We start from the raw sequence: 72089 nt of genomic DNA, 5'->3' as shown, positions 1-72089 counted from the left end.
TAACCGACATCGACAATGTGGACATTTAACGAACATTGCCCCCAAGGAATGGCCCACATAGAGCCTAACATATGGTGGACCCATGGCCTCACACAAGGGTCTAATATACAACACCATGGGTCTCACTCAAGAGCTTAATAAACATCATGATGGGTCTCTCACATAGGCCTAATATACATTACAACGGGCTCCATCGCCTGATCCTCAAATGCACTACAATGGGCCTCATCACATAGGCCTCATATACATCACATTGGGCCTTAAACACGGGCTGAGTACTATTCGACCTCGACAATCGACCCCGACAAATCAAAATTGACCTCGACAATTGGAATCGTCCTCGATAATTGGCCTCGACAAATCAGAATCGGCCTTGATAATTGGCCTTGACTAATCAGAATTGGCCTCAACAATCAGAATTAGCCTCAACAATCGAAATTGGCCTCGACAATCGAAATCTGCCCCGACGATCGAAAATGAAATCGGCCTCGACAATCGGAATCAGCCTTACAATCGGCCTCTACAATCGAAATCAACCTCAACAATCGGCCTCGACAATCAGAATCGGCCTCAATAATTAGCCTCGACAATCGGACTTGTAAGACTCGTATCCTAGTCTGTACTGTTCCGTCGACTCCCGCGATCCTTCCCGTCGAAGTCCGGCAATCCGCGACCTATAATCGATGTTTGCGTGCAACCCTAAGTCTTATCCTATAGATTTAAGTCGACTTAATCCGAGACTTGTACCATTACAACCACACCACCGCCACGATTTCAACGTCGTGTCTTGCATACTGATCCGATACCCTGGTAGGGAGATGTGGGCCCGCGTTCCATTCGAGAAAAATACCCCGCGTTTGCAATCCCAAGAGAATCTTTACAACATGTCCCATCAATCAATCAATCAATCAATCAATGCTTTCTTTCTCCCCAAGTCAAGCAACCACCAAGTCAACTCTCTCTCACCCTCTCTTACACACCCATACATGTTTAGTACACCATCACCTCACCCATCACTCACATCCATCACCCATCTCTCACTCTCTCTCCTTACAACTCTCTCTCTCTCATTTCTCAACATACTTTCCAAGCAAGAGAAGAGAGTGCACATCCAAGACATTTCAAGAGAGAAAAGAGTGAGTTGTGTGGCCCACTTTCCACCCCAAAAACTATCATCCTAGCGATTCAAACCTCATCACCCTCCATCAAAGTGAAGCACAAGGAGATCGGCTTTCCAACGGAACAAGAAGATCGAACGGTGGGTGCTCTATTAGGCCTAGATTTCTTCTTCTTTTTTTATATGAAGGGCCAAGTGAGGCATACCGATTGATGGTATGGATCTCACTTTGGACCCTAGGTGTGGCCGATGGCCTACCTTGATCCTCATGATCATTCCGTGATGGGGCCATTCTCCATGGACCCCATCATGATGTCTATTCTCCTTGCATGAATAGGGTCATCTGGACCTTACATTTTGGTGGAGAGAGGATCTCCACCGTTGATTTTCGATTTGATGGGCCCATGTGTAATGGGACCCACTTGATGTAAGATCAAATGCTTGAAAGGAGGGCCCATAGTGTCGAGGTCCCTCCATGCACGTATGTCTCTCTCTCCCTCTCTCCCTTTCTCCTTTTCCCTTTTTTTGTGTGATGACGTAGTTGTGTGGCCCACTTGGATGGACCCCACTTTGATGTATGTATTACCCATGCCATCCAACCCTTTCTTTTGGTGGCCCACATCCCTAGGTGGGGCCCACCTTAAATGAATTGTGTAGAAGCCCAAACCGTCCAGCGTCCAGGGACGCTGGACTTAAAATGGAAACAAAAATATTAGCCTTAGTTCAAGGCTATTTGGGTGGGCCACTTGTGTAGGCCCCACCTTGATGTATGAACCCAATCCACACCGTTCATCCCTTTCCCCAGACCATTTTAGGCGTTGAGCCGAAAAATGGGGCCAATCCGACTTTCTGGCGGGCCATAGCATAGAAAACAGTGGCTGTCACCGTTAAAAATCTACATGATGTTTCCACACCCCAAAATATATTGAATATTGGGCTTGTTTGGCTTGTCTTGGGCTATGGGAAGCAGTGGATGGGGTAGATTCTTCCGATGCGGGCCCCATGCATGAAAAAACTCAAAAAAATAGATTTAAAAAAAAAATACATATGCAGCAGACGCTACTGCTACCAGAGGCGCGCAGGCAGCGCTTGCAGCGTTCAAGCGGGCAGATAGCAGGGACCCACAGTCCCAGCCGTAGGCCCCACCATGATGGGTGTTTGTCATCTAAACCGTTCATTTGGTGGGCCCCTTCTTAAAGTGGGCCCCCTCCAAAAATCAGCCCGATCTGGATCTCAGATGGCCCACATCACAGGAAACAGTGGGGATGTAACGTCTGCCATTGAAACTCCTTGGAGTCCAGGAGTTTTGGATCATTACGAAATTTGTTTTTCCTGTTCATCCAGGACCGTGTGACCTTATCAACGGTTGGATGGTAAATAAATATTATGGTGGCCCCACGTGGGACCCACCAATGATGTATGTGTTCATTCACACCACCCACAGTGGACGGTGGAACCCACTGTGAATCTCACCACACCATCCAGTGGTGGACGGTGGGACCCCAATGATGCATGTGTTCTCACCACACCATCCACTGTTTGGACGGTGGGGTCCACCATGATGCATGTGTTGCATCCAAACCGTTCAGCCATGTTAACAGACAATTTTAAGGCTTGAGAGAAGAAAAGTAAGACAGATCTAGTATTAGGTGGACCACACTATAGGAAACAGTGGGTTTGAACTCCACCATTAAAACCCCTTTCAGGTTAGTGTGACCTTATGATTAGATTGGATGGGAAATAAATGTTATCGTGGGCCTTGGGAATTTTAATGGTGGAAATCACTATCACCACTTATCTTTGGGTATGGCCCATTTGGTATGCATGGAGCCCAATTGTTGTGGCCCATTTGATATACACATGGCCCACGTGATGTGGCCCACTTGCCGTATGAGGGCCCATTGTGAGGCATTCTAAGGCCCATGGGTTATGGCCCATTGCAATGTCCATAAGGCCCATTGGTGCGGCCCATTGATGTGGCCCACTTGATGAATATAAGGCCCATGTGATATGGCCCATTTGATGTATTTAAGGCCCAATGGGATGTACCTAAGGTCCATTGCAATGTGTGATTCTACCATGGTTTATGTAATGATATTTATGGTGGGTTGTGCCTTGGGAACAATGATGGTTTGACGTCCATATTGTAAGTAAATGTTGGTTAAATGTCCGCATTACGACTCTCCTTAGGGCCCATTGATTGGCCCATACTTGTTGATCGTTCATCACCTTATAACACGCTAAGTATAATTTCATGACTCATGCCATACGCATCATATGTATGCTTGATATGAGGAATGTTTGATCATAACATAAGCCGTTGGGCTAAAGCATTTACGGGACTCCTTATGAGACAGAGTGCCCCACATGAGCGCGTGGTACGCGCGGGATTGCTGCATGACTGTACGGTGTGACTCATGCATCTCGCATATGTATGACTTGATCATTATACGCCCTAGCGACATCAGGGCCGTGGCTCCACAGGTATATCGTGGATGGCCGTATCGGATATCGAAAATACTTTGTTCCAGTACTGTGGGCACTTAGGATGTCCTTGGGTGAAAGTCTCAGAACCTTTTTGGTATCAGGAGTTGCTCCAACGTCTAGACCTAGTGGATACACGAGCGCCCGAGTGCCAATACTAGTAGGCTGCGTCTCCCATTGTGTCATAGTCGATTTGAAAGGGGTGTGGCCTTATCCACCCAAGTGAAGATGCTATAAGCTAGGCTGAGTTTGACCAGCTCACAAATGAGTCCGCTATCGACAAGCTGGGTAGGTATTGGCAGATTACTGGTCAAGTAGATAGTGAGGTCTATTCCTCTCGCTGGGCTGTGCGGCTAGGGAGGCGGCAATTAGTGTGGAGTGTACTAGACCTCAGTGATATCCCAGAGAGGAACTGCACTGATATATGTACTTGATGAGGACTGACATGCTTGTATTACATCTCGCATATGACATTTGGCTACGTTAGCCTCGCATTGCATAGTGTGGCCAATAACATTCATGTCTCGCATCGCATGGCCTTGATATGGCCAATAGCATTCATGCCTTGCATCACATAGCTTTGGTACAACTGATAGCATACATGGACTTACCGCATATTTCTGCATTACTCTAAAATTGTACACTTGGTACTTACCTTGCGCACACACTTACACAACCCTCTAAGCTTTTGTAAGCTTATGCACAAACGTTGCGTGCAGGTGTTTTTAGATCAGGAGCGCGTATCAGATCATTTTAGAGTGGATATGTGGTGATGTTGTTTTGTGACTTGGTTATGCTCCATTACAAAAAAAAAAATCATACTGAAAATCCTCCTTGTAAGATCTCAGGGTCAGATTCTGGCATGTGAGTGCCGGGATCCGAGAATGGGGCACTACGGAGGCTGTCGGCGCTGGATTTTGTGATTAGAAATTTTGTGAGTCCGTTTTTTGAGTTTGGGGCGTGACATGAATCGGCCTCGACGATCGGAATCGGAATTGGCCTCAACAATCAACCTCGACAATCGAAATCAACCTCAACAATCGGCCTCGATAATCAGAATCGGCCTCGATAGTCGGAATCAGCCTCGACAATCAGAATCGACCTCGACGATCGGAATCGGAATCGGCCTCAACAATCAAAATGGGCCTCGATAATCAGAATCAGAATCGACCTCAACAATCGGCCTCGACAATCGGCCTTGACAATCAGAATCGGCCTCGACAATCAGTGAGAATGGGCCTAACAAGGCCTAAAGGATAGTCATAATGTGGACATCCAACCATCATTGCCCATCAATGTGGATATTCAACCAACATCGCTCCCAAGTAGTAACCCACATAGAGACAAACATAAAGTGGGCCCATGGCCTCACATAAAAGCCTACTATACATCGCAATGGACCTCATACAAGGGCTACATACACAACAGGTGGGCCCTGCACATGGGTCTCAGATACATCGCACGGGCCACAACCCATGGGCTTAATGCACATCATAATGGGCCTCATTAAATGGGCTACAAAAACATCACAATGGCCACGCCATATGGGCCGAAAATACATCTCATTGGGCCTTACCAAATGGGCTGGAAATACATCACAATGGGCCATGTCATATGGGCCGAAAATACATCTCAATGGGCCACACATACATCACATTGGGCCTCACACATGGACCATGAATACATTACTTTGGGCCTCATCAACGGGCCATAAATATACCACATTGGGTCTCACATATGGGCCTCAATATACATCAAGTGGGCCGCATCACATGGACCTCGAATACATCATAATGGGCCTCACTCGTGGGCCTTATATACACAACAGGTGGGTCTTGCACATGACCCTCAAATATATATCAATGGGCCCTCATTACATCAAGTGGGCCGCATCTCATGGACCTAATTATATCACATTGGGTGGGCCCTGCACGGCCACCAGGTGGGCCTGCACCTTCCACATGGGCCCACCAAATGAACAGCATGGATGCACAACACATATATCATGGTGTCCCACAAGGCTAGATACGGCACAAATGAAACAGATGGACGGCGTGGCTAAAATACATGCATCAAGGTGGGCCATACGTCCATCAAAATGGACAGACGGTGGGGATATACCCATACATCATGGTGCGGCCCATATAGCTTGTCTGATGGACGGCATGGAAAATGACACACACATCATACAGTGGGGTCCACATGCATGTGGGCTCGCCCTACTGGACAACATGGATAAAATACATAGATCATGTGTGGGGTCCACAGCTCAGTCCAAGCAGTCCAACACCGTCCAGATGGTTTGGACGGTGTGGATGAAACAATTACATCATGGTGGTCCCCACGAATTCAGATGGACGTATGGATGGACGGTCCTACATACATGCAGTAAGGGGGCTCCCACGTGGATGTGGCCCCACCGCAACACATACACACACACACACATATAATATATACATATGGTGGGTCCCACATGGGGCTCACCACATATGTACACTATATATGTATATAGATACACACACACACACATAGTGTACATATGTGGTGGGACCCATGTGGGACCCACCACATATATAATACATATATATTATATCATTATAATAATAATATATTTACCCTATTAAGAGGACAGCAACGTCCAGGCCCTGGACGGCCTGGATATTGCATCATGGTGGGGTCCACGATCACGTCCAGATGGACGGATGGCTTGGAATATGAAGCATACATCACGGTGGGGTCCTCACTGATGGACTGACGGTGTGGATGTAACCCACATATATCGTGTGGGGCCCACGAAAATTGCTGCGTACAGTAGCTATATAGCTGGTTGTTGACCAGCGTACACTAGCCAATCTGCTTCCATCCCAAGGTGGGTCCACACATGTGGCCCACTAGTCCAGTAGATTGGATGGACGGTGTGGATATTTATGTATATAACATGGTGGGTCCCACAGGACAAAGCAGATATTTGTATTTTTCCATTCGCCCAGGCCTGTCCAAACAGACAGCCAGGTGGGCCTTGCCCACTGGAAGGATGGCATGGATAATCACGATGAGCCACACATCACCACCATAAAAGAAAGAAGAGAGAGAAAGAGAGAGAGAGAGATGGATATCGGAGTAGCGAAGGGACCCCGCCACTATGGGTCCCTCTTTGATACAACACATACATCAAGATGGGTCCCACATATGTGGGTCCTTAAATCACAAATCAAATAATAAAATTACCCACCTCAAGATCCCTTCTTCCTTCTTCCATCAACGCATTCTATAGCTTCAAAGAATGTGATCCAACTGTTGAGGCTTAGAGGGTGGAGATGGGAGGTAGGAAGGTGGGCCACACTAGCTTCCCCATGGAACTCGCGGACGTTGGAGTTGCTTGAGAGATGGAGTTTTGAAAAAATAAGAGAGATGAGAGACAGAGAGGTGATGTAAGATGGTGATGGGAGTACTTGTGTAAGGGAGAGAATTGACTTTGGGGATAGGTGGTTGTACTTGGGGATGGGTGTGAGTGATGGGAGTGATGGGATGTGTACTTGACATTTGATGTGATGGATTCTCTCGAGATTGCAACATGTAGTATTTTTCTCAAATTGAACGTGGGCTCACATCTCCTGGCCCGGGTATCGCCTCGACGTGTAATACGCGGCGTCGGAACTGCGGCGACGACGCGATCGCAAGGGTACAAGTTTCGAATTGAGCTGACTCTGATATACGGGACACGGCTCAAGATCACGTACAAATGCCGATAACAGATTGTGGATCACTAAAATTTGACCGGGAGGACTGCGAAGGCATACGAAACAGTACAGGTTAGGATACGGGTCTAACAGCAAGTGTCACGGAGCTCGACGAGTTGGATGTAGTGAGTATAGACAAGGAGGATGAGCTCTCCCACTTTCAGCTTTTGGGTGGATCATCATAGGTCGTCCTAGAACTAGTGATGGGGGCTTAGGGCAAGGGGACATTTGCACATTCTTTGGACTATATATTTTGTTAGGACATTGTTCCATATATCATGCATACTATTTCATTTTACTGATTATACATTTTATTAGTCACACATTAATTCAGTAATTTAGTCATGTTTTATGCTGCATGATCCGTTTAATTTCTCAATTGCTCATGTATCAATTAGATTATACTCGCATTTTGTCAATCTGCAAGACATAAGTGGCACTTGGGATATCAGGAGTCGAGTATCTACTTTGCCCCCGAAATCTAGAGTGTTACATTTGCATACCCAATGGTGACTGTCAGTTGCTTCTATTTTGTAATTGTAAACTTCTTGCTTATCACTTTTTCTAAATAGGCCACACGCACCTTCCACATTTTCAAGTTATTCGTAAAAAAAATCACACCGTCAGTGTAACGCCCCGTGTTTTCAAGACCCGAGTAAATGACCCGTTTCTCAAAAACCCGAGTGTTAACCTTAAAGGATGGTCAGATTCGAGTATATGCTTTTTTTCATTTATCAGAGTAAGCAGATGAGCGTAGAATGGACAAATAAGCATAAAGAAAAAAATTACAACTACATTTAGAACATACAGAGGTTGCCCATAATGACTTATACACACCAATGTCTCCACAATAACAAATACAAGATTACATACATGAGAAATTTAAAAGCATATGAAACACAAACGAAAACTACAAGATCGCGCAGCTTCCTTGACAAGTACAACCACATGTCCTTGACCACCATAATAGCTCCTTATCAATCTGAACCTACATATCACTTAAGCCACCTGTGCTACCTGTATAGTTATATTTTTTATGGATGAGTGGCCAACTCAGTGTGAATTTGCCTCAAGATTACACACCGCCACATTAGGTAAGTGTAGTTATAAAACAACAAGGCAATCAAAACGACACATGATGCAATCTTTTTAAATGCATGGATGTGTGAATGCACATCACCCTGGGGATGCACATCCGTGCGAAAATTGGGCTCGTCACCCATGCAATCATCGACCTAGGAAAACCATCCAGTCAGAATAGGGGTCGATAGTACGTCCTGATTATTAATGTAGGGGAATTATCCTAGTGGCGTGTCGTATTCTAGACACATCTAAGCATGTTGGCACCACCTGGTCTTTGATAGATTATACCCTTGTATCTTTTACTTAACGGATCGGATAACGTTTCTAAGTGCTACAGATTGTCGGAAACCCCTTCAAGACCTACAGGAACTAGGGATTTGGTCTAATGTCTAACAACATCGCGACATCCTATGGTATTTACTAAGATTACAACTTCCTTTAGGTGACGACTAAGAATTTTATATCTCCCTCTTTATTTCCTTTAACTATCAATGATAGTCCCCAACTATCTAAAGTATATTACTAGTTTCCATTTTCTCAATGTTCAAGGTAACACGAGCAGATGGTTGTAGTAGGTTTGATCCCAATACATTGATCCTTTACCTACGTAGAACAGAGGATTTACTGGTATCAATTCATAATCCTGTTAGATCTCGATCCTTTGCTTATCAGGGCATTGAAATCATTGAGATTTGCTATGACTTAGAATTTGAGTCAAACCATGAAAACTCCGTTTAAATATGGTTTCATCAGTTCGTGATCCCGATTGTCCTAAACACCTGGAAATGTCATGAAATCTTATATTTTTGTTATGATAAGCCTATGCGGCCCATTACGCTTCCGCTGCACACTCTGATCACTTAACACTCTACTTAAAATTTCAGGTCCAAGACTTCTACATGAAACCTAAGTTTAAATTTTCCTACGTCTTATTTGACTTCCCGAATCTAGTTCCCACATGCCTAGTCTAAGATTAAAAATTCACCCAAAATCCTATAACTTCACATTTAGTTGACCCTAAGTGATGAAATTTATGAGAATTATCATTTTCCAATTAACGATAGGTATTAGGAAATTCAAGTTGTAACTTCTAATAAGTTTTCTTAAGCATGGGGAAATACTTAAGTTTAATCTAATGTACGGTACGATGGCTATAAAGGATTTCCTAGAATGTCTAAGTTCAATCTATTTGATGATAGTGTTATTCTTAGCTATGGAAGCTTAGGAAAATTCATATTCTGAATTTTTAGAATTTTTTTTTTTTTTTTGGAAGTCAAGTATAAAAATGTTCTGGTTTGGTCCTTTTATACATCATAGTGGGCATTTGTACTTCCACAATACTTAAGTTTAGTTTCTAATTTCAAATGACTAAACCTAAAATCCTTCAGGAGAACCTACACTCATTTCTAAGTCCTATAGTTATCAAAACAATCTTTCAAGGAGCCTAACATTTTGAAGTATCTATATTCTCATAAATATATTTTTTGCAGGAAACTTTTCATAAGTTCAATGACTAAATGTTCTAAGGGTCTTAAGTTCATGTCTAAGTTCTTCAGTCATTCAAACAACTTTTCTAGGGGCCTAAAATCTTGAATCACTATGTTCTTAATTCCTCCTAATTTCAAATGGCTAACTTAATAGTTTCTAAGGATCTCTACTTGAGTTTGAAGTCCAAAGGCCTAGTCTTAAAATTTTCAAGGGTCTAATGTTTGAAGTACCTATGTTCTCAAGTTGTCCTTAGTTCAGATGGAAATTCATCTGCCATCCAAATCACTTATAAGGGAACCTAAGTTTGGGTCTCTACATCCTCAATGATCATCCTAAGTCTAACAAAATTTCACCTAAGTCCAAATTTCTAGTTTCAAATGTCCTAACTGAGACATTTAAGGCTTGTATAAAATCATTTCCCAAGGCCAAGTTTATCCAAATTATGCTCTGATACCAACTGTAACGCCCCATGTTTTCAGGACCCGAGTATATGACTTGTTTCCCAAAAACTCGAGTGTTAACCTTAAAGGATGGTCAAATTCAAGTAGATATTTTATTTTTTTTCATTTATCAGAGTAAGCAGATGAGCGTAGAATGGACAAGTAAGCATAAAGAAAAAAAATTGCAACTACATTTAGAACATATAGAGGTTGCCCATAATGACTTATACACACCAATGTCTCCACAATAACAAATACAAGATTACATACATGAGAAATTTAAAAGCATATGAAATACAAATGAAAGCTGCAAGATCGCGCAGCTTCCTTGACAGGTACAACCACATGTCCTTGACCACCATAACGGCTCCTTATCAATCTAAACCTACATATCACTTAAGCCACCTATGCTACCTGTATAGTTATATTTTTGATAGATGAGTGGCCAACTCAGTGTGAATTTGCCTCAAGATTACATACCGCCGCATTAGGTAAGCATAGTGATAAAACAACAAGGCAATCAAAACAACACATGATGTAATCTTTTTAAATGCATGGATGCGTGAATGCACATCGCCCTGGGGATGCACATCCGTGCGAAAATTGGGCTCGTCACCCATGCAATATCGACCTAGGAAAATCATCTAGTCAGAACAGTGGTTGATAGTCGATGGTCTGTGAGCTAACGAAACAATACCCTGATGATCCTAAGGCACATGCTATATCATCCAGAATTAGTCACCCATCATCACCAATATGCCATTGATGCATGATTAGCCAAACCATTATTAGTCCAGTTATAATCAGCCAATTTAAATAAACTCAATGTCACTACGGGGGCTCGTCACCAACGTAGGCCGACAGCTCGAGCATAGGTCTCATACCACCATCCCCGGCTCATGAGACTACCATCTTAGGATGTTTAATGAAACCCCGTTGACTAGTGGCCAATCATATTACAATACGTGGGGCTTACCATCGCATGGTTGCATAGTATAAAACATCAAACCTGTATAACAAAAATACCAGAACAAAGCCACATAGGGCGATATCAAAACAAGCCACATAAGACAAATACCAAAATAAGCCACATAGGGCGAGTATCAAAACCATGCGATAAAAGACCATCCTTGAAAACCATTGGACACAACAACCCTGGATGGTAAGCCCACATCAATGGTTAATTTAAACCACCATTTAATAACCACTAATCCGAAGGTCCATTATTATCACAACCAGTCGGGTTACATCCCAAGTATGGGTGTACATATATAGGTGGGGGTTTCCCACTGGTGTACCAGTTTAAGTTCCATAAGCAATCCACAAACATGAATAAATATGTAGGATAAACATTAAGCATGTAATATAGCAATTTAATTTCAACAATTAACACATGTGACTATGAAATGGAGATATCAATTACAAGTTAAAATAAAAACTATAACTTAAGCTAATGGAAAAATGAAAAGCTCAAGGGGAAGAATCATCACCTTATAGTTTGAACAGCCTACCAGTGTTGCTAGAGAATGTGTGTTTCCTTAGAATCAACCCTATCATAAATTATAAGGTTATATAGTTAGATCCTAGCTTTATGCAATATTCTTGATTAAGGTCTTGACCTATTAGATTACCTAGGTTTAAGATTTTATCCTAGAGTTTAATGTTAGGCTTATAATTTTAGGATTTGTACTCTGATTATAATTATTATTATTTATTTTTGTACCATGGATGAAGTAATAGTCATAATAGAAGCATTAAATGACCGATATTAACAAATATATCGACATTACCTACTACTCTTATAGTGACTAATAATCTCTTAAATAATACAAGCAATAATAAGAGTTTTACTAACCATAATATAATAAGAACTAACACCCAATAATCATAGTAACAAAATTATACTAATCCCATGATAATATTATTTAATGATGATGATCATAACTACCAATAATAATCTTTAAGGGTGAAGACTAAAACACTTATGTTTAACCATTGTGATTTGTATGTAATAACTTAGTATAGGTGATTTACTAACGGTTAACCATGCTTAGTATTAGTAACCCTATTGATGATAATGAGGCTAGCATTGATAATAGAAATTGAAACAAATTCCAGATCAGGAAAGAGAAGGTGGACTCACCTTAGTCGACTCAGTTGAGTCAACTCAGTTTCAGCTGGGTCATCTCAGCGGCCACCAACAATTCTCCTCCCACTACATCCTTCCTCTCTTTTCTTCTCTTCCCTGGTGGCTGTCCACAAATGTCTAGATAGCCCAAACCCAACCGACTCGACTGGACTCGGTTCCAGCTGAGTCAACTCAGCAGCAACTCGGTACAAACTCCACTTTCTTCTTTCTCTCCCTTTCTTCTTTCCCTTTTTCTTTCTCTCCTTTTTCTTTTTCCTTCCCTTCTCCCTTTCTTCCATGTTAGAAATCCAACAACAATGCCCGAACAATAAGCCCAACTCAGTCAGCGCCTTGACTCAACTCACATGAATCGAGTCGACTCGGTGAGTTGACTCAGAGGGTGCAACCACCGACTGCCTTTCCTCTCTCCTTCCATTTCTTTCTTTTCTCTCTTCTCTTTCTTTCTCCTGTTAGCTGAAACATCCAGCAACAGACGTCAGGTCCGGCCCAGGAGCAACCAGCTCAAGCTAAGACTTGATGACTCGAGCAGGGGTGGGACGCTGCGACGTGAGCAGCCGCTGGGTGCGACAACAACACCAAAAGCCCTCTCTCCCTCTCAAAATTTCTCCTCTCTTTTCTGCCCTCCAGTTACTTCCTTCTTGCCTCTTCCCTGAGAACGTCCAGCAACTCGCTGGCGCTTTGATCAGTTCGGCGAACTGGTGCGCCCCAAACTGAGTTCGGTTGGAGCTGCTGCCGCACAGGGCAGCCACTCGCCGATCTCTCTTTCCTCTCTCTCTCTCTCTCTCTCCTTCTCTCCTTTTTTGGGGGTGCTCCAAAAGGTCCGGACAGGGCCAGATAAGGGCTGAAACGCCAATGCTCGGGCTGCTTCTCGGTGGAGAAGAAGACGACCATTAATGGCGTCTTGAAAACCACCTCTCTTTTCTCCAATCCACTCCTTTGGGAAGGTTTGTATAGATCTTAGGAAGCTTATAGGTAAGGATTTTTGAAGGTCAAGAGAGATTTGGGCGGTGGGTTTCAAATGGAGAAGAAATGGCGTTTCTTTCTTTCAGCTGCAAAAACGACGATGAGAATGGCGAGATGTTCGATGCTCTCCCTCTAATAGCACTGCCCTAACGTTTATAAGCCGTCAGATTGAGAGAAAATGGTGTGGATTTACTCTGTCCGAAACCACCTTCAAAATAGTGAAAGGATATGAAACCGGCCGTGGTTTTGTTGCTTGTTTTCTCAGAAAACCATGAACGGAAATCGACGGTTGAGGTATGCCTAGATAGAGGACTGGTATTGGAGGAGGGGAGAGAGCACACGGATTGCTGAGCTGGAGTGGCAACAGTTTCCATTTTTGGAAACGGCGTGTTTGTAGGTCCCGTTTGCATCAAAAATCGTGTGCTTGTACACGTGTGGGATAGTGCGAAACCTTTCGGGTTTTGGTCACACGTGGGTCTTCTATCCAATGGACGGTTCAGATCATGAATATGGGCCCCGCTGGTGGGCCACCATCGCAACAAACGGACGGCGTCCGTTCGCAGGAAAAAATGCAGAGAGAGAGAGAGATGTCTCTCTTTTTTTAGTAAAACGCGGGTCAACCCGCTGCTGACCAAGCTGGCTCGCCCGGTGTACTGTGGGTACGGGTACTCTAGGTGCACTCGCACCTCGTGTGGGGCCCACCGTGCTGTTTAAATGATATTCACTCCATTCGTTTGGTTTCACAGGTCCAATTAGGACCTTTGGCCAAGGGTCAGACAACTCCGAGGTTTAAGTAGGCCATATTAGCTAAAATTTGTGGTTTGAGCGTTCGTTAATGCAATTCTAACAGTTGGATTAATTCCAATTCGACCATCAACAGTCAAAATGTTTTAAGGTAGAAATCAATGGCTAGATTATGGGTTTTATGACTTATTATGTTTTCATGACATTAAATACCACATTACAAATCTTTTAATAATATCGTTTATTATTATTATTATTATTATTATTTATTTTCTTTATATATTTTGTCATATATAATTTATATTATCACAAATTGTTAATGTATATAAATTATATGAATATCAGTAAGTAGAAATTAATATAAGTATATATATTATTTGTATGGTCATATACATGTTAGGTTTTAAATTTTATACAAGTCATTAAATTGTTTGAAATATGTTAGTCATTATATATTTTCTCAGTATATTTTATTTTTACGTATTACAAATTCCATAGCTTGTAATTTATATTAACGATGTTGTAAGTATATGCATTTAATATGGATTATAGTTACATATCATTTTAATGTGAAACCTTAAATATTTATAAAATATATAAATAGTATTTCATAGTGTGTGTGTGTGTGTGTGTGTGTAGGTTGTATTATTTTATTGTATTTATATTAAATTAAATAAAAGGGTAACACTCGAGTACTGGAAAATATACGGTGTTACAGTCAGTCATTTATAAAAACTATAAGTGTATTTTTAAAATAATGGAATTGCTCATACTTGTATTACTCCTCCATCAAAGCAACAACAAGCTTTGTGGGGTTGTCTTTATGATATCCATTCGATCCATTAATTGCCCTAACTCATGTTAGGTCATGAGTCTAAAAGCATGCTAATCCAAAGGTCAAGTGGACGACACCATAAAAATAGTGATAGTGCGAATGCCACCATTGAAACCTCTATGGAGCCCATAAAAATCTTAAATTATGTAAGCAGTTTTTTTATTTTCCTTAATTTTAGTGAACTTACACGCCATGATGTCCCCATAAAGGTTAAAATGCTGCGGTCTCCATGCTACTATTTTCTTTTCTTTAGCGTGGCCTACTTAAGTTTTGGGTGAACCCAATTTTTGCTATGATTTTTTTATTTTAGCTAGTGTAAATGGTGGACATAGCCAATGTTACACACATCATAATGCGTCCCACCACCTTTTGGTTCTTTATAAAGATGAGAGCAAATTCATGATTCGCATATCCTGACGGTTAAAAGTTAAGGGTGTTTTTACTTTTTATATACTATTTCGTGATAGAAAGTCAATTCTATCTTTCACTATACGTGGAATATATAATAGATAGGATTTAACTACAAATTGAGTCCTGAATGACTAATGGATTCAATACTAGAGTACATTAGGCTTTAACAAATCTTAATACATACAATTATTCACACCTATGTGTCGACAATATTGATGGCATCAAATGTATATTAAAGCCATCATATTAAAATTATTAAGTCCCTCCATTACCTAATGTCAATAAATAAAACCAAGTTGGTGCATGATCAATTCAACAGTGCCACACACGTAGTTTATACAAATAAGATCCACACTCTTATATATAAGTAGTTGGTACTGATGGAGTGATTATCGAATCTAGAGTAGTTAAGAACCATGATATCATAATTCTTCATTGGGCATCATGGTTGTGGTGTTAACTTCTTTCTTTCCTCGAAGGTCTGTCAAAGAGACTTCATGAAAAAATTTATTGTAACCCACTAAACACATATAGATCCAAGTTTTCATTTTTAATTACTAATGGAAATAAATCACTAATGACTTCACTCCATTCACTATAAGGGGTCACTACTAATTGAGTTCCAACAAACAATATTTAATTGATTTTTTAAATCATATGCATTAATCTTAATAATGAAACATTAAAGTTGTGAACTTTCTAGAGTATGTGGTAAGAGAATTGGGATTGATCTCATTGCTTATAATTTAATAACGAGACATAAGATGTAATATAGAAAATGATTGTTAGACATGTGATCATTAATTATCATTGTTGATCGTAGTATACTAAATAAACATTAAATATAATGACTTAGTTGGATAAGAAGTAAAGTACGTAAATCCCAAAGAGATATCGTCTTTAATCATATCTTTAATAATGAATATAGGCACATATTATTATGCACACGTGTCTCAATTAATAATACTCTTTACTTATTCTAAAAAAATACGGGTGTACATTATGGAAGGATGGATTATGACCCATCAATAATATAAGCACACAAATATATCTTTTATTAAATTATAAATATGTATGTAAATAATTATTGAGTGAAAAACAAATAACTCGTTATAAAAATATAAATCATATATTTTTTCACAATCATAATTTATTATACTATCAATGTGTATGGGATAATGACATGTATTTAATAAGCATTGTAAAATCTAACAAGCCACGCTACACAGATGCAATGTCAATACAAGCAAAACGTATTTTATTTTTATACATTTTTTTATATATATGCCTTCTACACGTTGTGTTACTTTGAGTGCATAAATGAGATTTATAATACACGCTAAGCCTTTTCATTTTTACACAATTAATGTATAGAATAAATGCCTTTTAAGAGGAAAAATTTCTTAAGGTATATAATAATTATATATAAAATAATTTGTAAGATTTTAAATTATTCTAAATATATAAAATGGTAAGAAAGTTGAAAATAATATTATCCTATTACAAAATCAGATTTGTACAATTTATATCATCCGTAAAAGAACTCAAACCTCGATATATTAAATCTCTTATTTGTACTTGTCAAAATCATAATGTTTTTATTATAATTATTTTTTCGTATCATCCTCTAATTGAAAGCTAAAGCTACTATGCAGCGTTCACATATAAATTGAATCATCACTAGCCAAAAATGCTATTTAGGAACGGAGATGTCTTTGGTTCCAAATTTGTAACATTTTTATGTCGTTCCGAAAAAAAAACCTGATTTCCAGCCGCACCCACACCCAATATCTCTCTCTCTCTCTCATTGACTCCCTCTTCCTCTCTCTCTCTCTCCCACTTCCTCACTCCCTCCCTCTCAATCTCTCTCCTGCTCCCTCAGTCCCGATCTCCCTCCTTCTCAATCTCTCACTCTCCCTCTCTCTCACTCCCTCATAAAAGGCTAGGCAGCCACTTCTGCTTCATCAGAGGGTTAGATAACCCTAGCTGCCGCACTCCTGTCACCATCATCCCAAACTCAAGATGTTGTTGTATCTTTCCCACCATCAGCAGAAACCTATCCCGACCGAACAAAGTAGTCGACACTACTGTCCATTGGGTTTCCTGGTTATGGACCATGGTTGTCATTGATTCTAGCACATGTTTTTTTTAAAAAAAAATTTAAATCTAATTGCGATGATGGTATCCCCATTAATGGTGTCGACAAGTAGGGGAAGAGGTAGATTGCCACTATGAGCCATGGCATATCTGAGTTTCGATGTGAGTTTAAGGGTCATCCATAACTACTTGCACCGAAATCTGATGTCGCGGATGGAGGTAAGTTCTGTTATTAATGGTGTTATATTATATATAATATATTAATTAAATTATATATATATATATATATATATATATATATATATATATATATATATATATATATATATATATATATATATATAGGAAATGGCGTATATGAAATAATATTTCAGAATGACTAGGTCACCCTTACGTTTCTTCCACATCCCATTATAAGGTATTGCTATTGTAATTCAGACTCTAATGAAAGAAATTGCGATTTGGTGATTTCAACTTTATGAGAACAATAATCACAATTCAAGCTGACAGTGCATCCAAACACATCCTTTGTCTCTATATTGTTACAACAATTTTCTCTATATTTATCTATCTATTTCCGATGCTTCCAAACATAATCTTCATTTGATGCTGCCAGAAATTTCGATAGTAAAGCTGGATTGATTTCTTCTGTAAGATGTGAGATTTAATAAGCAACCCATAAATCTCTCTCTGTTTCTTATTTCCTTTTATTTTTCTCTGTTACTTGTTTTTATTTATTTCTTAATGGCTTTCTTTTTTCTATCTTGAAAAAGTTGAGGAGATTTTGAACAAGTAAATCCCTATTTTTTGCAACTGGTGTTTCCACATTTTATAATTTTACTGGAGACTGGGGAAGATGGACTTCTGCTATTATTTTACCTTTTTCCTGTTGGATTTTAAAACCTGAATAAGATGAGATTGTCAAATCGGAAAACTTTTAAGAATCATCGGACTTCTTCTATTATTTTCATCATTTTTTCTATTAGAATTTAAAACCTGATTAAGATGAGATTGTCAAATCGGAGAACTTTTAAGAGTCATCTTTTGAATCTGCTGAATAATGATAGGTTTAACTCTCTTGGATTTGGAATTTACAAGTTTTCTGAATTTAAAAATTGAGCAAGTTTTTGACTAGTTACATATGCGTTTGGATGTGCTATTGAATTGAATTGCGGGTAGTTAGTCTAATAGAGTGGAAAGATCTATATTGGGTTACAAGTCGCGATGACGTTACTTTCAAGTTAGATTTGAGAGGAATGGAACTTCATCAGTATGAATGTGAGGAAATGCCATCGATTTTTATCGATTCCTCTTTATTAGCCTTAAGTTTTTGCTATTCAATCCACTTCTCTATCCACATGCAGCTTCAATGTCAATCTTTACTCCCATTTGCATAAATATTTTTGGGTATTAAACATTTCCATCTTTTTATATTCTTCAAGTTTCTGATGAGTTTGGTCTTCTCGCCTCTTTCTGTTAAAACACAAGATTTTTCTTGGTTGTTATTGAAAAGAAAATAATTTCTAGGAATTTGTTGGCTTTTGCAAGTTGCATCGTTATCTATGGGGAAAATAGATTATTTTTTATTTTTACTTTTCTAGTGTGCTGCGGATGTCTTGGATGGTGTTTGGCTGCTTGCCAACATTCATTTTAAAGAGGAGAAAATAACCAAATTTTAATGATGTTTCCTAGTTTTTATGATACTAAACTTGTAGTTTTATTCCATTCACATCCAACTTCAAAGTAATGTATAGCAGTTTGACACCTAGTCCCTTAATATTGATGCTAATGATAACTACAATTCAGTCCTTTCCATTTCAATCATATTGATAAGTGCAATCCAAATCAATATCAAATGGCCAATTAGGATGTATGCTTTCAGATTGGATACACTTTGCTCATGCATTTCATGTGTGTCGTGCTCAGAGAGACGACCTATTGATTCCTATGTAACACAATGTCCCTCATTTTCCTACGTTGCACGATTTTTCCTCATTTTTCTCAATAATGGTTGGAGAAATTCTTCTGTTATCTGCATTGAAAGCTCTTTACTTCTTCTTTTTTATAGAGATACCGTCCTTTGTCTATTTCAGGTTCATAGCTACCTGTTCTCTTCTTTTATCTTTAAGATGTTAAGAGCGGGAGAAGAATTTGTTCTTTCATATATGGTGGCTTCATTGTAATTTTTCAGAAAACTGTGTCAAAAGGTTTGGCTGTATCATAAAGAAATGTTGTTAGCCATACACTTTTAGCCCATGGCTCTCACTTCTACAAACTGACAATTCAAGCATACTTTGTCAGCAAGTATTGTATAATACCTCTATTGTCTTATTTGGTCATCATGCTTGGAGTGTTCATGAGTTTTATAGTTCCCACCATGATGTATGTGTTATATCCACACTTCCATCCATTTTTCTATATCATTTTAGGACATGGATTAAAAAATGAGACAAATCCAAAGCTCAAGTGAACCACATCACTAATTTTAGGGGTAACAGAAGTTTTGGATAATGCTAATACACACACACACACACACACACACTCTTCATCCAGATCTATGTGAGGAGTGGAGTAGGTGAGACCCTGCCCTCATTTGAGACGGTGAGGTCCTTACCATGGGGCCCACCTTGATGTGTGTATTTTGTATCCATCCCATCCATCCATTTTTCTATATCGTTTTAAGGCATGATCCCAAAAAATGAAGAAGATCCAATTATCAGGTGGACATATTCTAGGAAACAGTGGTGATTGAACACTAGCGTCAAGATTTATTATATGATATTTACTTTTTATTGCATACGTGTTGATTATGGCAATGTAGAAATAGGATTTTCTTTTATATTGTTGAATTTGTATGACTAAGAATTGGAAACTTTAGGAATCCAGCTTCGCCTCTTGGTTTATGTGAAGATTCGTTTTATTACTTGCTAAAATCTATTGTGCTTTATTGTTCTGAATTTTAGATTTAGGAGAAGAAACTAACTTATTTTCGATCAATTTAGAAATATATAGTGATTGGACAACCCATTTATATATATATAAAAAAAAAACTCTGGAGCAATCATGCCTCCTCTTTGCATCCCTTGAGGATTCGGTGGCTGGTTGGCGGAAGATCATGGTTGTTCGGGGATCGGCATAGTTCAGACTAGTTCATAAACCCAAGGGCCCAAAGAGTTGGGATTGCTTTGTATTTGCTATCATTATTGTTTGTGGATCACTGAATCAGTTAGCTAAACACTGGATTGCTTTGTATAATTCTCAGCCATATGGTATCCATTCCTTCAGCCCATGCAAATGACAAGTTTGTAAAATACTGATGTTGGCGAGTTCACTTTCAGTTGCACAATATTGCACTTCCATCCTAGTTTGAATTTAATATACTTGCCTCAATACATATGTTACTTTCCTTTTTATTTGACAATTTTTTTAATTGGTGATAACCACTTTCCCTTGAAATCAAGCAAGAGCTAGGAGGAGGCTGCAGAGTGCTTGGAGAATAACGAGATGGCTAACGGTAAATTAAAAAAAAAAACAATTGGGAAATGCTTGAGCAAATGGTGCAAAGAAATTTTCATCAATACTCATTCCTTGAGCCATGCCAGAGGCATTCGCAGGTTAGGCTAATAGAATCTTGCTAAAAGAATCCTATATGTATTTTTTACATGTGGCGTTCGTCAATGTGTCAATGACTGATATGAAGAACCTATGATATGTACTTACTTTAATGGTTCATATATGCTTTTTCCTAGTGAACTAGGCAACCCTCATGGTTAGGCCAGCCTATTCGAGGGATTGGATGTCACGGGCTCTTTTTTACTATAGCTTTGTTTTTTTCTTTTTTCTTTTTTTCTTTTATCGAAGTGAGGTAACTCTTGTAAAATTGCACATATGTTTAGAAAAGTTTGGAAGCTCTTTATTTCAAAGGATTTTATCTAGTTAAAAGTAACCATTTCCTGTGGCTTAGATACTTTTTTTTAAAGGAACAATTGCCGAAAACATTGGTTATAGAGATTTGATGAGCAAAATTGACATGGCTCAAGTTGAGCATGTATCAAAGATTGCAAATGCATATGAGTTTATTCAGACATTTTCAAAAGGGTATGAAACCAATATTAGACAGGCATATAGCATATTTGATATGTATTTTCTTCATTTTCTTTTTCTTTAAGTTGTTGTATAATGAATTCAATGTCATCATATTTTATTAACTCATATTAACTCAGCAAGTTACTGAGTTTGAACCAGTCGAAGGGCATTGATCTGGAGTATCTCGGTCGGTTGTTCAAACAATGCAACAACTAGATTGAGCTTATTTTAGCTCCTTAGCTGGGTTGAGTTAATCGAGTCCATGTTCGGACTGAGTTAGCTACGGCGAGTCCGTCAACCTTGTGAGTTGAACTCTCTCGTATCAGGACTTGGTTTAAGGATTATCCATTATCTTTTCATATGGCTGATTTAGATATTTTTATTTAGATCCATCTTATTCAAGTTAGATTGACTGTAAAAATCGAGTGGGCTCGAAGCATGAGGTGAGTTAGCCTCTAATCCACCAATAAAAATCTTAATTAGAGCTTAAATTAAACTTATTGACTCTTAGATGTTGATTTGATTATAGGGAACTTGTTTTCTTCAAATTGCATAACTGAACCTACTTTTAATCAAGTTGCGCAAAGCAGAAGTAAATCCTCTCTCCAAGGTAATGATTTCTCCCTTTAAGCTTACTACCCTCTTATTAGTATAAGCATAGTCACAATTCCACATCAATTGTAATTCTCTTACTTTATTCCGTGTATTGATAAATGTTATACTTGATAGATTCATTATCCAATTCAATTATAATTAATGCATATTACATTCATTTGCTTGTAAAATATTAGTAGAATTTGTGGCATCTTAAAAGATGAGGATGATTTTCCCTGTATATGTGGGAAATCCAACTTGAAAATAAATTTTGAATAAACTGCATGGGCTGACTATTTGAAAGGCTCATTCTTCGCCTAAGTGAGCCGACTGTTTGAAAGGCCCGCCACCTTGCTTGAGTGGGTCAACTGTTTGAAAGACTTGTCCCCTCGCAAGACGAATGTGCCGATTGTTTGAAAGGCTCATTCTCTTACTTAATGGGTCGGCTGTTTAAAAGGTCCACCTTTTCACTAGAAATGATCCTCCGACTGTTTGAAATGCTCATTCATATTTATGAATGAGTTGATTGTTTGAAAGACTCATTTTTCACTTAAATGAGCCAACTTTTTGAAAGGGTCATTCCTATGTATGAATGATCTGACTGTTTGAAAGGCTCGTTTTTCATTTAAATGAGCCAACTTTTTAAAATGCCCATTCTCTTGCTTAATGGGCCAACTATTGGAAAAGCCCACTCTCTTGCTTAATGGGCTGACTATTTGAAAGGCTCATTCCTCACTTAAATGAGCTGACGGTTTGAAGTGCCCATTCTCTTACTTAATGGGTCGACTGTTGAAAAGGCCCACTTTCTTGCTTAATGGGCCGACTGTTGGAAAGGCCCGTTCTCTTGTTTAATGATCCGATTATTTAGAAATGTCATTCTCTTGCTTAATGAGCTGACTGTTGGAAAGGCTCATTCTCTTATTTAATGGGTTAAATGTTTAAAAAGGTCATTCTCTTACTTAATGGGCCGACTATTTGAAAGGTCCACCTTCTCACTATAAATGAGCCGACTATCTGAAAGGCCCATTTATTTGGTTAACTAAAAATATATCCCCAATTGAGAAACATTTATACATTAGTGCATTCTATGAATTGGTATGCTTTAAATATCATTTTGGCATAGTACATTACTCATCTAATATTATGGTACGTAATCTTAGAGGGAATTCTTTCCGAGTTAACCACTCATTCTTGAATATCCAAAAGTACAGATAACGTAGGTATAAATCTAGATGGAGGTGACTATGGCGTGGATCCTAAAGTAGAAATGGGCAGAGGTGAAGAGGAATCCCTTGGGGAGGAATCCGCTCAGGATGTAGCAAAGCTTTATGGATTGAATTAGTATATTATATATGAATACTGTTAATTCCTAGCAAGAACATTTTCAGTTCTATATAAAGTCCCCATCTGTGTGGACAAGGATTTGGTACTACTTAGTATATAACCGGTTACTACATTTTGCCTATCTCTTGTACTTTGATTTTATTTTGTCGAGTACCTCGGCATTTGAAATTAACTATTGGATTTTTAGGGATTTGGGTTTATATTCAAGTTTCAAAAAATTTGAGGTGTCACACTTCTTTTTTAAATAATTTTGTTTCTCTGGCAGCATATTAAACATTGTGTACAGTTCCACTTCATCAAATTAATTGATCTAGACTATACCTTAGGTTCATCACCCATTTTATAGACAACCATGCAATAATAATAATAATAATAATAAACTATTTGGACTTAATAGCCCATTGAAAAGATGAACAATCAACAATTTCAACAACATACCTATAAAGGTCCCTAATTATTGCTTGTGAACTTAATAGCCAATGAAACGTATGTTACACTTAATACATAGCCTAGATTAGTCAATTGAACTGGCTAAGTACTATCCCAATGCACTAAGGAACACTATTGCTGATAATGCTAGAAGCGGTGGATCCTATCTAGAGCTGGGCATCAGACCGAGTCAAATCGGATTGGGCCCAACTTGACCAGGTCCGATTTCTGCACGGCCTGACCCGAACTCGGTCAGATCCGGGACCAAGTCCTGGCCCTCTGACCTAATCCAATCCTAACCCATGTTGCCCTGGACCGATTCGAGTCCGACTCGGTCAGGAAAACCGAGTCGGATCGGATTGGCCCAGGTTCAGATCCCTCAGGAATTTGAGAAGGCCTGGATGAAGTCTTGCTCATCAGCTCCTTCTGTTCCTGTGATGCCTGCAAACAAGAACTACCTTCTCAAACCAATCACCTTTTCAGGCCCTTGCAGATCTTCCATTATAGTGATAGTGAAATGAATCTAAACGCGAAAATATCAACTATATCTTATTCAAAATTGAAGGCTTGGACGAAGTCTTGCTCATCAGCTCCTTCTGTTCTTGTGGTTTCACAGAACGTCTTCATTGTCTTCAGGGGACAAATACAAACACAAGTGTCCTATTCTTCAGTACTATTCATATACAGTTTTGTGGCTTTAACTTGAAACACCTATGACCCATTCCATTCATTTAAAGCTTTATTAATCAATGTAACTATTTTTTTAAATTTTTTTTTAGAAATCTGAATTCAATGCAACGATTAAGATTTACAGGAAAGGCAAGTTGACATTATATAACAAACAAAAACAGAGAAGGACAGATCCCTTTAAAAACTGAGGTTTCTGCCCAGTTGCCCGACGGAAAGAAATCAGAAGCTCCCTGGATTTAAAAGAACAGTAAGTGATATTAAAATCCCTCTCTTTATTTTAAGCAGCTACATTAAATAGATCTTGTTTAAGATGGTCACATGTGAAAACCCACAAGAGCACATCGATCATAAATAATAAATCTACCACTTTATTTAAAAGCTCAAAGAAAATAAGAGACAATACTTGTTCATGCCACCCGTAATGGTGCCTTGTACAGGAGCTTGCCAGACTTTAAAAAGATCTTGGATCAGCTCCTGGCGGTGAGCTTGGGCAGGGTAGAGAAGATGTTACACGATTTAGGGATTCCGGATTCGGTGCGGCGAAGCTTTTTCGAGTGTGGGTAGGGACAGGGTAGGGTAAAAACAGGCCGGGTATTTAAGATCTTCGGGTGCGGGTACGCCAGGTAGGGTAGAGAAGATGAATAAGATTTGGTGATTAGGGTTCGGTGCGGCGGCGAGAGGAGCTGTTTGGGTAGGGTAAAAAACCAGTTTGGGTAAAACTGTAAAAGTAAAAAAAAAATGAACTTATATATATATAAGCTATCTGAATCGGGTCGAGTCGGTCCGAGTCGGATCCATTCGGATCGGATCCCGGATCGGGTCAGTTCGGAACAGGGTATATCCGTATCTGACCCGAAAAAGAATCGGATCTGGATGCTACTACCCGATCCTGACAGATCCTGACCGCCGGTTCTGTTCGAATCGAGTCGGATAGGGTCGGATCCACCGGATCGGGTATGGAATGCCCACCTTTAATCCTATCTTATTAAGGACTACCAAGGAATGTCATTTTTTTTTTTTTAGTGTATAGATCCCTCTAATGGAGGAGAGACGATTATAATTGTTTGACATGTGTAAAATGCAAATAAGAACATATAGAAAGATGCAAAATCCGATGACTAATTATTTGACTAGACATTGGTCATCATTACATTACTAGCAAAGTTTGATTATTCCATTGACCAATTAATATGGAAAAAAATTATAGAATGATATTGTGACTCTGTGCGAGAAGTTATGCTCCATACTCCATATAGAAATGGCTTAAATCAAAATAATAATTTATAATAAGTAAATTATATGATAGAACATAGTTAAGAAACAAAGCATAGTTTAGAGACAAAGTGTTTAAATAATTAATTTGTTGGAACTTTTTTAAAATAATAAAACAATTGTCCAAGATTCATCAAGAAAGGTAAATGACGCCCGGTTTAGCTAACAATTCTCTTATTTCAGTTAATTGATAAAGTAAGGGCTTCATTTTTAATAGAGTTACAAGTAAATAAAGAAAATGCTACCATGAATAAGAACTTATAAATTAGTTATAGAAACCGACATGCATAGAAATCAAATGTGCAAAGATCACCTTCTTTTTCTTCACCTGAAATTTGAATCCTCTTCATTTTGGGCTTATGCTCTAAAATGATATCTCCAAACATATGGACAATGTGAATACGGAATAAATACATCAAGATGGGCCTTACAATAGGGATTGCGTTGCATATCCAAATCTTAGGTGGACAAATCTGTCCACTTGTTTTGCAAGACAAAAATAGGACATAAGTCTAAAAATAAGGCCAATCCAAATCTCATGCGGAACACACCACACAAAATAGTTTTGATTGAATGCTTGTTATTAAAAACTTTATAAGGTCCACTATAATGTTTATTTTCTATCCAGGCTATAGACAATGTCACACAATCATAGATTAAGGGAAAACACAATATCAACTTCATCCAAAACTCTAGTGGCCCGTAAAATGTTTTTAATGGTCAGTCATCACTGTTTCCAATGGCGTGACAACCCCTTAAGGTCATTGATTCGCCCATATGTTTTACAAGACCGTAATAGAACATTAGTCCAGAATTCAAGTAGATCTAAAATCCATGTGGGCTTTGGATCGCATCCATCTAACCATCAAACCCTACAACCATGCAAGAATCTATTAAATCATCCCATCTATCCAACCATACAACAATCCATCTACCTATACATCCAACCATCCCATCCATCTAACCATGCAACAATCCATCCATCCATGGCAGGCCAGATGATCAATGAGAAATATGATAGCTAGAATACAATCAAAGAGTACTACTGACATGCAACACACCTCAACAAGATAAAAGAAATTTATGAATGTAGTATAAATCGAGAAGGTAATAGAAACCACTAATTAGGGATTTGACAATACAAATCCTTGATTAGAGATCTAACAATACAAATCCCCGTTTATGGATTGGACAGTACACATCCCTGATTAGGGATTCAACATTACAAATGGCTAACTAGGGGCTCGACAATACACATCCTTAATCAGCTATTATAATTTGCAAAAAGCAATAGCGAGAAGGGAAAAACCCTACATCAGAACTGAGAATTTATGAGCAACAAATGATCAAGCAACAACAAATGATTTAGGATAAAAACATGTGCTTCTTTGACGGCTTATTTCCTTTGGGGAATTATGTTAGCCATTGGCGAATCATCCAACGACTATAATGTTGTATTTTGTTTTAAAATAGCATTAAAATTTGAATTTTCAAATTTTCGGTAATTTTCCTCCAATTTTGAAAAGTTGTAGTATTTTTGTGTTGTGGGTTTTGTCCCACATCGGATTTGAAAAGGTAAACTATCTTGTATATAAGATAGTATTTTTGCTTAGGGCTTGAGCCCCTTTCAGGGGGCATGTGAATTTGGTCCTGTGGGGGGGCTATGCCAATAGCTCTAATCTATGCCATTGACCACACACGCGCGCGCGCGCCGAGCCGAGCCGAGCCGAGCCGAGTCCGAGTCCGAGTCCGAGTCCGTGTCCGTGTGCGTGTGCGCGACGCGACGGGATGGGACGGGACGGGCTGGGCGCGGGTGCGGGTGCGGTGTGTGTATACTCGCGTGGGTGTGTGTATGGGTACTCGCAGGACTGTATGTGCGGGAGTGTACTCGCACTTGCGCCTTTTCGTTTTAAACCAGAGAGATGCGTCCCTTCCGGTTGGTCGCACCTGTTGGGTTTAAACCCAACGGACCTAACCTTTTGTAAAGGGTGCTTATGCACCACTTCGGAGTCTATATAAAGACTACCGATTTCAGTTTTAATATACGAAAAATTCTTCTCTTATAAAACGCTCTCTGATATTCGGTTTTAAGCAATTTTCTACTGAGTTCATCGCTGAGTCAACTCAGCACTTTCGGATTAAACTGCAAGTGGTTCGAGCCCGTGTACAGTGAGTGCACCGCTGGGACCGGGTCATAGTCGTTGTATCCTGGAGGTCGATTGCTCTGGGAACCTGTTGCACTTGGGACGCTGTCCAAGGGGAGCAAATTCGATTTCAAGCCGAGTGACTCAGTCACGCCTCGACTCATTCAATAAGTTCTTCTTTCTCAAAATTTATTTTCCTTTTTTGGTTCTCGATTTTTAATAGTCTATTTAATTCAACTAAATATTCCAACAATCTTGAAATCGAATTGTTGAATTACATAGACTATGGCTACAGTAACAGTAAATGCTTCTACTGAGTTAGCCAAAATCGAACCGTTCCTTGACAATCATTTAAACGGTGGAAACAGAAATCGATGTCGCTCTGACCACCCCGAAAGTTTCATACATTTTATCTCGAATCATTTACTATAGATCCAAAAAATCAAATCAAGTAAAAGATGAAAATAATTGTAAAAATTATATTCTAAACTCTTTATCCAACGAACTATATGACGTGTATGCTTCTTACGTGTCTGCCAAAGACATATGGACTGCTTTGGAAAAGAAATACATATTAGAAGATGCAGGCGCTAAGAAACATGCAATTGCTAATTTCCTTCATTATGAAATGACAGACGATATACCTGTCACAAATCAGATTCATGATTTTCAAAGTCTAGTTCATGAACTATCAACAGAAGGAATTAAGTTGGATGAAGTGTTTCTGTCAGGAGCACTAATAGAAAAGTTACCGCCCTCCTGGAAAGAATATAAGAATAGAATGAAACATAAAAAGAACGGTATTTCTTTGGAAACCACTATCGTACACATACGAATAGAGGAGGCCAATAGAATCAGAGACCAAAAAGAAAATAAAAATGAGATAGATTCAAAGGCGAATCTTGTGGAATCAAGTCGGGCAAATAATAAGAAAAAGGGCAACTGTCATAACTGTGGCAAACCTGGACATTATGCAAATGAATGCAGGCTCAAAAAGAAGAATGCAAATAATCAATTCAAGAAAAAGGGAAACTGCTACAACTGTGGAAAGCCTGGGCATCATGTCAAAACCTGCAGGCTTAAGAAAAACAAAGATAAGCCGCAAGCTAATCTTACAGAAACAAGCAATGAGTCTGACATGATAGTAGCTGTGGTGTCAGAAGTCTTCCTTGTAAACAACTTGGAGTGGGTACTAGACACTGGTGCAACTAGGCACGTGTGCAAGGATCGTAGCATGTTTACCTCCTATCAAGTATCAGGAGATGATGAACAGGTGTTCATGGGTAATGCTAGAACGTCTCCAGTTGTAGGGAAAGGAAAAGTACTTCTGAAACTCACTTCTGGAAAGACTCTGATGTTGAATGATGTCCTACATGTGCCCGACATTAGAAGAAACTTGGTCTCTGGTTCACTCCTCAATAAGGCTGGTGTTAAGTTAGTATTTGATTCAGATAAGCTTGTAATGACTAAGAATGGAACTTTTGTTGGTAAGGGGTACTGTAGCGATGACTTATTCATTATAAATGTATCCAATGATAATAATAAGAAGACATTCAGTTCTGTTTATACCGTTGAACCTTGTTATCTATGGCATAGTAGATTAGGTCATGTGAATATAACATCTTTGAAGAAAATGAAAAGATTAGGTTTATTACCTAATATATCTAATGAAGAATTTGACAAATGTGAAACATGTGTCGAATCAAAATTCATTAGAAAACCCTTTAAACAAATAGAAAGATCATCTGTTCTATTAGAGTTAATACACAGTGACTTAGGTGATTTTAGAAATCACATGTCTAGAGGTGGAAAAAGATATTACATAACTTTTGTAGATGATTACTCTAGGTTTACTAGAGTCTATCTGTTAAGGAACAAAGATGAAGCTTTAAATGCTTTTTCTAAATACAAAATTGAAGTTGAAAATCAGTTAAATATAAAAATTAAAAGACTTAGAACAGATAGAGGAGGTGAATATGAATCTTCTCAATTTAGAGAATTATGTGAAAAGAATGGAATAGTTCACGAAACTACAGCTCCTTATACACCAGAACAGAATGGAATAGCAGAACGTAAGAATAGAACTCTAAAAGAGATGATGAATGCTATGTTAAATAGTTCAGGCTTACCCTCAAATATGTGGGGAGAAGCAATTCTATCTGCTTGTTATATTCTAAATAGGATTCCTTCTAAATCTTCTGAACAAACACCATATGAACTATGGAAGAATCATGTTCCTAGTTACAAATATATTAAAGTGTGGGGGTGTCTTGCTAAAGTAGGATTACCTGAAATTAAGAAAAGAAAGTTAGGTCCTAAAACGACCGACTGTGTATTTATAGGTTACGCACAAAATAGTGCGGCCTATAGGTTTTTAGTTTTAAAAACTAAGGATAATATTCTAGATCCTAATACAATTATAGAAGCTAGGGATGCAGAGTTCTTTGAGAACGTATTCCCTATGAAATCTAAATCTATAAGAATAGAAGAAGTCAATGAATCAGATATTGCATCTACTAGTAAAAATGCATACGAGAAAGTAGTAGAAGAAATACAACCAAGAAAAAGTACTAGGGTTAGAAGAGAAACTAACCTAGGAGATGGTTTTTTCACTTTCTTAGTAGAAGATGATCCTACAACCTATAGAAGCAATTAACTCTCCAGATGCAACCTTTTGGAAGGAAGCAATAAATGATGAGTTAGAATCTATTATATCTAATAACACTTGGGAAATTGTAGACCTACCACCTGGAAATAAACCAATAGGTTGTAAATGGGTGTTTAGAAAGAAACTAAAATCAGATGGGACTATTGATAAGTTTAAGGATAAGTTGGTAGCAAAAGATTTTAAACAAAAAGAAGGAATAGATTACTTTGATACATACTCTCCTTTAACTAGAATTACAACTATCAGGGTCTTAATAGCGATAGCCTCCATGTATAAACTGGTGGTACACCAGATGGACGTTAAGACAACTTTCCTAAATGGAGACTTAGAAGAAGAAATATATATGGAATAACCTGAGGGTTATAAGATATCAGGAAAAGAAAATAAAGTATTTAGACTAATTAAATCATTATATGATTTAAAACAGGCTCCTAAACAATGGCATAAAAAATTTGATGGTGTTTTAAAATCAAATGGTTATCATATAAATGATGTAGATAGATATATATATAGTAAAATTTCTGGAAATGAATATGTTATTATATGCCTTTATGTTGATGACATGCTTATTTTTGGAACTAATATTAAATCAGTTAATATAACTAAGAAATTATTGTCATTTAAGTTTGACATGAAAGACTTAGGAGAGGTTAGTGTAATCTTGGGTATTGAAGTAACAAGAAAAATGGTGTTATTATATTATCTCAATCTCATTACATTGAGAAGATATTGAGAAAGTTTAACCATTTTGACTGTTTACCTGTCAATACTCCTTATGATTATAGTGTGACTCTCATGAAGAATACAGAAAATAGTGTGTCTCAATTGGAGTATTCCAGAATAATTGGTAGCCTTATGTATCTAACAAACTGCACTAGACCAGACATAGCTTTTGCAGTAGGAAGGCTAAGTAGATATACACATAACCCTGGAAAAGAGCATTGGAATGCTTTGTCTAGGATTTTGAGATACCTAAAAGGCAGTATAGCCTATGGTTTACATTATAATGGTTTTCCTGCTGTATTAGAAGGATACAGTGATGCTAACTGGATTAGTGATTCAGATGAGACAAAATCCACGAGTGGATATGTCTTCACTTTAGGTGGAGGAGCAGTCTCTTGGAAGTCTACCAAGCAGACATGTATCGCTCGGTCTACTATGGAATCCGAGTTTATTGCCTTAGAAAAGGCTGGATCAGAAGCCGAGTGGCTTAGAAATCTCTTAGCTGATATACCATTGTGGCCAAAGCCTGTATCGGCCGTATCTATTCATTGTGATTGTCAAGCAGCTATAGCGAAAGCAAAGAGTAAAATATATAATGGAAAGAGCAGGCATATTAGACTCAGACACAATATAGTGAAACATATGTTGCGTGATGGAGTCATATCTATTGACTTTGTGAGGTCAGAAAAGAATCTAGCAGATCCTCTGACTAAAGGACTATCTAAAAGGTTAGTCAATGATACATCGAAGGGAATGGGGCTGAGCCTAATATATGAGTGCCAGTGTCGCAACCCAACCTATACAAATAGAGATCCCATGAGATAGGTTCAATGGGTAAACAACAAGACACGAGGTAGACGATTGCACTGAGTTGTATGAGCTCATTTTATGGTGTACAGTGCGAGCAGCAAAGCAGAAGGATGAGTTGTTAGAACTCTTAATGAATCCATAGCCATATATTTGGTGGTGTATACAGTTACTGCATACACTTGATGGAATTCACCTATATGGGTGTGGAGGTGGAGGCCGCTTCCTATGAGAATCTAGGCGAATTCTCTAGAGCACTCATGAAATCCAGGTAATGGTGTATGGCCGAAACGCACCGAACCGCAGAATCACTTGCAGAGGAAGAGTTGTGTGAGTGGCATGTACTTGCGATCTACATTAAAAGGATTCAGGTTCAAGACTATGGTGTCACCTGATTCCTGTAGACCTGTCTTGCTTACTCTAATGTCGGTTCAAGTCTATGGTGACACCGGCACCATTGCACAACTATTACGCTTTAATCCGAAAGAGTTTATTTTAAAACATGTGGGGGATTGTTGTATTTTGTTTTAAAATAGCATTAAAATTTGAATTTTCAAATTTTCGGTAATTTTCCTCCAATTTTGAAAAGTTGTAGTACTTTTGAGTTGTGTGTTTTGTCCCACATCGGATTTGAAAAGGTAAACTATCTTGTATATAAGATAGTCTTTTTGCCTAGGGCTTGAGCCCCTTTCAGGGGGCATGTGAATTTGGTCCTGTGGGGGGGCTATGCCAATAGCTCTAATCTATGCCATTGACCACACGCGCGCGTCGAGCCATGCCGTGCCGAGCCGAGCCGAGTCCGAGTCCGAGTCCGAGTCCGAGTCCATGTTCGTGTCCTTGTGCGCGTGCGCGTGCGCGACACGACGGGACGGGCTGGCCGTGAGGCTGGAGGGCGTGGGTGTATGTGTGTATGTGCGTGTGGGTACTCGCAGGACTGTATGTGCGGGAGTGTACTTGCATTTGCACTTTTTCGTTTTAAACCAGAGAGATGCGTCCCTTCCGGTTGGTCGCACCTGTTGGGTTTAAACCCAACGGACCTAACCTTTTATAAAGGGTACTTATGCACCACTTCGGAGTCTATATAAAGACAACCGATTCCAGCTTCTGAATATACAAAAATTCTTCTCTTATAAAACGCTATCTTGATATTCGGTTTTAAGCAATTTTCCTCGAGTTCATCGAGTCAACTCGAACTTTTGGATTAAACCGCAAGTGGTTCGAGCCCGTGTACAGGGAGTCCACTGGGACCGGTCATAGCGAGAAGGGAAAAACCCTTCTTTAGACCTGAGAATTTATGAGCAACAAATGATCAAGCAACAACAGATGATCTAGAATAAAAACATGTGCTTCTTTGACAGCTTATTTCCTTTGGGGAATTATGTTAGCCATTGGCGAATCATCCGACGACTATAATCCATCGAGAACAAAAAGGGGACCGTTAGCAATGGTATTCTATATAACTCTAATGGGTTTAAACCATTGAATAGGTATCAATGGTTTTCTATGTAACGGCAATGGATTTTAATCATCAATGGTTTAGATTTGTCAGGAAAAAGAAGATGACCGTCGAGGAAAGTCATTTTTAAGATAGTATATGTTTTTTTAAATTTCCAATATACAGTAACATCTTTGTTAATACAAATGAGGTAAGTCCATGAAAAGGAAGATGGGTAGTTAAAATTCCAATGACATAGAAAGGATCGCCAACTACTTCAATTGTAATCATATATATCATTAATAAAAATAAAATTGGCCAAACATGTGTTCCAATTAGAGATGAAATGAAAAAGGTAGTTTCCGTGAAGATAAATGCACGTAGAAACGAACATCCACTTTCATAAATAATTTGAATTAAAACAAGATGCTGATCACAAATTTTATTTTCATGGAAGTTAAACGTCAGTGAAAATCATATTTTTAAATTCCAAATTAGCTTAGAAGTAAATCATAAAAATGAAAGAAATAAAAATCCCAAGGAAAATCTACACCACTTAATTAAAAAAAATAAAAGTAGAAAAATAATATTTAATATTTAATTTATATTCTATTTTAATTTATTCTAACACCAAGTCAAACAACTGCTTCATCCAAAAGCTTCAGCATGCTGGGGATGGCATACCAATGTATATCAAGAGACTTTATGATTAGAAGTATCACTCCAAAATCTGAAAGTCGCCGCATGCATGAATGGGCAGCGTAACATCTTCAGCGGGGTGTTGCTTGGAAGCAGCGTCAGTACCAAACGGTGGCCTCCTCTGTCAGGGATCTGGAACCGGGGATCCGCCGAATCTGGGCCTATTCTATTTACGGGTCTTTATTCTCTTGCGCGTGGGTCCCACTTGATGATCATATCCGTCTGATCTCATTTGACAAGTAATGACATTTTGTGTGGTCCACTGGATGAACGGCTGTCTTTAACACACGTGCCACGTGGGAACACGCCGGGACTCGCCCCAGAAAAGAAAACGCGAGCACTGTTGCGAGGACGACTTAAAAAGGTCTGAGGGTAATTCGGTCTATTCACCTTTTTTCAAACTGACAGCTGGCAGATAGCCAGAGGACAAGGGCTTAAAAGTGCAAAAAATACAGATGGAGGAAAGTATCCCTCTAACCACCACGCCGCAAGCATCCTTTTTATGAGAGAAAATTACCACGGTAGACCCCATCTTTTATTGGGAAGGAGAGGGACTACTGAATCAATAAGTCTCGCCGCCTTTCTCTGGCCTCCCCTCTCCGGAAACGGATTGGCTGCTCCCCTGCCACTAGCCAATGGCTGACAGTCGGTGCTCTTTGGGCCTCACCATGATGTTTATATTTCATCCATGCTGTCCATCTATTTTAATAGATAATTTTAGAGTATGTGACAAAAAATGAGGTATATCCCAATCTAAAGTGGATCACATTACAGGAAACAGGGTTGAATGTACACCATTAAAAACTTTTTGGGCCCCATAAAGGTTTTGGATCAAGCTGATCTTTGTTTTTTAACTTCATCTAGGTCTGTATGACCTAATCAACAGATTGGATATCAAATAAACAGTACAGTGGCCCTTAGGGGGATTTTAATAGTGGATATCCAATTCTTATTGTTTTCCTGTGGTGTGATCCACATGGGATTTATATCCCTCTTATTTTTAGGATCAATGACTAAAATGATCTGTAAAAATGGATGAACGGCATGGACGAAACATATAAATCATGGTGGGGTCCACAGAGCACCTACCACCAGCCACGGGCTGGTGGCAGGGGGAGCAGCCAATCCGTTTCCATCGTTTTGGGGGCATGCTCAAGCACTGTCCCGAGCTGCTTTTCAATCTCGACGGTTGATGTCTGGATTCTCTTGATTGACTCTAGCATAGGTGAATCAGACTGTTCATTTGGTGGGCCTCATGTATGATGGGTCACCCTCAAATTTCTCCCCGAGATGGTTGGGTTACAAACATATACACATCAGTCCAGATTCAATGGTTAGGATACCCTGATGGAGAAGAAATCGGCAGCGTACGCATCTATGGCGAGATCCAACCCCCTAAATTAAATGCAGATAGCGTGAGAATTAAAGACAGGTAGGCCTCAAATATTTCTGGGATTAGATGCTTCATCCAGCGGAACTGACGGTAGATGGCTGATAAATAAAAATCTCAATGGAACAATTGAAGCCATTCGACAGATGGGGTTTTTCCACTGCATATAGACCACCTACCAGTATATACTTTTGACCGTCCAATTGCAATCCGGAAAATTTCATCCGTTTGATCATGTGAGTGGAGGATTCTTGGGAGCATGGTGGAGCCCACCAGTAGAAGTATGGTTAGGAGAAGTGAAGGCTGGGCCCACAGTAAAAAAATCAGTCGGATGATATATCTGTTGGAGAGGCGCGTCTAGATCGAGTTCTGCTGTAGTCAGTTTTGACATTCCATTTTTTTTTTCTAAATTATGGCCCACCGGATGATCAGATCCGCTTGATTTTTAGATATGGAATTGATACACAGGTGGATTGCGGGATGGTTGGTTCCGATCTTACACACACGTGTTCCTTGTCTCCACGTGCGAGGAAAGTGCACGTATCTCGAAACGCACTAGCTCATTGCGGGTATTGCATTGTATGATCCTGAGTAACCCATATGAGACGTCCGAGCCCAGCTTACTAGGGACGCGGATTGCGTCCTACCCCCGCCCGTCTCGAGCTGGTAGCGGGCAGGAGCTTTGAGTGGCCACCGTGATGTATGGGTCTTATCCACACTGTTCATCCATTTTTTTTGTATCCATTTATGATATAAGCCTAAAATTGATATAGATAAAAGACATTTGGACTACACAACGGGGATTAAAATCTTACCGTTGAAAACTTCTTGGGGGCCACAGAGGTTTTGGATGGAGCTGATATTTGTTTATGCTCTTCATCTAGGTCTTTTGGAATTTATGAATAGGTTGGATGGAAAATAAACATTACAGTGGGTACTAGAAAAGTTTCAACGGTGACAATCATTATCACCGCTGCTTCCTGTGGTGTGGTCCACTTGAGATTTAGATCTGTCTAATTTTTGGTATTATTTCCTAAAAGTATACGAAAAAATGGATGGACGGTGGGGATAAGACCCATACATCACGGTGGACACTCAAAGATCCTGCCCGTTCCCAGCTGGAGACGGGCGGGGGTAGGACGCAATCCGCGTCCATCTCTCCCCACTGAAATCACGTGAGACCCTTTTGCGACTCCGTCCGCATGTCCATCAATGCTGTACGGCTGCATGGTTGAACGACCCGAACTACCAACGTGGGCCCACCTTGGATGGATGACAGCGGTCCAAAAACTCATATCGATCGACCATCTGGCCCGTACGATCCGTTGCATTTAGATGGAATCTTAAATAAAAATAATGAACGGTTCACATTCAACTGGAAAATTTGTGGACCAGGACGTCCAAATGTGGTGATCATCCAACCATAGACCATCCTGTCCCACCAGAGATACAATTCATACTATCCGACGCATTTGAAAACTGAGGCCCCAAAGGAGCGTTTTCATCTATAACCGTCCATTTACCCATATGTGGCCCATCGGATGAACTGATAAGCTTATTTTAAAAACCAGGGTATATATCCCGACAGATCTAGATCTGCTGGACGAACAGCCAGGATAAGGCTCGAGCTTGCCACGTCATCACTTGCAGAGCCTCGTTGGCGAGGATAGAGTCCAGACGGCCCACTCCCTCCGGCGCGAGATACAGTTTAGATAGTCAATAAAGCTCTCCAGCTTTCACGTACACAGAATACCAACTTGAGAATGACTTTGATACTCTGGCATTGCGTGATGATTAATACTCATGCGCGTAGGACCTGCACATTTGGAATACAGGTACTTAAACTAAGCCGTCCAAATCGTGGATCCAAATGTACATGGACCGTCCACCTGAACATAAACTGATTGGTGGACATCTATCCATTGTCCCTATATCAACAAACAGATGCTGTTTATCAGGCTCATGGAAGACTATAATCAATATATAAATATAACATATCGAATATAGCCTATCTACAGTGGTTCCAGAAATTTAGACAGTTCAATTTGAGTTAAAATACACTATTTGTACAGTAATTGATTAACGGTGCCAGAGTATCGATGAAGTTTGCGAAACCCTCTCTTTGCGCGGAGCTCTGCGAACGCGGATTGCGTCCTACCCGGGCCCCTCTCCGGCTACGAAAGGGCAGTTCTGTGGGCGGGCCCACCTTGACGTATCTGTTTATCCATGCCGTCCATCCCTTCTCTCGGATCATTTTAACGAATATGCACAAAAATGAGGCAGATCCAACGCTCAAGTGAACCACAACTTTAGATAACTCTAGCATTTAATGCTTTTTTTTTAATTTTTTTATTTATAATTATTTGTTAGCTTGTTAGTACACCCACTATCAGTTCACACTTCGCTGTTAGCCACCCCCACCAGGAATCGATACCAAGGCTTCAGGGCCTGTTTGGCCGGACGGATTCCTTGATTAGGAAGGATAGATTTTAAAGCAACGATGGTGGTGTCAATGGATTGGTTTAAGATCCATGAGATTGATGCGGGACAAGTTCATTGAGTCTGTTTGACACGCCGGCATATCCCTGGATTTTACCTTCCAATTCATTCCAAGCCGTCTAACCAAACACGCCCCAGGCATGAGGGATGGGATCAGATGGTGATGTCACCAGAGAAGTTCATCAAGTCTGCTAGGCTTTCTTGGCATATCCCAGGATTTTACAATCCCATCCCTCTTAATCCGCCTGGCCAAACAGGCCCTTAGTGTTGAAAGGAGGTATCTTTTACTTAGGGGTCGTTTGGCACCTTGGATTGGAGGGGATTGGAGGGGGTTTCAAATCCCCATGGTTGTTTGGCAGCATAAAGCAACTGGGGATTGCCAATCCAGGGGGGTTCCAATCCCCTCTTTGAGGGGGTTTGTAATCCAAGGTGAGAGCTTGGATTACACCTAAAATCATTTGAATAGTTGCAGGTATAAATGTATATCACTGTACACTATCATTCCACTAGGCACATGGCCCACTAACGATGATCAGCACCGTCCAAACATTGTTCATGTAGATCAGCATTGTCCAAACATTGTCCATATCAATCAACGATTAAAAATCGTTGGTTAGTCACTTAGACATGATCTTGTGCTTGCGATCCATCTAGACTTGGAATTTCATCACTTTTAGGCAAAACATATATTTTAGTGGGCTTATCACAACCATAGTATCAAAAATTATATATCTCACTAATTGGAGATATTAAAGTTGATTTAGTAATTAAATTCAAACCCCTGTGAATATACCATATATAGGTATTTTTGAATTAAAGTTGATTTACACTCAAGGGTACCAAACACACCGAGGGGATTGCCAATCCAAGGGGTTATCAATCCTCGGGGTTGCGAATCCAGGGGGTTCAAAATCCACGCTCCCAAACAGGCCCTTAGCCTACTGCTTCTATGGATTAGGCTGTAACTCTGGCATTTAATGTTGTGTTCATTTAATACAGCCCAAAATTATTATTCGGTGTGGTCGACTTTAGCGTTGGATCTAACTTATTTTTTTGCAACTAACTTAAAATAATACAATAAAAGAGATGGACGGTGTGGATAAACAGATACATTATGGGAGCCACCCACAAAACTGCCCGTTCGTGGCTAGAGACGGGCAGGGGTAGGTCGCAATCCGCATTCAGCCACCTGTGCCAATATGACACGCGTCTCATAGATCTGAGCTTTCCATCCTATGGCAAAAAATGGGTAGATTTTCCAACCTAAAATTCAGGCTTTGCCATTCGAGTAGGGTCCACGGTGCAGAGAACAAATGAATGGATTTAACAAAATTTATCCAGCCGTTCATTTACTTCTGTGAACTGTGGCCCACCCAAGTAGATCAGCAGTCTGAAATTTATCTTATTCAACATGATAAACGCGAGAAACTAATGGAAGGCTTGGATCTCTCACGTGGAGAGGGTGATAGCTTGTGGATTTGCAGGGGTACCCCACACGCCTGCGGGTATGGAAAACTCCAAAAAACCAAAACGCGGGCAGCTCGAATTCATCCCGACGTATGCGTCGGAACTATATCCGTTGGATCAGGGGCCATGTCTGTGATTCAAGCCATTGATCTGGCGAAATACACCGCTCAAGCTGATAAATCTCAGAATCCTGAATCAATGGCCCACAAAAAACGGTAAAGGTGACGTTCCATAATAAAAGTGCCTATGTCTTCTATCCATAGAGTTCATTAGTTTTCAACATCTACGTTGAGGCCACTCTGATGAACCGTTTAGATCACGGAATACGGCCCTAGATCCGACGGATAAACTCACGACGTATCGTAGCGTGATGCACGTCGGATGCATTCCAGCTAACCTTCCCAACACGAGGGACGCGACTCGCCGATAACCCGATGTTACAGGAATCCCATGTAACCTCAAGTTCTGTGGGGCCCATTTTGATATTTATTTTATATCCACTCCGTCCATAATTTCTTCAATAATCTTTTAGACATGGAAAATTTTTTTGAGGAAGATCCAATACTCAAGTAAGCCACACCAATGAGGATCGAATGACTACTATTGAAATTTCTCGGGACCAGCACATAAATTTTTTCAAGTTAATATTTAGTTTTTCCCTTCATCCATGTTTCGATCAACTTATGAATGGGTTGGATGGGATCAAACCAACAAGGTGGGCCTCAGGATGGTTTCAACGGTGGCCGTTTCCATCCCTACTCTATTCAACGGTGCGGCCTACTTGAGTTTTAAATCTCCTTATTATTCTGTATAACACCATAAAATGATCTGAAGAAACGGACGGACGGAGTGGATATAAGAAAAACATCACGATGGGCCCCACAGAGCTTGCGATTACAGCGGTTAGTGTAACCCCGGTTACAGGCAAGTGGTATTTTCGTCATTTTGATTAAAAAAAACCACTAACCCCTCCCGCTCCATTCAAGTTCACCCACGTGAAAAAACATGGCGCGAAATAACTCCAATCTCCCGCGTCTTTCCGACACGCTCCTTCCCTCCATTTCTCTCTATCTCTATATTTCATCGCCTCGTCTCTCTCCGTCTCTCTCTCCCCCTGAAAACCCTAGAACGGAGAGAGAGAGAGAGAGCGATGCTCCCGCAGCAGCAGCACCATCCCATCACTCCCACAAACGCGGCGATCCTCGCACCCCTCAAGCGCGGCAAGAAGCGCGGCAGCTACAACTGCGGCCGCTGCGGCCTCCCCAAAAAGGGCCATTCCTGCCACATTACCACCGATCCGACCGTCCCACCTTCCCTCACCCCTCCCCCTCCACGTCAGCAGCTCCGCCGCTCCCTCTCCTTCGACGATGATGTCGATTTCGCCCACGTAGCTGCACCGTCCGACGAGGACGAGGACATGGACGACGCCTCATCACCGTCCTCGGCCTGTCTGGCCGAGGTCCTGAGGCGACTCCCACCCTCGGCCCTGCTGTCGGCCGCGCAGGTCTCCAGGGAGTGGAGAGACTGCGCGAAACGCGTGTGGCGTGCGGCTGAGGAGCTTCGTTTGCGGGTCCCATCAATGTCGAAAGTAGGGTTTGTTGGATCGGTGCTCCGCAGGTGTACGGGACTTGTTAGACTCTCACTGAGGATGGAAAGGTGGGAGATGATGGAAAATAGAGATGGACTTGAAATAACTAAAATGCACTACAGATCTGATATTTAAGCCCCCTCATTTTGATACCCAACACCCCCTTTTTGGGTCGGCTCGTAGTTCTTGATGACACTGAAATCGTCTTTTCTTGGCGACTGCAAAAAACACAACATAAAAAGTGGGGTATAAATATCTAAATAAATTAATAAAATGAGAAAAAATTGCTTTTTGTTAGGATGAAAAATGGATTAAAATTTTTTTTTCCTTAAAATGTTATTATTTTTTTGTGCAGTGATTTGGACGCGACAATGTTGGCATGTGTTGCATTCTCATGTCCAAATCTCGAAGCCTTGGAGATCAGTACGGGTGATTCTGCCATCAACCGGATTACCGGGTAATTATTTCATTTTATTCTTTTTTTAAACAAAAAAATCATTTGGGTTATTTTCATTTTGATAGAAATGAGACCTTGGCTTATTGGGATTGATATCTCATTGGGATGATTTATCTTTCTTTTTTTATGGATTTTTTCTGATTCATTTTTATATGCATGAGCTATGGCATGTTTGGTTTTTTTATTTTTTATTTTTTATTTTATTTTTTTATTTTTATAATCATTGTTGTATTTTTTATAAGATGGGATTTTATTTTCCGAAGTTAGATCTTATTAATTTTTTCCAGATTTCTTATTTGATTACTTTGATTTTTTTCTTTTTATTTTTTGAATTATCTTATACACTTTAGATACTTAGATCTGTGAGATTCCTTGGGTGTATTTGCATTTTCTGATTTTCCTAATTATAAATTATATTTTTGTGGAGGAATTATAGGATCTTCTACTTGAGGGTACATGTGTGGTATCCTCTTGATTTGGGTTCCTAAAAGTGGGCCCAGATCTCAGTGATCTGGAGTGTTGACCTGATGGACCCCACTTTGGATGGACCATCCATCGAAAATCTCCCTAATGGGACTATCCTAACATTTTGATTGATGGCCTGAAAATTGGATGGGTAGGATCTTTGGATCTTTGAGATCTTTTGTGTAGTCTGTCCATTGTGGGGCGCATCAGATCAGATGGTTGTTGATCAACTGCAGGCCCTGCTAGATGGTTGGTCTGGATCATCCATCTGCACATTTATGTGGGCCTCATCATGGATGAGCTGAGAAATGGACCTCAAATGTATAATCAGGCACTTTTTTTTTTTTTCATTTGTTGTCGGTTTATGGATTCAGTCCTGTTTTAGGTCTATGTTGTGTGGTATTAGGGTTTGTATAATCCTCACTGAGTTCGCAGGCATGTTAGCATTGATCATCCGGGCCGTCCAACATGTAGATCTCCTCTTGGATAGGGTTTACTCCAAAATCTACCCTCTTCAGATGAGGACCCTACACTTCTGAGCAATGGACAATTTGTAGGCCCTTGTTTGAAAGGTTAGGCCATTGATCAAATGGTTAAGGGAGGATAATTGCTGGTCTTGGGCTTTTGATCTATTCTGGTGGTATCCTATCTACTGGATGGTCCTGATATGAAACACATACACCCTCCATGAAAAATTTAAAGAACTAGATCCATTGCACTAGTGGCATGCCCTATCATGGCCCCACCATTTGGGTATGTGCTCATCAATCCAGACCATTCGGCCCATCTACTGAGCGGTCTATATGTGTAAGCATGTCCTGTGATTGTCTGATCAACATTGACGTAGATCACCTACAGAGCAGACATTAGAAAAATTCATACTATTTTCCATGTCTTTTATGGTTATATTTGTTGCCTATTGATGTAATAAGGTCTTCTACATCAACTTGTTTGCATTTTTATTTTTATATTTATTTTTTTTTAAATTTTTATTGCATTGTTTTTGTAGTTGTATAATTAAGGTGTTTGGGTGTTACAGAGAATTGAGTTTTATTGCATGTGGAGGCATACGATGGCTGGATTTGAGCTTAAGATTTTTGCCCACACAGGCATACAATGGGCCTGAAATTTCTAACTCATTTTTGAACACTAGGCAATATATGAACAGGATGGGTTCTGTGATGCCAAGTTTGAATGGTTAGGATTTTTGAACACTTGGCAATATATGAACATGTGTGTCAGAGGCAGTTAATCATTGTCTTTCTAACTCATTTTTTTGATACAAAAAAGGGAGAGCAGCTTTCCTGATGAATGCTCTTGCAAATTTAATGAGAACTGAAAAATGGGTGGCATCCCAACTCATCCACATATTTACTTCCATGCATCCATTTAATTCTATTGCAAGTTCTACTTGAGTTGCATTTGATTCGTAGATTTTTAGTTAAGAACTCAGAAATGGAATTCGTTTGCATCTGGTGGTATTTGCTTTATTGCTGCGTTAATGACTGTTTCCTGATGCTGTCATCATTTTCTTGCTGCTTGCTGTTGTTATTATTGTCATTGCTATTCCTGTTGTTGCTGTTATTGTTGTGTCAGTGGTGATTGACGGAATTAAGTCTCTGATACTATTTTGGTAATCCAGTTTGTAAAGGTTTACTAAAGGGACTCTGCTTTCAATATCATAAGAATTTCCTAAACTGCATAAATCAGCTTCTTCCATCTTCACATTGCTACTACTCTGATGGAACATTAATGGAGTTTGTATTGCAGAGATGAATTGGGCCGTTTTGTTGCTGAGAAACGATGTCTTTCAAGCCTTAAAATTGAAGGGTGCACTAGCCTTGGCTTTCTCAGCCTATGTTCCACAAGTCTGTCAACGCTCTGGCTTTCGGACCTTCACTCCATGTCCAAAATGGTAACTATCTTTTTTTCTTGGTAGTTTTGTTGTTTCAGTTGGTCTGTTTTTCTCATTTGTGCATTAAACAAAATCTATGCTGTTGTATTGGTTCCCATAGGCCTTCAACTGTCCTAATTTGAAGGAGCTTTCCCTTGATTTTTCCCGCCAAGAGAATGACTCTACTGATCTTATCACCATGGTGGATAGTTTTGGAAGGAGCTGCCCGAGATTGAGAAACATACATATTGCATCTATTCAACTGTCTCATGCTGTTGTGCTTTCTCTGACAAGTGCAAATTTGAGGTTTGTTCATTGCTTAAAGTACATTGATTGTATTTTGTTGTCTTTTAATTTTAAGGCTCGAAAGACATCGGAAATGCCATTCATTGCTTCTAGATTGTCCTCGCTTGGCTGATTTCTCTGATTTGGATTCTGCAAAAGCTTTAGGCGTTTTTGCCGTTCGGGTAAATATTGGCACTAATGTCAACGAGTGATGGTTTGTCTGCCGGTGTTTAAATGGCAAACATTTTGTAGTGTAGCATTCACCACTCCGAAGTGTGAGGTGTATGCTACATGCTACTTCTCAAATTTTAATTAATGTTGTTTTAGGTTGCACCAAATATCATGAGATTTCATGGTATTTTGCACCAAATTGGACTAAAATTTCAAATATTTAGTGCAACCAAATGCAGCCTAAAACAATAGGAAAAATATGGTAAATTGCAAGATTAAGTATGTAGATAAAAATAGCAATGGAACTGATTTAGTGCTTGCACTTATTGTTTTACTAAAATTATTGAAAACATTGACTAACATTTTTTTAAACAGAAAAATGTAACAAATCATTGAAAACATTAATTGATTTCAATGTTTTGGTGAAAAATAACTTATGGTGTGAGCTATGTAGTTTGTAGCATATGCTACTTTGCGTGTAGTATCTACTTCATGTGACTTAAAGCTATTTTAATGAGCTATGTAGGTTGAAGGTAGTGTAAGCTATTTAAGAAACTGGCTGAAACTTCTCATCTGACCAACTTTTTTGTTTCCTCTAAAGGCTTTATAGTTGGTCATTGTGGTGCTAGCAAAGCATGAGTCTTATTTTTGTTAATTTCATCTTTTGAATACAGCAATAGCATTTCTTCAGCAATGTGGGTGTTATTTTCTCTTGTTATAATGCTTTATGGAGGCTTGCTAATTATTATAATGCATGCCTACCATTCCATGCCCCTCTGAACTGTATTTGCGAAGCTGGCTGATGTGTCAAGCATCCAAGCTGTCTATCCTTGCTGTTTAGATGCCCTGTCACAAAAATTAGGTGGTCAGTACACATACCAAAACAATAGAAGAAAAGTTTTTGGCCATTAATGTTTGCACACTTGCTACATTAATGAGGGGATGGTCTGATTTTCAGGCAGGCACACACTACATGGGATTTTGTAAACCTTGAGACCTATAAATGATTACTAGGCATCCATGTTTTGAAATTACAAGATGCTTATTTTGATGCTGGGCCTAATGTGGTAGAGCTAAATGCCTGAACATTGAATGCTTGAGGTCATTGTCCCAGTCCCAGCATAGCGCCATTAAAAAAGAAAAAAGTAGTGTGTTTGGATATGCTATCTGATTGAATTGCAATTATTACTCTGCTGAAGCTGAAATACCAACTGCAATTTCCTTGGCATTCATGTTGGTGGCTTGTTTTGCATTTCAATCAAGATGTCATTAAAATGCAGCCTTACTTTTCTCGATAGCATTCTATTGTACTTTTCCAAGAACTAAATGTCAATACTTGGTGTAATTTGGTATAGCAATTAAAATGCAATTTACTTCTCTTTTATCTTTCTCTGAATTGCAAATCTAAGTGGTGATTTGTTGTATTATCTAATACCATTTTTTTAAAACTTCATTTCTTGCAGTGGTTCCATAGTTTTATAGTTTCAGAAATGATGTTTTATTGATTCTATGTTATCAGGGGCTTGCGCATGCTTTCATTGGTACTTGGTTCTGAAATCACAGATGCATCTGTGGCTGCAATCACTTCCAGCTATGCAAACCTGGAGTTGCTTGATCTGAGTGGGTATGTGATTTTTTTCTAATGATACCTGAAAACTGGGTGTTTCATCTCTTACTGACCCTGGTAAGACTGTTTACAGTGTCTTGATCTGCTAGGGCTCACTGTGGATTATGATGGCTCAAAAATCACCTAGACTGGAAGATCCTAACCATCCAATTTTTAGCCCTTTACTGGTCTGTTTCAGTATATTGCTTTCTATTTGCAGGGCATTTATTGTTGGAATATTTGGTTGAATGAAATAGACTATTAAAATCGAGAACCAAAAAAGAAAAATAAAATTTTGAGAAAGAAGAACTTATTGAATTGAGTCGAGGCATGACTGAGTCACTCAGCTTGAAATCGAATTTGCTCCCTTTGGACAACGTCCCAAGTGCAACAAGTTTTTAGAGCAATCGACCTCCAGGATACAACGACTATGACCCGGTCCCAGCGGTGCACTCACTGTACACGGGCTCGAACCACTTGCACTTTAATTCGAAAGTGCTGAGTTGACTCAGCGATGAACTCAGTAAAATTCTTAAAATCGTATCAGAGAGAGTTTTATAAGAGAGATAATAATTTCGTATATTTTAAAACTGGAATCGGTAGTCTTTATATAGACTCTGAAGTGGTGTATAAACACCTTTTATAAAAGGTTAGGTCCGTTGGGTTTAAACCCAACAGGTGCGACTAATCGAAAGGGATGCATCTCTCTGGTTTAAAATGAAAAGTTGCAAGTGCGAGTACACTCTCGCAAATAAAGTCCTACGAGTACTCATACACACACACCCACACGAGTACACCCACACTGCACCCGCGCTCGCACCCAACCCGTCGTGCACACGGACTCAACTCGGCTCTGCGCGTGCACACGTGTGTGGTCAATGACATAGATTAGAGCTATTGGCATAGCTTTCCCACATGACTAAATTCATATGCCCCTTGAAAGAGGCTCAAGCCTTAGGCAAAAAGACTATCTTATATACAAGATAGTTTACTTTGTCAAATCCAATGTGGGACAAAACTTACAACACAAAAGTATTAAAACTTTTCAAATGTGGAGGGAAATCACCGAAAATTTGAAAATTCAAAATTTAATATTATTTTAAAACAAAAATATAACAATTCCCCACATGTTTTAAAATAAAACTCTTTCGGATTAAAGCGTAATAGTTGTGTAATGGTGCTGGTGTCACCATAGACTTGAACAGACAGTAGAGTAAGTAAAAAAGGTTTATAGGAATCAGGTGACACCATAGTCTTGAACCTGAATCCTTTTAATATAGATCGCAAGTACATGCCACTCACACAACTCTTCCTCTGCAAGTGATTCGGTGATTCGGTGCGTTTTGGCCACACACCATTATCTAGATTTCATGAGTGCTTTAGAGAATTCGCCTAGATTCTCATAGGAAGCGGCCTCCGCCTCCACACTCATGTAGGTGAATTCCATCAAGTGTATGCAGCAACTGTATACACCACCAAATATATGGCTATGGATTCATTAAGAGTTCTAACACTTATCAAATGGTTAGGATCTTCCAATATCAGAGGTTTGGATCATAAGCCTCATCCACTGGGTCCAAGTTCTATATGCTGCATCATGGTAGTATATGTGGTGATGCACTTGGGACCTATACAATGTCTTCAAAAATCCAAGTTAACGGCAAGTGAGCATATATGAACCCACTCACAATGCACTGTAAAGGAATTAATTTTGTTGTGTGAATAGTCTGCTGATGTGCATAATTCTGCACATGTAGGGCTACTGCAAAGTGGTCCAGACTGTTGATTTGATGGCCACTGACCATTTGATTGGGGATGCCTAAAAAATAATCATCAGAAAATCTGAACACTGCAATTACTGGCCTCAAATAGATGGTTCAGTGGAATTCAATAAGTTCAAATTCAATAGAAAAGAGTGAAGGGTGGGAGTTTTTCCAATCTGGAGGCGTCCCCCATCAGTGACAAGGTACATCAGTTCAATGGTTTGGATTACCAAACAATGGCTGCATTCGATATTGCAACGAACTAATTATGCTAGCGGTGCTACAGAACTCAATGACTCAATGTGATGATCTCTAACAAGAGGTTTGCTAGCCCCACACAACATTCCACATGCACCTCTACACATGGCTACATTTGTGTATGAAGTCCCATCTGTGCATCAGATGGGTTCCACCATGTAGTTGTCTGACCCGAAACTCATGCTGATTAACTAACCAGTAGGCCATGCATGATTGAAAACAATGGATGGTCTAAGCGAATTGTATGTTCTTTAGACTCTGTTATTTTCATTCATGTCCGATATACATTATAGTTGACCAGCGTGAGTTTTTGGCCAGGTGATGGCTTGTTGGTTGTTCTGACATGATACTCAGCTTGAATGTTGTGCACACGACAGGTTGGCAAATGTAGTTGCATGTAGAGAGGTACATGTTGAAGATTGCATCTGGGGCTAGAACTGAATCCCTGCATGAATGACTTTGTTTCAAATGATCATTATAGCTCTGTGAGATCTCATGTACTACCTTGTTCTGCTTTCAGATCAAGCATCAGTGATAGCGGGATTGGAATGATCTGCAATGTTTTACCCCGTACATTGTCTAGACTACTACTTGCCCTTTGTCCTAACGTCACTTCAAGTAATCAGCTATCCAAATTAACTGTTTCCGCTTGGGTTATTATGCAGCTATGGCATTTGCTGTATTGCTTTTCTTTGTTATTCAACTCTTTCCTAATCCTATTTCAGGTGGCATACAATTTGCTGCAGCCCAACTGCCGCTTCTACAACTCATTGATTGTGGGATGACCATTTGCGACCCTAGTGTTCAAAACGCAACCATTGATGAAAATGGTAACTCTGGCCATGAACTAAATAATCAGCAGAAAGTAACCAACACCAAGCTACACCCAATGTACCAGAAGCTGATCATCAAACATGCGCGGTTGAAGAAGCTCAGCCTATGGGGTTGTTCTGGTTTGGATGTATGCCACCATGAAAATATTTCTTATTGCTATGCCCTCATGCAGCATATGTGGGCGTTCATCTGTGCTGCACATGAAGTGAGTGCTACTGTGGATAGGGGTCCAAATGGGTCGGGTCGGCCCAATGGGCCATTGGATCTGACCTGAAGACTAATGGGTCTGGTCCAAAATTTATACCATGGGGATGGGGTGGGTTTTGATCCAATGGTTTGACCCAAATTACTATCAGGTTTGGGTCCTCTTGAAATCCACCTGGCCTGACCCTTACCTAGTTTTTAAGTGGGTCCAATTTGTGTCATGCTAACATGAGACCCATACCCAAGAAAAAGCAGTTAAATTATGTATGTGGGTTTTTTTATTTTGCATATAGAACTCTGGCATGTATGGCCACTTTATATAGTTGCATGAGGGCTCATCAAAACTCTTCTCTTGTATACTCTGTTTCCTAGTCTTCTAGCTTCTGAATTATTTGATTCGTGCATTGCAGGCTCTTTATCTGAATTGCCCGGAGCTTAACGACCTGAATCTCAATTCATGTACAAACTTGCATCCAGGTAGTTACCGAATGTTCTACTTTTAGGTAGCTGACATATTGCTGATTTGACATGATGAGCCAATCATAACTGTTGAAGTTCTGAGGAGATGATTCATAGCTTATTTATTCGACTCTGCTTTGCATCTTCCCAGAGAGGTTGCTACTTCAGTGTCCCAGTCTTCAAAGTGTACATGCTTCTGAATGTCCAGATAAGTTGGTTGGGGCAATTCAAAGTCAGGTACGTGGGATTTGTGTATGTGTATGCTGATACAAAGCTGCTGCCATGCTTGTTTTGATTTCTTCTACTATTCGTTTATTTGGGACATATTTAACTAATTTGGATTTTGACCAATTTGAGTCTGAGCTTGCAGATTGTAGTTTGATAATTGCCAAATTGGTTAGGATAGGCCCTTTTATTTGTGATTCGATTCATTAGTTTGATGGACTAGTGCAATGGTCCAATTCACATAATTTCATTAGTCCACGCAGTTCCAAAATTAATTAACTGATTCAAGATTACTGACCTAATTAAAATGTTTTCTAATTCTAATCAAGAGCAATTTCTGAACATCGAGGAATGTACTTTAATTTGCTTGAATCTTGAATTAGAAATCAAATTTGAATTGATTCAGTTTTCGAAATGCAGTGAGTTGGCATTGAACTGTTGGTCGATCTAGGTCAATATAGATTGACCAAGAGTACTGAATAAAATTGTATTGAACTGTAAGTTGGTTTGTTTTAACTGATTTACAGTTGGGGTATGACTTTCAGAGAATTAGGTAACTATGATTTGGGTTGCCTAGACTGTCCTAATGTAAGGTGTGTTTAGCAGTGTTTTAAGTAGCGTGTAGCTTAGCTTTCACCTCTCCAAAGCGTGAGGCATAAGCTACACAGCATGTTCTGTAAACTATATACTACTAGATTTTCAAGGTCGTACCTGGTTGCACCAATTTCATGATATTCTGCACCAAATTAGATTGAATAACAGTGAACTTCAACAAAATTTCATGATATTTGGTACAACCAAATGCAACCTAAAGTAATATGAAAGGGCAATGATTAAGTATAAAGGTACAAAAAGCAATGAAATTAATTTAATATTGTTACTTGTATTATTTTACTAAAAGCATTGAAAAGAATAACTAATTTTTATTGAAAATAAAAATAAAATGTAACAAATCGTTGTAAACATCAATTGATTTTAATGTTGTAGTGAAAGATAACTTTAGCTTGTAGTGTACTTTATGCAGTGTTTAGCATATGCAAATTATCATGTAGTGTAGGCTACATGCAACTTAAGCTATTTTCATAAGCTATGTAGCATTAAGGCTAAGCTATGCTACGTTGCTACATAGTGTAGCGATTTAAAATATTGGTGTTTAGAAGCACTATTGAATTGAATTGGTATGTTTAATAATGTAGAAATAACCAAATTATGGCTTCCTAATGCTGCATTTGGCTTCGGCCATGAGAAATGTAATTCCCAATTTGTTGGGATTTCTACTCTTATTGGAAATTTGAAAGATCTTGAAACGGCATTTCTGTAGATATGAGAGAGCTTTCTTTCCAATGCAAAAGATTTCCAATGCAATAGAAAAGAAACCCATTTTGGGGTTTATGGAAATTCTAGAAAAAGAGGAAGGGCAGGTTCCTTGCTGTGAAACTGGAAACATTATTAGTTTGTCATTTCGTCTTTTTGTTAAACTGAATGTTTGCTATTTAATTCCATTTGTAAAGATGTTGGACTTCTCTGTGAGGAAAACCAAGGCTTGAATTGAGGCTAATTTCCTAGGCTGACCATGACAAAAGTAGTGGCTGCTTTGGATATCTATTTGTAGATCAGAGCCAACTCTTTGGGGTTTCCCGATGAGAATATTCCATTCACATTCCTTTGTGTTATGAGTCTTTATGACTCAAAATTGTTCTAGAAATTTGAAATCATTATAATTGGTTATATGATGTTTAAACTATCAGTTGTGCTTCTACTTTTCCTTGAATTGGTTTATAAGATTCTCATAGACTCTGGGAAAATGAAACAAAATCAATTTATATTGCTCTACAAATCCTATTTTTCTTGTATATAAAATTGCTTGAGTTTTCTTGCAGGTTTTCAATGATTTTGCTGCTGAGGAAGATCACTTTCTGCGGAAGCGATTGGCAGATGCTTCCAAGAGAGTGCAGGTTCCCCATTTTGTCACACCACAGGTAAAACTCCAAACTGTTTGGAACTACAAATGTTGAGTGTCTTGAACTTGTGTTTCTTCTATGTCTATTTCCTGGGCCTTATTTGCTCTTTGGATCATTGAAAAGCTTCTTCTGCCTCTTGCAGTCATCTGATGATGAGAAGGGAAGGAGGGCCTGGCAACCAAGGTGTGCAGTGCACATTGACTGAATGGCGCACCTCTTTCTTTACCAGTCTTGGCTAATTAGCATCAGTTGCAAGCCTTGCTGTTAGTTTCAAGGCTTGCCATTTGAAGGGTCCAGGTGGTTTGTAGTTGTGACGGTGGACCGATGGTAATGCCTATCTAATCTTTTGTTGCATCCACAAACCAGTGGGATTTGTATTAAACTGAAATGAATATAATATGCAGAGAACCTTTTCCATGAATAAACTTGAGAATTGGGGCTTGCATGGGGGCTTACTCTCTTCTAAAATAAAGTGTTGTCAATGTGTTTGACAGTCTTTCACAGAATGCATACTGGATTTGAGACTTGTTTTTGGTAATTTCGTTGCTGGATTGGAAAGTGGATGCCTCTTGAACTTTATTTTAGGATGGCAGCATGGTCTGAGAGGGCATTGCTAGAAAGCTAGGAATGAAAATAAAATGGAGGAAGATCCTAAAGCCTTCATCCGAAAACACCCATCATGAATCTCAAAACTGCATTTTCCTGAACTTGTCATGATATATTTCATGATATTCTGCACCAAATTAGACCGTTAATCCTGAAATATCATGATATTTGTTGCAACTAAATGCAGCCTAAGATAATAATAATCTATTTCTGTATCATGGCTTTTGATGCAAATATCCATTGTAGGACAAAATGTAAATGAATGTAAATGCAAATATCCAACTCAAATGCCTGTTTGGAATCAAGATTGCTCACCAACATAACTCTACTATGAGATGTGGGGTTGCTGCCATTTGATGCATGATAGTTGTAGAAGGGATGTTCTATGAGTTGAGCTGCCGAGTGACTCTGATGTGCGAATGGACTGTAGATGTGTGTATCAAGACTTGGAAATTTCTGCCTCTTGTCTCCTCAATTCCCTCTAAATGTTCTTCTACCATTGGCACGATAATGTTTTCTCACATGCTTGAAACTTGTCATCTCCCCAAGCCACTGCCCATGTTGCTTGGTGATATCTTGAAGGTATTTAAGCAGTGCAGGTCCGAACTGTCTGATGTTGAAGAATCAGCCAATGAGTTGAGTTATGGTTGTGGGTGAAATGCCACTCAAACCCGGAGTTAGCTGGTTCTTCCAGAAAGCTATGACACTAGCTCTCATGCTTGCTCTACACGAATTCTACGACCACTTATCACCGCCCTTCAAAACTGGAGGCCTTATCTCTTGGGTTGGAGATTTGTAGTACGGACAGATCAAAAGAGTCTCGGGGGTTGTTCGGCACCATGGATCCGAGGGATTTCAAATCCCCCTTTGTTTGGCACCATAAAGGTTTGAAATCCAAGGTAAAAGCTTGAATTACATCTTAAAATCCTCCCTTGAGTCACTAGGCTACTAATCTATTGGATATATTGTTGATTGATGTCTTAAATATATAATTTAACATGCTTGTCAATGAAAGTTTGATGCCATCGAGCAGACTTCGATGCGATTGCAAAAATTCAGATTTTCTCATGTTGGTTGCTAGACACTCTGGTGTCATGCTCGATACTATCGAAGGCTGTTCGATACTGTTGAAGTTAGTTTTAATGACATCAAAGGCTTGCTCGATGCCATCAGAAAAATCTGAAAAATTCATGATTTGTCGCTAGAGTGTTTTGGTGTTAGTTCGATGCCATCGAAGTGGGTTCAATGCCATCGACGATCTATTGATGACATCGAAGTCCCATCGAAGTGCCCTTAAACGGATTGCACAAAGTTACATAGATTTGCATATCTGCGGGATTTGTTTTCGATTTTGATTATGATTCTCCCAAGGCCTATAAATATGGGTGTAATTGGGATTAGGGTGTATCTCAGAGCTTTCTAATTCATTCCTAGAGTTCTCAAGGGCTTGTAAGGGGAGATTCAAAGCTTGTTCGAATCGGGTATTCTCTTGATCTCTTGTATTTTGTGCTTTTATAGTGATATTTGTTGCTTTGTGTCGTGATTTTTTTTCGAAAGAGTTTTTACATGTTAAATTTGGAATTTTTGTGATTGTGATTGATTGTTGCTATTTGAATTCTCTACTTAATCTATCTCTGTGTGCTTCCGCGGTCTCCCAACTAGTGGTATCAAAGCATAACATTGGGGTGCATGTTGAATATGAGAGTAGAGTATCAATGGCATATAATCTTAAGTTTGATGTTGAGAAGTACTTTGTGAAAAACAATTATGAATTATGGAAAGTTAAGATGATTGGCCTATTAGTTCAGCAAAAATTTGATGAGGTCCTTAAAAAGTGACCAGATTCTATGGAAGATGATGAATAGAATAAGTTGGATAAGAAAGTAAGAACCTATATTCAATTGTGCCTAACGGATGAGGTCATCTATAATGACATGAGAGAGAAAATTGCAGCAAGTTTATAGGCGAAGTTAGAGGACATTTATGCGAAAAAATCCGATGTTTTCACAAATTTCAAGCAATTGTGGAAAAACAGTCAATGCGAAAGGTGAAGGTTCTAAGGACAGATAACGGTGATGAATTTACTTCAGGTGAATTTAATAAATACTGTAAGGATGAATAAATCGTGAGGCACAACACAGTGCGCCACACACCTGAAGAGAACAGTGTGGCTGAGCGGATGAATCAGACTCTCTTGGAAAGGGCCTAATGCATGATTAGTAATGTTGGGTTGGGCAATGAACTGTGAACTGAGGCCGTTAACATAGTTAATTACTTGGTGAATTAGTTCCCTTCTACGACCATTAATTGTAAAATTTTAGAGGAAGTATGGAATAGTAAACATGTAGACTATTTGGGATTGCATGTGTTTGGTTGTGAAGCGTACTCTTATATATCGTTAGTTGAGAGAGATAAGCAAGACTAAAGAATTAAAAAGTACATATTTGTTGGTTATGGTGATGGTGTGAAAGCATATAGGCTGTATGACTGGGTCGTAAGGAGAATCATCAGTAGTCGTGACGTCAAGTTTGATGAATGTTCCTTTTTCTGTAAGGATGAGTAGAGGAATCAGAAAGGCTAGTTGTGGACATTCATGTTGACATAGGTGATACTCAGGTTGAGATAGATATGTAGACAGTTACAGGAGGAGGTGGACCAATCACATGTGCAAAGGAATCCACCGCTGGATCGCAAGTATCGGCGAGATACAAGGATGACTCTAATGTTGCACATGCCCTCATTACAGATGAGGGGAATCTGTCTACTCTTCACGAGGCTCTTGATGATCTAGATACGGAAAAGTGGAAAGCTGCGATGGATGATGAGATTAACTTCTTTTACAAGAATGAGATGTGGAAGCTAGTGAAGCTTCCAATCGGCCGAAAAGTGATCAAATGTAAGTGGATCTTGAAGAAGAAACATGATAGGTACAAGATAATGTTGGTAGCAAAGGGATATGCTCAGATGGAAGGTGCCGACTTCACTGAGATAAAAATTTGATTCTTTCATGTTGAGTTAGAAGTTTATCAGGAGTGAGTATGATCATTATGTCTATTACAAGACACTGAGTGATGACAAATTCATTATCCTACTATTGTATGTTGATGGCATGTTGATCGCTAGTCATAGCATATTTGAAATTAATGTACTAAAGACTCAGTTATCAGAAATATTCGATATGAAAGATCTGAGGGCTACAAAGAGGGTTCTTAGCATTGACATTCATAGAGATATGAAGAGGAGCAGACTTTGGTTATCTCAAGCAGAATACCTTGAGAAGATGTTGATCAAGTATCAAATAGATAAGGTAAGACCGATTAGCGTTCCCCACGTGGCTCCTTTGAAGCTTTCTTTGGAACAACGTCATAAAACAGATGAAGAAAAATAAGTTATGTCTCATGTGCCTTATTCGAATGCGATGGGTAGTTTGATGTACGCCATGGTCTGTACTAGACCAGATATTTCATAGGCAGTGGGTGTTGTTAGCAGATATATATCTAACCTCGGAAAGCAACACTGCGAGGCAGTGAAATGACTACTTAAATACATTCGAGGTATACATGACTACGTCTTATCTTTTGAGAAATCAGGGGCCAAGTTAGTTGGTTAAGTGGGTTCTAATTACACGGGTAGTGTGGATTTTAGAAAATCGACTTCTGGTTACTCATTTGTGCCAGTGAGTGAGGCAATCAGTTGGATGTCAAAGCTTCAGTTTGTGGTGACTTTTTCCACAACCGAAGCTGAGGATATGGCAGTGGCAACGGTATTCAAGGAAGGTGTTTGGTTGAGGGAGATGATAAATCAGTTGGGGCCTCAAAAGAAGGCCATGCCGGTTAATTGTGATAGTGAGAGCGCAATCAATTTGGCTAGAAATTCTGTTTATCACTCACGTATTAAACACATTGATGTTCATCATCATTTTATCCGATAGGTGCTTGAGGAAGGAGGCGTGACTCTTGAGAAGATTCACACGAGTGTAAATCCGTCGGACATGCTTATTAAAGTAGTTCCCGCAGAGAAGTTCAAGTTCTGTACAACTTCTATGAACTTGGCGAAGGCGTAAAGGAAGATTGAGTGTGCATGAGAAGTAATGGTGGATCTATGATGCAAGGCATGATTATAAATGAGGAAAAACGAGCTATGGAGAATGACAATTGAAGACATGGTGGAGATTGTTGATTGATATCTTAAATATGTAATTCAACATACCTGTTGATGACAATTTAATGCCATCGAAGTCCTGCTCAATGCCATCATAAAAATCTGAATTTTCTCATGTTAGTTGTTGGACATTTTAGTGTCTTGCTCGATGCCATCGTAAAAATTTAGATTTTCTCATGTTGGTTCTGGACACTTTGGTGTCCTGCTTGATGTCATCGAAGGTTGTTCAATGCCATGGAAGTTAGTTTCGGTGACATCGAAGGCTTGCTCAATGCCATCGGAAAAATCCGAGAAATACATGATTTATCGCTGGAGTGTTTTGATGTTAGTTCGATGCCATCGAAGTAGGTTCAATGCCATCGACGGTACATTGAAGTGTCGTCGAATGGATTGCGCAGAGTTATATAGATTTACGCATCTGCGAGATTTGTTTCCAATTTCGATTGTGATTCTCCCGAAGGCTATAAGTATGGGTGTAATCGGGATTATGATATATCTCAGAGCTTTTTAATTCATTCCTAGGGTTCTGAAGGGCTTATAAAGGGAGATTTGAAGCTTGTTCGAATTGGATATTCTCTCGATCTCTCTTATTTTCTGCTTTCATAGTGGTATCTGTCGCTTTGTGCTGTGGTTTTTTCCTGAAAGGGTTTTTCCACATTAAATTCAGAGTCTCTGTGATTGTGCTTAATTGTTGCTATTGGAATTCTCTACTTGATTCATCTCTATGTACTTCTGCAGTCCCCCAACACACATGACCCACTAATGATATCCTAAAATAATCAGATTATCAATTGCATCACTAAAATTACTTCAATAGGATGATTTGTGCAGTCTAAATGTTGTCCATGTAAATCAATGGAAAAAGATAACTGAAGGATTCCAAATCCAGGGTATTTCAAATCCTTGGTGCCAAATGAGGATTTAAGTTCTTGTTTGAACCCTCGACACAACATGAGTGGCCATGTAAATTGCTGGATGATGATTTTATAATTGAATTAGAAAAAGAGCAGGAAAATGGAGCTGCTGATGCCTTATACCAGATGCATGATGAGGGAGCTGAGATCTTGGCCATCTCTATACTGGCATCCATGTGGCTAGATAATTCCATCCATGCCTAGTGTTTCTTCATGGAAGATACTCTCCAGGTTCCTCAAGGTAAAAGTTGCCTAATAGGTATCTTGGTTAGCTTGTTGAGACATGGGCCAGTCTAGGCTAGACTCTAGGCCTATTGGGTCCGGTCTAAGTGATCGGATCGGGATTGACCTCAAGTCTGTCTTCAAGTAATCTACCTTCTCGAAGATACTCAGTGATCGGATCCATCCAACTCGGGACTGAGATGACGGGGAGAATCGTTTCCGAGTAGGGTTCGCCAATGCTGGGGTTTGCCAAAAACTCGACCAGGATTGACCTCAGAATGTTGTATTTGGTCGCTATGGCTGGTTTTGCCAGGGTGATCTTGCATTCGTGGAATTTACTTATGAGTTCTCGAGTTTTTTGTAGGTAAACGATCATTTTTTCCTCTTTGGCCTGATATTCATTGACGACCTGATTGACGATAAGTTGTGAGTCACTGTGTACTTTTAGAGTCCGAGCTCCCATTGCCACTGCCAACTTGAGCCTGACGAGTAGCGCCTCATATTCCACCACATTGTTTGATGTTTGGAATCTGAACCTTAACGCACATTGGGTGTAGGTTTGGTCAGGTGCTTCGAGGACGATCCTGGCCCCACTTCCTTTGGAGTTGAATGAGCCATCAACATACAACATCCGGATCTTCTGGTTAGCTTCTCTGTTCAGGTCGATTGAAACTTGCAGGTTTTGTCCATTGGTGAATTCAACAATGAAGTCAGCCACCGCTTGACCTTTGATGATGGTCCAAGGTTGATATTTGATGTTGAATTCACTGAGCTCGATTGCCCATTTCGTGAGCCTTCCCAACACCTTAGTCTTCTGGAGCACTTGGCGAAGAGGTTGATTGGTTGGGATTATGATTGTGTGGGCCTGGAAGTAAGGGTAGAGGCGACGGGCTGATACTATCAATGCCAGAGTGAGCTTCTCAATGTTGGGATATCTGTTCTCGGATGGGACCAGTGCCTTCCTGACATAATAAACAGGGAGTTGCTTGCCTTCGAGTCCTGGGATGCGTGCCGAGCTGACCGTTGCAGTGGATACCGCCAGATAGAGTATTAATGATTCTCCTTACTCGGGCTCGGAGAGCAATGGAGGTGAACTTAAGTACTGCTTGAGCTGTTGAAATGCTTGCTCATAGTCCTCGGTCCATTCTGTCTTCATTTTACCTTTCAACTACTGGAAGAATGGGAGACACTTGTCAGTGGCTCTGGACACGAATCGATTGAGGGCGGTGACTCTGCTCATTAGGCACTGGATTTCTTTCATATTTTTGGGCGAACTCATTCAACAGAGCTTGTATCTTGTCAGTATTTTCCTTAATTCCCCTTCGATTCACCAAAAAGCCGAGGAATTTGCCCGAACTGACGCCGAAGGCGCATTTGTTTGGGTTGAGCTTCATTTAATATTTTCTCAGGATTGCAAACATTTCTTTGATGTCGACTACATGACCTACGGCCTTGATGCTCTTGACGAGCATGTCGTTGACGTAAACTTCCATGGAACGTCCAATCTATTTGGCGAACATTTTGTTAACAAGTCGCTGATACGTGGCTTTGGCGTTCTTCAGCCTAAAGGGCATAACTTTGTAGCAGTAGAGCCCCTTATCAGTGATGAAGGTTATCTTCTACTTGTCATATGAGTACATGACAATCTGATTATAGTCCGAATATGCATTCATGAAGCTCAAGAGTTCGTGCCCTATTGTACTGTCGACCAGTTGGTTTATTCTTGGGAGGGGAAAGCTATCCTAGGAAATGCTTTGTTCAGGTTTGTGTATTCAACACAGACTCACCACTTCCCATTGGATTTCTTTACTAGAACGAGTTGACGATCTAGTCGGGGTAGTAGATCTCCTCTATGAATCTGGCTTCCAAGAGCTTATTGACCTCTTCCCCTATGACAGCGTATCTTTCTGGTTCGAACGCTCGCCTCTTCTGTCTTACCATTCGGTGGTCGAGATTAACATTAAATTTGTGGACTATGACTTCCAGACTGATACCGGGTTTGTCTTGATGGGACCATGCGAAGAGGTCGGTATGACGACGCAGTAGGTAATCTCATCCTGTACACTAGGGACCAACAAGGAACTGACCTATACTGCACGGGTCAGATCGGTCTCGCTAAGGGAAACAACTACAAGGTCTTCCACGTGAGATCCTCTCTCAAGTGATTCTTCTCGAGGATCAAGGGACGAGATTGCCATTGTTCGATGTTGCGTTCCTGTTCTCAAGGCTGTGAAGTAGCATTGACGGGCTTTGCATTGGTCTCCTTTGACCTACCTGACGCCTTGCTTGGTAGGGAATTTCATCATGAGATAGTAAGTCGAGACCACTACTCCCATGGCATGAGGGGTAACCGTTCGAGAATGATGTTGTAAACGGAAGGACAGTCGACCACCAGAAAGTCGATCATCATCGTCGTTTGATTTTGTCCCTCTCCTTCAGTTATCGGGAGATGTATACTCCATTCGGAGGTGACCTTTTCTCCTGTGAATCCGAGCAGAGGGGTTTGGATAGGTCGGAGTCGGGATCTTCCAGTCTCCATTTTGTCAAAGGCGACAACGAAGAGGATGTCGGCCGAGCTGCCGGTGTCTACCAAAAATCGAAACACCTTGCGATTGGCTACAATCATGGCCACCACTAGGGCATCGTCATGGGGTGGTGGACTCCATGGGCATCTTCCTCCATAAATGTTAGGTTATAGGGGATCATCCTCTACTCTTTCGAGGGTATGCTAGTGAGGTGGATGTGGTGTTTTGAGCTATTATGGCTGATGCTTCGGGCATGAGCTTTGCGAGCTTGGTTTGAGTCTCTTAATCCCACAGGTCCACCAAAGATGGTGCGGATTTCTCCTGTAGCCTCGTTGTCATTTTCGTTGCCGTGCTGTTCGTTCCTTTGGTCTGACCGTTCTTCCCTTCTATTGACAGATGTTCGTTGCAGATGAGGGCTTTGATCTCTTCCTTGAGGTCGAAGCAGTCACCGGTAGTGTGACTGTGGTCGCGATGGAAGTGGTAGTACTTTCTCTTATACCGCTTGTTGGCATCAGTCCTCATCCGGTTTGGCCATTTTAAGAGCCTTTTATCCGGAACTTTCATGAGGACTTGCACGGGCGTAACATTCAGAGGGGTGTAAGAACGGAACCTGCTCTCAAGTCGTTGGCTTGGACGAATCGTCATCTCTCCTCCTTTTATTGTTAACGTTGGGAGGGGGCTCTCATTTGCGTTTCTTTTCCTTAGCCGAACTCCCAATGCTCCGAGTGGCTTTGCGAGAGCTGAATAGTTCTTGGGCATTGGAATATTTTTGAGCTTGGTTGAGGAGGTTGGCCAATGTCGTCGGGGGATTTTTGCCAATCAAGAAGAGAAATTTTCCCTCCTTCAGACCAACCATCATAGAAGCTAGGGCTATTTGATCTGAATAGCCCACCACCTACATCACTTCTTGGTTGAAGCGCATGATGTAATCCTTCACCAACTCATCTTCCTTTTGAGTGATAGTAAGGAGGTGGGTCATTGGCCTTTGTCTATCTTTTCCTTTGATAAATTGAGTGATGAAAATTTTATTGAGTTGCGTGAAAGAACTTATGGACTTTGGCTTGAGTTGTTGGAACCATTTCCGTGTTACTACTGATAAGGTCAAGGAGATTGCTTTACACATAACCGATGTTGATGCATCGTGGAGCTCCATCCATGCCTTGAATGATTCCAGATGCTCTGCCGGGACACTAGATTTGGAATATGGGGCAATCTTAGGCATTCAGAATTTGGGAGGAAGCTAAGCTCCCATAATATCGTATGTGAAAGGCGGCTTGGTCTAGTTGGAACTTGTGCACGGTGGGCTTGGCATATGTCGTCGATCTGACCTTATAACTCCTTGAGTTCCGCTTCCCAGGGAACTTCGTTTTCTCCTACAGCCTCAAGAGTTTTTCCACACCTTCAATTTTCTAGCGTATGACGTAGATTAGAAGCAGCGAGAGCGGTTGTTTTTGTGGTTCGAGAAGGCATCTGGTTGGGCTACCTTGACTGCGGTCTGACCTCCTGAGGGATTGGGGGGGTCATGTGGAGGTTGGGACTGCTTAGTGGCAACACAATCTTCTTCCTTGTGGCCAGGGAAAGGGTTTTGTCTCTCTAGAATTTACATCAGTTGGTTTATACTGTTGTTCAGAGCCTCAACTCGATTCTCCAGAGAGACAAGCCGACCTCCTTGGTTACGGAATCTGGGCGCAAGTGACGCTGGAGTGGAATCAGCTCGTTGCTGAGAGGATTGATTGCCTTGATCTGCGGATGATTTCAGTGGAGTAAGCATGGCCACAGCAATGGCGGGCGGAGCTTTCTTCCTTCCTTTTGTCATCGTAGAACTCGTATGAGAAGACTCTGACTTTGATATCGGTTCCTACAGACAACGCCAAACTGTCAATGTAGAAATTCAGTTAACCCTGATTAGACCGCTGAATACATGCAACACAAAAAATTACAAAGGAGACCTTGACTATAGCAGGGGGACCCTCCGATGACTAAGTCAGAATTCTTGAGGAATCTGGGTCTAGTCAATTATGGGGTAACTGGTGTGTACCTTTCACTGTAGATGGGACCTCTATTTATAGGCCTAAAGTTGATTACGTGGATGAAAATGATCCCTGATTAATAGGCGCGTATGGTTTCCATTTCTCAGCCGTTTCGCGAGATCCTCGGTAATGATAAGATCAAGTGGTTGAGCTCTAAAAACATATGAAGCTGGTGACCGAGGTCGACCCTCCAAGCCAACCTCAGGATCCAAGGTCGGAGGTTGTCCTGAGGACGAGCTTGGCCCTTAGTATGCTGAGGTCAGGCTTTTAACAATTCAATTCATGTCATGAGGATAGGTCTTTAGCATCCTTCCTTGGAGACCTCGAGTTGCGCAAGTATGGCAATCCTGCATCCGATCTTGTGCGAGATCACGTCCCGAATAGTTCTATAGAGGATTTTAGCAGGAGAACGGGAATGAGTGAGACCGTGAGAGGGCTCAGTATTCATCTTCTTTTGAAGGAAGCAGATGTACTTTATCTTTTGGCAGACGAGGCCATCAGGCAAACAGATCTCCTTGCAGTGGTTTACTACTACTATCTAGCTGTTGAGGAGCTCCTTGGTTAGGATTACTTGGATTTTATTTATTCCCACGTTGAGCAGCTGAGGTATTGTATTTTTAGGCCCGTGGCCAGGTCCTAAATTTCATGCTTGAAAATTAATCAGGGATGTTGACCGTTGCTCTGATATTTCTCTCCTATCCACAAATGAAAGTTATAATGCTGATTTTCCTAACATAGAAGTTTTTGGGCATCGTCAGTCAATGGTGAGATGCAACAGTCCACAATAGCCTTGATGGCCCAAATGGGCCCCACTAATGATTCCTCCTTAGTCCTTCCATCAGATAACCCATTTTAATTTTAACATTGTTTTCTTTAATTAGCTAACGGTGTGATTTGGATACACGTGGAAATGAAAATTCAACGGATGATCGGTGCCATACACTGCAAATGCTGGTGGGATGCATTTTGGGTGGGCCAAAAAACTGAAATAGGATCCATTGGCTTGCCATTTTTGTCTCAATTCAGTATCAGAACCTTTCATCTGGGACCTGAATTGTAACAGATGTGAACTTTGTGGCATATGTGAGATGGTGGGCCCAGATTGATTCAATTAGGCTCTCAATGCAGATCTCATCATAAAATTGACAAAGAATGTGGGCCCCACATAAAGATAAAAAGAAAATAAACCAACCTTTTAATTTTTCATTTTTACAAAATGATACTTAGTTTTATGATCAAAACACAATCAGTAAGAAGATGGACGGTCAGATATCGATCTGTTTATTGATAATAAGACATCCTTATTTCTAGTATTAGCTATAAGATGGTAGTTGAAGGCCTGTATGTGTGTGTTTGGTCAGTCGCCACAGTTGACGAACTGGTAGTTAACGATCATGTTGCCTTGAGCATTGCCATTTCCATCGGTGTCGATCTGATCGAAGACGGCCTTGTCTAAATCCAGCCCTCCATTGCTACATTGGTCCACAATCCTCGCTGTCACCTGGGCCCCTGTCCTTGTGTTTGTTACCTGCATAACATTAGCCATTCATTCAGCCCTTTCCATCATACTATAAGTACTTGTAGGGACCCGCAATCAGCTGGGCCATGTACATGTGGGGTCCATGAGTTCTGATCTGGACCATGGATTTGATTGTCCCACCATTGATTGACTTGTCGCCCTTGAAAATATTTGGTCAATCCATAACTTGAGACCCATCAAATCAACCGTCTAGATCATTGAATGGTGGGCCCACATTTCCAATGCAAGTTACGTCATGGGAGACAAAGTAATCACTGTTACGGGTAAAATAAGCTAACCCAATATATAATGCACGAGGTCGGTACCCAGGCAAGCTCTCCAAATAACTTAAGGATTAAGGAAGATAAGTCGGGGATAAGGCTTGTCAAACCTATATATTTGAACTACAGATTTTGACAGCGGACCTGCAGACATGGACCATATAATCTTTAGATATCGAAGTTGACCTCAGATATTGGCCTCTATATCATATGCGGACCTCAATCTCGGTATTTGAGTATTTGGAAAAAATTTTGTAACATAAAAAATAAAAATAATAATAATAAAATTTAAAAATCAGTCCAACGAGGTTATAGTCGACAATCACGCTGATCGAGGTTAAATTGGATTTATTTTTGAAATTATTCCAACTCCATCTTGAGCATGTACAATTTATCTAACAAATCCATTCAGATAATTAGACTGCCTTTATACCTGACTTGATTATTGGAGGCTCTCCGGCCGTAAGCGACTCCTCTAATGTCCTTCTACTTTCCATTAATTTTTTATTTTTAATTTTTATTAGCTCGTTAGTATATCCGCTGTCAGTTCACACCAGCCCCACAGGAATCGATGCCAAGACTTCAGTGTTCAAACAATGGATCTTTCACTGGGTGTACCACTCGAGCTATGGATCAGGGTGTACGATAGCTCACGGGAGGGGATTTAAGTAACAACAATCACCGACCCGGAACAATTCTCATCCGATGCAGTGTGATAGACTGTTACATATGTTGATCACAACCAACCGTTATATGATAGTCTATTACATACTTCGATTACAATCAAAGGCTGGATGTCATGCCCAAGCCATGTTGGCCCAGAATGCTGACTGGACCGTTAGAAAATGATCATGGGTATTTTCGTCATCGTGCCCTCCAGCCGTACTGGGAGGGGATCGTTGTGAAATTCAAAATGGTGGGGCCCTTTCACATGTGTTCAGAGCTTACGCTCTTCCTTAATTAGTGCAACCGCAACTTCTCATTTTCCGCACAAATGCTAATCTTTTTCACACTGAACGTGGCATACAGGTGTGAGGTCTGGCCCAATCATCAGGACATCCGTCCCCTAATAATCAGGTGGGGCCAACTCATTAGGTGGGACTTCTCATTTCCATTCGTTGCTTTTATAACCGTTCATTCGCCTCTACAGCTGCGCCTCACCTGATGAGTGGACCTGCCTTAAATTTCACGGTGAGCCACACGCAAACGGCTAGGATTTTCACACGTGTGAGACGTCGGCACGTGTATGGCTAGTAAATCGACTAAATGATTTGCACGTTACCCGCCCGTTGGTCCCTATGCATGCACGCAATGGGTTACACGACTCCTAGCGATTGCGACAATGGTTGTGGGCCCCACTTTCTAATCACCGTTTGATCACGATACAAACGTGGTTTAAGGCTTTCGCAGGGAGTTCCTGCGCTGAGAACCTATATAAGGCCCACCATGATGTTTTTGATAAATCCACCACGTCCATCCGTTTTGTGAGCTCATTTTAAGACAAGAGGCTAAAGACATCCAGATCCAAGACTCAAGTGGGCCGAAAAGGGAAGAATTAAACATCCAAGGTTGAAATATTCATTGGACCACAGAAGTTTTGAATCAGGCTAGTATTTTTGTTTTCAGTTCATCTCGGTAGGAACGACGGTATGAATGGTACGGACGACATGTAAGCATCACTGTCCACTCAAGGAAGGTTTCAACGGTAGGAATCTCCCAGCCTATCTTTCCCTATCTTGCGGCCAACTTGAGTCTGGGATCCGGCTTATCTTTGGCCACTTGTCCTAAAATGAGCCACAAAAAGGCGGGACGTGTTACATCATGGTTGGCCTCACATAGGTTCCAGCGCCGGAACTTCCCGCGAAATCCGCGTCTATCTATCCTTATGCATGGATTAACGGACGCGGAGTGCGTCCTTACCCCGCCCGGACGGTTATCCGTCTAGGCAGGGCTCTGTGGGGCCCACCGTGAAGTAAGTGTTTTATCCAAGCCGTTGATTACTTTTCTCAGATCATTTTAAAGTATGAAACAAAACTGAACAAGCTACAAGGCTTAAGTGGACCACAAAGTGAGTATTTAATGTCTACCATTAAAAACTTCTTGGGAGTTAGTTGGAGAAGTCTCTGATCAAGCTAATATTTGTTTTTTCACTTCATCCACGTCTACATGATCTTATTGATAGTTTGGATGATTAAAAAAAAAATCACGGTGGCCCTTAGAAAGGTCTCAACGGTGGGTGTCATTATCATTGCAGCTTCCTCCGGCGTGGTCCACCGGAGCTGTAGACCTGCTTCAATTTTATAAAGATATCTTAAAATGATATGAGAAAAGCGATGAACGGCGTGGGTACAACACTTACATAACGGTCGGCCCCACAGAGCCCTGCCCGGACGGATTACCGTCCAGGCGGGGGTAGGACGCAATCCGCGTCCTGGATTAACCTCCAGATGTAGTATCTACGGTTATTATTGAGAAAGCTAATCTCATCTTACCAACAAGCACTGTCCACAAGAGGCCTGGCCAGTGGGGCCCACAGGTCCGCAGAAGGCGGTCCATCCGTACCTCTGGCGCCACTCGAGAGGCTTGTCCGCGTCCCACGTGGCGCAGTAAACGCTGCCTCTGTTCAAGTCCCACCCGATCTGCGACGGATTGTAGAGATTGTACGTCGCGCGCACGTTGGACGCGCTCTGCGCATCGGCCGCTGCTAAAATGCACAGTAAGAGTGCCGCACAAAGCCTCAGAGAACCCATTTTTCTTTTTCTGATTTGAGGTTAGCCAAACGGGGTTCGTACTTATAGACGATGTTCGGTTGTGAATTACCAAACTACCCCAGTTTATGTATAAAAAACCACGAATATGCCACTTCATGAGATTCGGGTGTCGGCATGAAGATGGTGCGACGACGGACGACTGGGAGAATGAGAAAGCCAAATGGTAATGCTGCTTGGAGGCGATTCTTCTGACATATCAGACGTGTAAGAGATCTGGGACGTTCACTTGGATGGCCCTTCGGAGCGTGCGCTATCCCCGAAATTAGGTTCGACCGGTCATCAAGTGGACCATACACGTATCAGAAAAATCAACGGTAATATTCATTGTACACATATTGCTGATCTGATGAGTGGGCCACCTGGCTTTTGTGATGGGTCATTTTGAAGGTTGGTCGAACCTGATAAATGGTTAGAAACTGCAAAATCCAGCGGCTCAATCGAGTAAGTAAAATCAGGAACGGTTAGATCATTGCTGTGATAGTTCAGGATCATTTAGAAAAAATGGTGGTGACTCCTTTACTATGCACGTGGCATAATTTTACGGCAATCAGGACCGTCAAAATTGCTGACCCAGCTGTGAGTGCTCCTTAAGGAAAAAAATTAGATGTATAAAATAAACAGTTTGATTTGGTACTTTGAATTTGGACCACTTCTTTAATTTCAACCATCCAATTGGATGGATAGGATCGCTTGATTAGAGTGATTTTATTGATATTGGATGGTCTGGATAGCTTTACTTGAGGGCCACATACGAGGACGATGAGTTACCAGCACTTTCGAAGTGGTGGGGAACTACCAGAGAGCTATAATACGGGGAGGGGATTAGCTGAGATCCCGGCCTTACCCAAGATGGTGCGTCCCTTACTGTGGGGCTCATATCGATTATTTTTTCTGTATCCACACCGTCCATACGTTTTTCCATATCATTTTAGTGCATGATCCCAAAAAATGAATAAGACCCAATTCTCAGGTGGACCATTATCTAGGAAGCAGTGGTGATTGAATACCACCATTAAAAACTTCTTAGGGGCGTTTATTTTCAATCTAATCTGTTTATAAGGTCACATAAGCCTGGATAAAGGAAAAATACAAATACCAGCTTGATCCAAAACCTTTTCGGTCCATTAATAGTCAATCACTACTGTTTTCTATGGTATGGTCCATCTGATAATTGGATCTACTTCATTTTTTTCAAATAATGATCTAAAATGATCTGAAAAATCGGATGAACGGTGTGGATATAGAAATAAAACATCAAGGTGGGCGCCAGGGTAAGGGCTGCACCGTCTTGGGTAAGGCCGGGGTCTCACCTAATCCGCTCCCTATAATCAGGTTTTCAATTATTACAAGTGGGAACTATGGGCGGATAATCCGGACCATTGATCTATTGAGACTCAGTCGGGATGGACCATACATCAAAAGCCTCTCAGATTGGAAGATCGCAGGGCTGACAATCAATATTCAGACCTTTCAGACCCTTTTCTATTTCTCTTCTTAACCATCCATCTCCAGACCAAAACTTGAATGGTTAAGATCATCCAATCATGAATATTTTAATAGAAATAACCATCAACTGCAAGGCCCAACATACGATTGGTTTGGATCATCAATCAACAATCCCCACGTGTCAGAATTGAAAACGCGCGTATGTTCTGTAAAGATGCAGCCGCATATCAAATACTCCTTTACCAAAATACTCCGCAGAACTCGAAAAACTACAACAGGCGGGCTAATTCAACATGGAGCTTTGTTCTACCACCTTTCGCTGTCAAGAGATCATGAATCTGTCCAAATTACTTCGTATACTTCCGTAATTAATGGAGTAGATGTGCTATTTTTCTAACTTCAGATACGTGGCAGACGTAGAATTAACATCTGTCACCTAAGAGGGCCCCACCAAATATGGCCCACAACCCGAGAATCAAAGGGTGTTAGACAATTCACGCAATACACACGTGTTCCGATTTTTATTTTTTAAAAATCTCATCTCTTGATAGAGTGCTATAATTTAATTTAAGAAGAGGTAGTAATTCTATAAGATATATAATTATTATACAATACTAGAAATAAAAAGTCGGAGAGAAAACGTGATATGTGGATAGTAATCAGAGTAGTCTTCTTCACGACAGTTTCTCTCAACTTAGAACTGAAATATTGATTATCTCTAGCGTGCGTGATAAATTTTGAAACCTTTATTTTTTAATAGTTTTTGTGAAATAATCGACTAGTTTGACCTCAATTGTTACAAATGAAGTAGATATCACTTTAGCCTGAATCTTCTTCTTGACAAAGTGATAATTTATTTTAATGTATTTTGCTTGCTAATGAAATATAAGATTGGTAGCAATCCGAATGATCGCTTGATTGTCATAAAATTAATTAATAGGACTATCATCATGAAAGCCTAGATAAGTAGAGCTTTTACCTACATAATAGCTTTTATCTACATAATTCACATGTGGATGAGGCCATTGCTCTATACCTTGCTTTTGCATTGAATTGAGCAATGACAATATGTTTTTTACTTTTTCAGGTAACTAAGTTACCACCAACAAAGATACACATATTAGTTGTGAACCTATCAACTTGACAACATGCCCAATCAACATTTGAATAACCAGTAATTGCTAGATTCCTATTGCACTTTATTATGACACATTTTTTAGGAGAACTTTTTAGATCTCGAAGAATTCAATTTACAACTTTTATATGAATTGATGATGGCTTGTGCATGGACTAACTGACCAAAGAAATGACATAAACAATGTCTAGATAGGTAATAGTGAAGTACATGAGACGTCCAACCAATCGTTGATACGGGCCGAATTCTTCAGAAGATTTTTCCCACTTCTTCAAAAAAGTCAAACATTGCAGTTGACTGCTATATTGGTAGGCTTTACAACTAACTTTCCTGTCTCATTGACCAATTCTAATATGTATTTCATTTGTGATAACAAAATGTTCTTTTTAAAATAAGCTACTTCTATATCTAAGAAGTACTTCAATTTATTAAGATCTTTTATGTCGAATCGTGTCTTAAGATTGTGCTTCGACTGCTAGATGGCTTGATCATTATTGCACGTGACTATAATATCATCAACATATATTAAAATAACCTCTCCTTCTGAAGCTTTCTACTTGGTAAGCATCACGTAGTCAGTTCCACTTTATTTATGTCAAAAAGCAATTAGAGCCGATCTCGATTTTTCAAACCAAGCCCTTGGTGATTGTTTGAGCCCATAAATTGCTTTCTTTAACTTGCATACTATACCGTGCTCCCCTTCTCGAGAATGTACGGAAGGTAATTTTATATATACTTCCTTGTGAAGATCTCAATGTAAAAACGTATTTTTACATCTAATTGATATAGAGGCCATTCTTGATTAGTTGCAGTGGACAACAACACATGTGTAAAGCTCATCTTGGCCACATGTGAAAAAGTTTCTTCATGATCGATACCATAAGTCTAGGTAAATCAATTTTCAACTAACCTATCTTTATACTTTCATGTAGTACAAACACTATTGTTTTGGTTTTGTACACCCACTTCTAGTTAACCAATTTTTTTCTTAAGGAAAACACACTATATTCCAAGTGCCGCTTTTTGCAAAGGTTGCTCATTCTACATTCATAGCCTTCTTCCATTTGTCTTGTGATCACGCATCTATAAAACTGCCAGGTTTGACATGGGTGGAGATGGAATTTAAGAAAGCTACATGTTACTTATAGTATTTTTTTTATTTTTTATTTAAAGAGAGACATATGATCAGATTATATAAGCAACTTGATACAAAAAAATCAGATAAACGAACAAAGGGTGAATGGCTCTTTTATCTTTTCATAAGGCAATATGAGTATGAGAAGAGGATATACTTGACAATGCACCTGACGTAGGAGATGATGAAGATTAATGAGGAGAACTCGAGGTCACATGGTCCATGTTTGTAGATTTGGTGTCATCATCAGATATTTGGCTCCTAATTTGGATGTGAGAAGTTTGCATGATATAATCAATTTCTGTTTGATCATCATTTTCTACTTGATTTTGACATAAGATTGGTTGCATAACTATAGAAGGACTTGACGACCAATTGCCATCTCTCCCCCTTGATTAAGATTTCTAATAGTCTAAAATCTTTAGATTTGGAGTAGTAAGGCATATCTTCAATGAAGTGGACATTTCTTGTAATATAGACTTTCTTTTTTATTGGATCAAAGAATTTGTTTCCTTTTTAGTAAGGTGAATAACCAACAGAGATACACTTAAAAAATCATTTTTCTAATTTATTTCTACTAAATTCTGGTATGTGCATATTGTTGGGGATTTGTGCTACGGAATCACATAGATCTAGATCTAGGACAACAATTCAATAGTAACAAGCAATCATAGAAGAACATAAAGTTTTAATGTGAAAAACCCTTACAGGAAAAAACCATGGCACAAAGCGACAGAAATCTACTATGAAATAGAAATTACAAGAGAGAGGACTTACCCGATTCAAACAACCTCGAATCTCACCCTTGTTGCACCCTTTGATAATCCTAGAATCCCTTTAGAAAGCTTTAGAATTATTTTTCATACTCTATAAAAGCCCCAGGGACACCTATTTATAGTTTAGGTAACTTCCCTTTCGCACCCTTGCGAAAATCGCCTCAGATTTCCGCAGTCCGCACAAGATCCGGACTAGAATTTGCGTAACCTTGACTGGTCGAAGAATGACCACGATTGGTTGAGCAACCCGCTCGACCGGTCATGCAATCCCCTCGACCGGTCGAGCATCCCGGACACCAAAAAACTGAGCTTGTTGGACTTCGAGTCGAGCGGGCCACAACTGGTCGTGTAGCTCCCTCGACCGGTCGAACAAGGGCCACGACAGGTCGAGCAACCTAAAAATCTGATGATTGAAGGCTTTCTGACAACAATCTCCACCAAGTCTTCAATCTTCAGCCGTGTGGCTTCTTAACCTCTTTTCTTATTTCAGTATTGCATCATAGCTTCAATCAACCCTTCTCGTGCACACTCCGTCCTTCTTTTACGGCATCACTAAGCCTAGAGAAGTTGCACAGAACTTGAACTTCTCTGCAGGAACAT

At 40.0% G+C, this 72089-nt stretch overlaps 2 protein-coding genes across 3 annotated transcripts; one reads left to right on the top strand and one right to left on the bottom strand.

Moving 5' to 3' along the window:
* The first annotated feature begins 40833 nt into the window (after nucleotides 1-40833).
* LOC131248964 (F-box/LRR-repeat protein 17) lies at nucleotides 40834-52416 on the top strand. 2 transcript variants are annotated; one of them, XM_058249492.1, is made up of 11 exons: nucleotides 40834-41454; nucleotides 41742-41843; nucleotides 44079-44223; nucleotides 44324-44508; nucleotides 46178-46282; nucleotides 48806-48903; nucleotides 49011-49324; nucleotides 49734-49800; nucleotides 49934-50019; nucleotides 51888-51986; nucleotides 52111-52416. In XM_058249492.1, exons 1-11 carry the CDS (start codon nucleotides 40949-40951, stop codon nucleotides 52171-52173), a joined length of 1770 nt encoding a protein of 589 aa, XP_058105475.1. In that variant the 5' UTR covers nucleotides 40834-40948; the 3' UTR covers nucleotides 52174-52416. The 2 variants fall into 2 exon arrangements, with proteins under 2 accessions (XP_058105475.1, XP_058105476.1); XM_058249493.1 differs by having other exon boundaries at nucleotides 40838-41454; nucleotides 49011-49246.
* An 11182-nt stretch (nucleotides 52417-63598) lies between these two features.
* Nucleotides 63599-67004, bottom strand: LOC131248961 (pathogenesis-related protein PR-4-like). The gene is made up of 2 exons (XM_058249488.1): nucleotides 66719-67004; nucleotides 63599-63954 (listed from the first exon to the last, which is right to left on the bottom strand). Exons 1-2 carry the CDS (start codon nucleotides 66974-66976, stop codon nucleotides 63784-63786), a joined length of 429 nt encoding a protein of 142 aa, XP_058105471.1. The 5' UTR covers nucleotides 66977-67004; the 3' UTR covers nucleotides 63599-63783.
* Nucleotides 67005-72089: the final 5085 nt, after the last annotated feature.

The sequence above is a fragment of the Magnolia sinica genome, chromosome 6 (genome assembly GCF_029962835.1).
Source record: "Magnolia sinica isolate HGM2019 chromosome 6, MsV1, whole genome shotgun sequence".
NCBI classification, from domain to species: Eukaryota; Viridiplantae; Streptophyta; class Magnoliopsida; order Magnoliales; family Magnoliaceae; genus Magnolia; species Magnolia sinica.
Note: the sequence above shows the minus strand (reverse complement) of the source record. Positions and strands in the feature narration are given on the sequence as shown.

Bases quoted from the DNA above. Each gene is read 5' to 3' on its own strand.
- LOC131248961 (XM_058249488.1), bottom strand. From the start codon at position 66,976: ATGGGTTCTCTGAGGCTTTGTGCGGCACTCTTACTGTGCATTTTAGCA. The intron at 63,955-66,718 runs GTAAGATGAGAT...AATGTTATGCAG, and splicing joins CTTGTGGACAGTGCTTGTTG to GTAACAAACACAAGGACAGG.
- LOC131248964 (XM_058249492.1), top strand. From the start codon at position 40,949: ATGCTCCCGCAGCAGCAGCACCATCCCATCACTCCCACAAACGCGGCG. The intron at 49,325-49,733 runs GTGAGTGCTACT...CGTGCATTGCAG, and splicing joins TCATCTGTGCTGCACATGAA to GCTCTTTATCTGAATTGCCC. The intron at 49,801-49,933 runs GTAGTTACCGAA...GCATCTTCCCAG, and splicing joins ATGTACAAACTTGCATCCAG to AGAGGTTGCTACTTCAGTGT.